The sequence below is a fragment of the Miniopterus schreibersii genome (assembly GCF_964146895.1).
Source record: "Miniopterus schreibersii genome assembly, chromosome: 7".
Lineage (NCBI taxonomy): Eukaryota > Metazoa > Chordata > Mammalia > Chiroptera > Miniopteridae > Miniopterus > Miniopterus schreibersii.
In genome coordinates this window covers 71,665,052-71,737,140 of record NC_138108.1, presented here as the reverse complement: position 1 = coordinate 71,737,140, position 72,089 = coordinate 71,665,052, and the positions used below count along the sequence as shown (strand labels likewise).

General features: G+C 38.3%; 1 protein-coding gene across 3 annotated transcripts; it reads left to right on the top strand.

The window, feature by feature from the left end:
- The first annotated feature begins 34,711 nt into the window (after window positions 1–34,711).
- On the top strand, window positions 34,712–70,028 carry SLC35F5 (solute carrier family 35 member F5). Of its 3 annotated transcripts, none has more exons than XM_081143281.1 (16): window positions 34,712–34,920; window positions 35,800–35,890; window positions 36,034–36,175; window positions 40,086–40,229; window positions 42,637–42,699; window positions 44,644–44,725; window positions 45,491–45,681; window positions 51,012–51,093; window positions 51,836–51,923; window positions 53,187–53,251; window positions 55,165–55,269; window positions 58,505–58,664; window positions 62,304–62,394; window positions 65,825–65,979; window positions 66,485–66,571; window positions 68,793–70,028. In XM_081143281.1, the coding sequence occupies exons 3-15, from the start codon at window positions 36,041–36,043 to the stop codon at window positions 66,558–66,560; spliced, it is 1,437 nt and encodes a 478-aa protein (XP_080999407.1). In that variant the 5' UTR covers window positions 34,712–34,920; window positions 35,800–35,890; window positions 36,034–36,040; the 3' UTR covers window positions 66,561–66,571; window positions 68,793–70,028. The 3 variants fall into 3 exon arrangements, 2 of the variants coding, with proteins under 2 accessions (XP_080999407.1, XP_080999406.1); XM_081143280.1 differs by having other exon boundaries at window positions 34,712–35,024; XR_013999226.1 differs by lacking the exon at window positions 58,505–58,664 and having other exon boundaries at window positions 34,712–35,024; window positions 68,793–69,618.
- Window positions 70,029–72,089: the final 2,061 nt, after the last annotated feature.

The following is a 72,089-nucleotide window of genomic DNA, read 5'->3' as shown; positions in this document are numbered from 1 at the left end:
GATGTTAACAATAGGGGACACTGGGTGAGGAGGTATATGGAAATATTATCTTTGTAAAATTTTTCTGTAAATCTAAAATTATTTCCAAATAAAGTTTATTTTTTTTAAAAAAAGGCATTAAAACTTTTTCCTCTGTGAAGTGGTCTCTAATGTTATAGGCTTGTGTTTTCTGGAAATGCCATTCCATCTACACTATATTGATTCCTCTGGGGGAAAAAGCTGTTTAGAATTATGAACATTTTGAATTAAGCGGGGTTGTAGGATCTTATCCCATGAATACAATTCATTGCCATGTAAATTACAGATTTGCATCCCATTTAAAAAACTGAAATAGGAAAAACTGAAGATTTAAACCTAAACCACAAGCCAAAAGAAATTCCTCCTCCCAATAAAAACCAAAACCAAACCAAACAAAAATCTCTCTTCCAGTCCCTGACATCAGCACAGTGGCAGTAAAATCTTATCACGCTATGTGATCTTTGGACAGCATATGATTCAAGGCCTGGCCTGAAGCGTGGAATCTGGAAACAAGGTCTCCAGGTAGGGCTTTGCCTAACTCCACGAGGCAGGAATGTAAGCATATGAATCTGAATCTTGCAGGCGCAATCATAAACTTTTATTAGAAATTTAGCTTTTTCGCATGTGGTTGGTAGAACTTTCCACCCACTCCACCCTTCCATGTTGTCTTCCATCACAGCAAGTGTCCTTGGAGTGAGGAGTTTTAGTTTGTCATCATTTCACATTTCTCTGTAGGTTTCTTTGCAGGTAAAATTTATCATTTTATAGGCTTCAAGGTTGTAAAAGAAATTCCAATAATTTAAATTCTAGGTGCTTTGGGATTACAATTTCTATTTTCCTCCCTATTTAGAATATACAGAGATGGACAAACATAAGTGCACTGTGCCATTGTGACATTCTTGTGAGTTAATAAAGCTACTGTAATAACCATAACCTGCATGTCTTTTCCCATACAAACAACTGTAAACCTACTTTTGCTCACCGCTCTTGAAATCCTGTGATACACTCCCCTATGTCTCATTTTTTATAATAGCCTCTCTCTGATATTGCGCGGCCTTTGGATAAACAGTGCAGTTATATTTCACACTAATTTGAATTAGCAAATTTGAAATAGTGAGCAATAAAAAATATTATTCAGGTCTCACTTTATGCACACACATTGAAACAATGTGAGTTTCCCACACTAAAAATTGTTTATTGTGCATTAAAGAGTAAGTTTGATATAGGGAATGCATTACAATGACCTACCTAGGTTTATGTGCACTGAGACTTTATTTCTTGCATTACATTTATTCTGAAGGAAAAAATCTGTCTGGGTGTCTTATGAATGTTTTGAGTTATGTGAAGTTTTCAGGAGCTATTCCTAGCCAGGCTCTCCAGTGGCTTGGATGACCCAACTCCCCTACTGTGAAATTGTTTTATTGTTGTTGCTGACGTGATTGCTAATGATGAAAGTGATTGATTGCTTAATCCTGTCCCAGGTACTGTGCTGAGTATCTGCGTACTCAACAATGTGTATTCCTTACTCCATTATCTATGAGGCAGACATTATTTTAATATCATTTCCATTTTGTAAATAAAAAAATATCATACTTGGCACATTGAAGTAACTCATGTCCAAGGGAATATCTTTGGATGTAAGGCTGGAATAAAAATTTCTTTCTCTGTCAGTTCCAAGATTTTTGCTAACCAATTCAGTAAAAAATATTTACCACACTTCCCTCTGTTATTTTAACCCTGTTGAGAGATAGGTAGGTCTTTGCTTCTGTAGCACAGTCTTCCAATTTTAAGTTCTGATCTGCTTCTTGGCTCCTAGAGTAAACCACTTTACCTCTGGATTGTTGAACGCTGCAGAAGCTGGCTAACCTTTTGTGTTTGTTTGCTTGTTTCTCTTTGTTTCTTTTAATATTTGAACTTTCCAAGTGATTTGAAATTGCTCAGTGTTTTTCTAAAAGGCGCTACTTCTTTAAACAACAGTGTCTCTAACCATTAGTTTCCCTCTTCCTAGAATTGGTTGATATTGTTGATTGTAAAATAAAAACAAATAGCTTTTTCATCTGCAAACTTTTTTCTTTTAGGATTCTTTTAAAAGGTTAATCTACTCATCTTGGAGAGAGGAAATTTGGCTCCCATTTATCTGAGGCATTTCATGGCCCATGATTTGATTTCTTTACCTAAATCTTTCAATTTCCGGCAGCAGACTGACTCTAGGGGAGGAAAGAAGTTAAATCTGTTCCATGTTTTCCAACCTTTGCGTATGGTTCAACAACTGGAATGGAGGAAGGTGAGTGGAGCTGGACTCCACTCAGCTTTATAGTTTCTATCCAGAAAGGTATAACCATCTTCATAAATTCCTGTTAACCAAAAAATTGAAGTCCAGCTCCATTGCTATAATAATCTTTGCAGAATTTCATTATTAATTCATCTCCTTGTCATTCAACTAAAAGTGAGCTTCACAAAAGCAGACACTTGGTCATAGAAGACTGCCTAACACATAGCAGAAATTAAGTTTATTTTCAATGAATGTTTATGGTTCAATCACAGATCTCCTTAAAGTAGCTTCAGATGAACTTGAGGAAAGAGGTAGAGAGCAGCAATGTAGAAGGAGCACTGGTAGAGGAGTCTGTGTTAGACTTTCAGCTTTGCTCTCAACTGGTGAATTTTGTAACCTTGGGCAAGTCCCTAAACCATTTAAGTCTTTCCCACTTTAATTAAACTCTTTGGATAGTGACTTATGCTTTGCTTTACTTTCAGAATAATCTGATTCAAGGTTCTTACAGATTTAGGTGATGAAATACTGAGCTACAGTACACTTAAACAGTCTTTATGTGATGCCATAGATTACACATTAGCATATTTCTTAACTAAAACATTAAGCTCATGATTTATACTATAGACTTAGTAACTATTGCATTTTATGCTGTATCAAATGCTACTTGTTAAATAGAATTTAATATCTTTTAAAAAAACATTTCCCTAAGGACTTCTATACTTATGTTTGTGCCAAGGTATTTACTTTAAAATGATTTCACAGTGCTCCTCCTCTACTAATTCAAAGGCTGCTCATTGTAGGGGAAGTTCATTGTTGGAAGGCTATGCCCAGAAGGACAGACTTGAGTAGGTTCACCCTGCAAATCCAAGAAGGTCTAAATCTGTGCTTCAGACTGCCTATCTGGAATTGGAATTACACCTGTCAAGCAGCCAGAGGGGAGACAATGTCCCTACTGGGAGTCAGCATTTTCTTATCTTCTGGACACCTGAAACTGCCAAGGGCAAAAGGCCAGTTGAATCCTGCTGTTAGGGATGTGCAAAAGTGTCTAACTGCTCTAAATTTCAAGGATGAAGTAACTGGGACTCTTGATATCTGGAACTCAGCTACCTTTATCTGACAAGTGCATTCCTAAGAAGGGCGAACACCTAAAGGCAAAGAGAAAGCAGTCTTTGATAGGCCTTTCATTTACATAGTCTTCATTTATCACCTATTTTGGAGACATTGTATTCCAGATCATTGTTTTCCAAACTTTTTGTAAATTTACAAATTGCAAAATATAAGAAATTTACTTTCTATCTCAACCTAGTATACATGCATATATACCTGTGCCAAACGTGCATGCATGTGCGCACACACATGCAACTAAAACTGATTCTGAAAAATAATGCCTCTCCTAACTACAGTTGGGCCATCTGATATTTTTTAAAAAGTACTGGTTATGAATCACTAGGTTAGTATCATGAGCCTCTAGATTTCAAAAACAAACAAACAAACAAAAACCCCCACTACTCTACATGCTTTCAGGAGATTCAAAAGACATTATGGCCCTTGACTAACAGAGAGGCATACAGCTCAACAAATAATCCACAGAAAGGCAAACATAATAAATAATGGCCTGGGAGCTGGAACCACTTGATATCCGCACATATAAGAATGATTTTTGTTAGTAGGCTTTTTATCGTTATTACCAACTCAACCACTTGGTGTGTTTTCAGTTTCTATTTCTTCTTAAACTTGTTTTCAGTTTCTATTTCTTCTTAAACTTGTTTAAGTAGCTTGTGTCTTTCTAGGAATTTAACCATTTTATCTAGGTTTTATACTTTATTGGCATACAATTGTGCACAGTATTTCATTTATTTCTGTCATGTCAGTTGTAATGCTGGCTCCTCATTCTGGATTTGAATACATGGAATCTTCTTTCTTGTTCCGTCTAACTGAAGGTTTGTCCATTGTACTGAATTTCTCAAATAACCAATGTTCAATTTGTTGATTTTCTCTGTTTTTAAAATTCTACTTCATTTTTGCTTCTGTAATCTTTACTACTGCTTAACTTCTGCTCGCTTTGTGTGTAGTTTGATTACTCCCTTCCCACCTCCAACCCCCACCCTGTTTCTTAAGGTAGAAAGATATGCTTTTGATTTAGAGCTATGAAGCCCCCTCTGAACATGGTTTTGCTACACCTCATACACTTGGTATGTTGTGTTTTCATGATTATTCATGCCAACATACTTTCTAAATTCTCTCGTGAGTTGTTCTTTGATCATTGGTTATTTAAGAGTTTTTATTCACATATTTGTGAATTTTCCAAATTTCCTTATAGTATTGATTTCTAATTTTATTGTGCTGTGTTGATAAAGAATATGCTTTGTGCAGTTTCAATCTTTTTAAATTGAGAGAGACTTATTTAATGGTCTGTATATGGCCTGTCCTGGAAAATGTCCTTGTGCAGGTAAGAAGCATGTGTACCCTGCCGTTGTTGCATGGAGTGTTCTATAGATGTCTGCTAAGTCTGGCTGTTTTCCAGTGTTTCCCAAGTCTCCTATCTCCTGTTGATCTTCCGTCTCACTGTTTTATCCATTATGGATAGTGAGGTATTGAAGTCTCCAACTATTATTTTTGAATTGTCTATTTGTCCTTTCAGTTCTGTCCCTTTTGCTTCATATATGTTGGGGCTGGGTTTCTTGGAGCATATATGGCCATAGTTGTTATATTTTCTTCTTGACTGACCCTTTTATCATTATAAAATACCCTTCTTTATCACAATTTTTATCTTAAAATCTATTGTGTTTGTTTTTAAGGAGGAATTTTCAGAAACCAATATGACACCATTTTCATTAATGTCATCTCATATTGTTTTTCTTTTTTAATTTTTATTTATTGTATGAGAGAGAGAGGGAGGAAAGGAGAGAGAGAGCAAAAGAAAGAGTAAGAGAGAGAAACATCAACTTGTTGTTCCACTTATTTATGCATTCATTGGTTGCTTCTTGTATGTGCCCTGACCGGGGATTGAACCTGCAACCTTGGGGTATCAGGACAATGCTTTAACCAACTTAGCTATTTGGCCAGAGCCATTTCTTTATTATTTGTGTAATACATCCTGAGAATTTCTATAGTTTTTGTGGTAGTACAAAAAAATTGTTTTACTGTTACTAGGCTGTATCTTGGGAGCATATCTTAATTTCTTATGGAAATTTTTTTTTATAAACTTTTTTTCTAAATAAGTTTTCTGCAAAGATTTTCTTCAGAATAAAATAAAGAACCCAGGAATGTGCTATTAAATGCTTTACTTTCTAATTTTTGGTATTATTAACTGATATTTATATGTTAATATAACCTGAACACCTTATTTAAAACTACAACTCTCTCTAAAATCCTGAATTCCCTGCTTTATACTTTTCCACAGTGTATCACCATTTAACTATGTATTTTACATATTTATTGTCTGTCTTCCCCCACTCCCAAGTAAGCATCATAAAGGTAAGGACTTTCATCTGTTTTTGTTTGTTTACTTTCTACTGCTTTAGTTTCAAGACCTAGAATGGACTGGTTCATAACAGGCACTCAGTGAATGGGAAGATGAGATCATAATATCCCTATTTGGGCTGCACGCTAAAGGCCTTTTTTTAGCTCAAGTGCAGACTCTCCCTTAGGTCTATAAATGCTTACGGGAGACTTGTCTGCTAGGTCCCGATACACAAGATGCATTTCCTGGCCTCCCCGTGGTGTACAGAATTGTAATACGGTATCACTAGGGCTGTAATACAGGTCTTCCCAGAAGCGGAAGCAAATGGGGGGACAGAAGAGGAGGCAAGGAAGACGGCAGAGTGTCCGAGGGCTCGGGGGAAAGAGGCTTAAGACCCTCAGTTCGAGCTGGGTGCAGGGCCAGGACAGCAAAAGCCCTAAAAGAACACGCGCTTGTGCTTAGGACACTGCAACTTGTTCCAAGTTGCTGGGAGGGTGGCTGTTTGGATGTTGTAAGGAAGGAGATTATAGGGTAAAAAAGGTCAAGGGTTGAAGGGTTTTGTCTGCTGTGTTAGAGAGTTTGACCTCTAAAGGCCGGCCCGACCCGGTGTGACTCAGGGGTTGAGCGTCGGCCTAGGATCCAGGCGATCGGGGTTCGATTCCCGGTCAGGGCACATGCCCGGGTTGCGGGCTCGATCAGTGACTCTCTCATCATTGATGTTTCTATCTCTCTCTCCCTCTCCTTTCCTCTCCCTGAAATCAATAAAGATATATTTAAAATAAGTAAATAAATAAAAGACCAAAGGCACCCATTTTTATTTTTTTAATTTTTGTTTTGTTTTGTGGGGAGTGATGTTTGTATTAATTTATGAGGTGGTCAGGTGAGGCCCAAAGACAGGACAGAAATGAGGCTCAGGAAAAACAAAAACTCCTAAGTTTATTATATTCACAAGTCCTAGCGACAGTGAGCACGGCGTGTCATGTAGGGCCACATGGGAAAGCCACCAGGTGGTCAGAAAGCAGATGAAAGGAGCAAGGGGAAGGGTTAGGCTAGACCTCTACTGAGGTTCCCAAGGCAAGTCAAAGGCAGGGTAAACAGTTCAGGACGGGCTAGTATGAATAATTTCCGTGTGCTCTAAGCTCTGGCACCTGGCCCTGAGATGGTTAGGGAGAGGACTGCTGCCTCCTGGCCGCACAGGCCAACCAGAGGAGACCCTCTGAATTGGTTCGTTTGCGTATCACAGACATGGTCCCTGCTGGGCCCTTTGCTATTGCTAAGAATAGGCTTGTCCAAGAAAGGGAAGTGTCTCCCCAGCCAGAAAAGTTTCTTACAATGTCCAAACATTGTATATATGTAGGATTAAAAATATTTATAACACAATTTGGTTTAGGTTACGTGAACAATGATGCTTCAGCTACACCTTTGTAGGTTGGTTGTTGATGATTATTTCTGTTCTAGCCTTCCACCTGAAATAAAAATGATTGTTTTCTCAATCCATAAGGAGCTTTGTGCTCCCAAGTTCTTGGAGATCCTTATAAGTATCAGTTGTATACAAAAATTGTAAGCCATACAAAATGTAAGACAGCTTTTAAGCCGGACTATTCTGATTTTGTGGGAACAGGGAACCACAAATCACTGCTACTGTTCAGAATTATTTTGCAAGTATGTGTGGCAAATCAAAACCTGTATTTATTATGCCTTCTGATAAGAGGAGCAAATAACATTTTGGGTGAGAAGAACTACCATTCTCATGCAGTGATCTTGAGTATCGATACCATTCCCTGTGTTTTGAAATGTGTTCAGAGGTTAAAAAGGCAGGTTACTAAGTGGGCGTTGGTGACACCTGCCTACACCATTAGTCATGGTGACTGTTCTCATTAACATCCCTGCTATGAGGACCTGTTGGTCAGGTTACTGTCCCCAAAACAGCATTTTATGGCCCAGAGATTGTTCCTGGGCCATATTGCTATTGTTTCTGATGTCGCCCCAGCCCTTCCAGCACTGTTCTTTCTATACTATACTACTTGGTGCAAATCTCATGAAGAAGGAAAAAAGAGCATTGGCTTCAATTATCTACTTACTAGCAATAAAGAAATAATAATGAAATAGGAGCTAACATCAAGTGTTTGCTATGTGCAAACCTCTTACACACCTTCCTTATCACGTGTAGTCCCCACAGCCCACGAGATAGGTGCTGTTCTAATTCTCACATTTTAGAAAACTGAAGCATTGTCCCCATGGCCTTTGGTGAAATTTGTACCTCTCATTTTTGTTCTGTAAAATGAGAACAAAAAGAAGAAACGAAGTAAAAAAAAACTCCCTACGCACAGATATGCCCTCTCTTGGGCTCCCTGTCTGGGCACTAGGATGTTTTTTTGCTCAGGAAACAGAGGCTCGGGAAGTAGGACCTTGAGTGGATTTCAAGAGCGGTCTCAGACGGTAATTCATGACCACAGGATGTGTGACTGTCCAAGTAGAAGAGGGCCCTGAACCAATTCTTTCCCTGAATAAGGGAAACAAAGCCCCAAGAGGAGCAGGGACGTTTTTAAGACCACACGTCCAGTTTGAATAAGCTCGGGCTAGAAGAGTTCGAATCTTAAATGAGTTGGGACAACTTTAGATTTTTGGTGGCTAATATTATTTAAAAATAAGGGAAAGCAGACAATAAAATGAGACAATTTCCCCAGGAAATTGGGGACATAAAACCACAAAATATACCTTTTCCATGGTCTCTTGGATGCAGACACAGGTTTTGCAGCATTGTAGAACAGGGGGTTAGGATGTGAATGCCACATGTGGTTGGGAGGCTAGAATTACTGCATGAGTACCATCGCGATAGATAAAAAATTTTAAATTGTAATGCAAAATACTCAGTATTCATTTAGTGCCCTCTGCAGTTCTCTTCAAATCAACTTACTATGGAATGGTTTCTACCTGGTGTACCCTCCCCTTCAGTTCCCAATAACCCACTTCTTTCGTACATCTCTCTGCCACAACCAGAGACCTGCACCCTCATTTTATACTCTGGGAGAAAGCCTGTTCTACAAGAGGATTACTGCCCTCTTCCAATATATGTAAATATAACAAAAATGTGTATATTCATTGATGAAAATTTAGAAAATACAGAAACGGAAGTCAAATTTTAGTTTCACTATCTAGATATAAATACTAGTAATATTTTAGTATATTTCCATTCAGTCTTTCGGGGGATTTTTTTTTTTATGCACATACACAGAGAGATGCATATTTAAAAATAATAATTGGGATCAAACTATATGAAAGGTTAATGGTCAGTGCTGGTGTGCAGGCAGGCTAAATAGCCATCTCAGATGGGTGAATAAAGAAAAATTAAATTTATTAAAAGGGGGATGGGGATACCCAGGGGAAGGTCTACACAGCGCTGAGCCTAACAGTATTGGGTCCATGGTGGCAGCAAAATGTACTTGGGACAGTGAAGCAAGAAAGAGCATAGAAGAGGCAATAGGAGAGCCCAGGCTGGGCTGCTCTGGCTCACTGGGAAGTCAGAGAGAAGGGGCCTTGGGGACAGGTTCAGGGGTAAGCCTGGGATGAGCTGTCGCTGCCCATTGCTCCCCTTTTGCAAGTCTCGTGGGGGGATGCAGATGGTGCTGCAGCGCTCCCCTGGGGGGAGTGCACACTGGGTCCTTCGTCCTGAGCATATTTATCTCTTTCTTGAAGGCCTGAACCTTAGGGGAGGTCTCAGGGGTGTCTCAATAGAATACTCATCAGCTTTCAGGTGGCTCTTTCAGGGTCGTGGTCTCCACTGATTGGTTGATGCCAGGGCAGGGGGTCATTAGTCAATGTATCTGGTCCCAAGGCAGCCAAGGGGCCACTTGGCTGGTTTTGCTGCTTTTCTGGGCCTGGAGCTGAAATACACCTGAGGCCTCGATGTTATCTTTAGGGAGGAAAGGCTCAAGGGGTCTAAACTGCATGACCAGTAACATGCTAGGGGAGGACAGGTTTCCCTGGGGACAAGGTTCTTGTTTTCCCAGTTTTGTCCCTTGCTAGGCATCTGGGGCTTCCTGCCCTGGTGAGTTCCTATACCCAAGTTTCTGTACTTGGGTTAATGTACCTGGCCCACCTAACACTATGTATGTTAAACTATTACTTATTTTCACTTAACAACGTATCACTACTACTTTCCTATGTCATAAAATAATCTTCTAAAATATTATTTTAATATCTGGAATATTCAAGTATTGTCTAAAGTACCAAAATTTATTTAAATCATTCACTAGTATTGGATATTTGTGTTGCTTACAATTTTTTGCTAGTGTAAAAAAATGACACACTGAATGTCATTGGCATGAATAATCACACATCAGAGGTGATTGTTTATTCAGGATAATTCCTAGAAATAGGTCAAAGGTAAGCATATAATTAAGCACAAATATGTAAGTACACAGTTAAGTGTTTTGATATATACTGTGAAATTGTACTCCAGAAGAGTTGTGGAATTTAACAGTCCCATTAGCAATATAAAAAAGCAAAAGCAAAATGTGTAGGTGTATTTGCATTTATTTGTTTGTGTTTGTGTGTCTATAATGTGTATATATATGTGTGTGTGTTTCTCCTAATAGGGTGGAATACTAGTTAGCTTAGATAACATATTATAGTAACTCTAGGTGCTATTATAAATAAAACATAAAATTGCAATGGCTTAACATAACAGAAATTTATTTTTTGCCCAATGAGGTGTTCCTAGTTGGGGGTGGCTTTCCTCCATGGAGTGATGTAGGAATTCAGGCCCTTTCGTGTTGTGGCTGGAATTTTCCCGTGCCTCACCAATCCCGTATCCACACGGTGGTTACGTAGGGAAAAGGGGCACCATGGAGGCACAGCTGCACATTCCATTGCTAGAGCTCAGTCACATGGTCAACCTAACTGCAGCGAACTGTGGGACATGTAGTCAGGAAGAGCTGTCACAGTGGCCAAAAAATAATAAACGTAGGTAGAACAATACATCAGGTTCGTGGAATAACCCAGTGATGGCTATATTGACAGAAGAGGCCAATTGCAGTCATTAACAATTCCCAAGCACAAATTGAAGTTGACCTTTTTAATTTTAATTAGGGCAATTTAAATTCTCTAAAGACTTTCCACCTACATATTTGCAATTGCATAATATGCTTTCTTATATCAATTTTATACCTAAGAAACCTGTCAGTTTTTCAGTATAGTACATTTATGTGATAATGAAAAAATATTGCCCGGCCGGGTGTGGCTCAGCGGTTGAACATCGACCTAGGATCCAGGAGATCGGGGTTTGATTCCCGGTCAGGGCACATGCCCGGGTTGCGGGCTCGATCCCCAGTCAGGGACTGCAGGGGGCAGCCGATCAGTGACAACTCTCTCAGCATTGATGTTTCAATTCCCTTTTTCCCTCTCCCTTCCTCTCTCTCTGAAATCAATAAAGATATATTTGAAACGATGTTAAATACCTAGTTAAAATAATCATGCACAAAGCATAACTTTTCATCGGACAATATTTAGCTCATTTATCTGATGTAGTGTTTAGAAGAATACTCACATAAATTTCCAGGTTTATTGAGGAACCAGGAAGGCCATCCTTAGATTTCATAGACGTGTTGCCTTTTGTGCTCTTTTGGAAGACAACCCATTGCTTCACAATAATATATTTAAAGTCAACTTGTAGAAGTATGAATGGCTTTATATTTTTTCTCTTTTCATATTAAGTGAAAGTTAAGCAGCCTGTCAAGATGATCATGAAATAATCTCAGAACTGTCATTTTAGGAGATTCAATGAGATTTTTATAGAACTTGCAAAAAAACCCTAACCTTTTTTCCCCAGGTATTAGCTTCAACAGATTCTGGTTATGTAAAAAGATTGATAAAGAATGGAGTACAATTTCAAGAGCTAACACCTCGATCCTTTCCATAACAGTTCTCTTGCTTCTGGGATTATGCTGTTTTGTTTCCCCAGCTGAACTGTAGTAGGCAGAGGACAGACAGATTAGCCGTCCTTCAAACCTTTGTGTGTGTCAAAGGGAAGGAGCTACATAAGTTCAAAGCATGATTTTGAATTATTTTGTGGCAAGTAGTAATTTATATGCACTAAAGTCCATGCTGTTCATGGAATGCTTTGTTATAATTTACCACTTTTTTGAACAGTGTCTTATAGAAAGTGAAAGTGTGAAATAGACAAATGAAATAGGCATTAATATTTGCTTTATTGAAAGCAAAGGAGGCTCTGATAAGATAAGAAAATATTCAATAGGGTTATTGCGCAAATGTTAAAGTAGAGATAAAGATCAGAGGTGAGCCCAGTTGAAAAACATGGAACTGATGATATAATAATGGAAACAAGAGTCAAATCACTGGTTCCAGATTTTCAACAAATATGCCGAGCAGCCATGGACCAACAAGCTCAGTAAATATAAGTAGATAGTGGTCAGAATAAGAAAGATAAATAAAAATGAGGTATGATAGAATACACTAAAACATTTTTAATGTATTTTAAGGAATAAATGAGATGTTGTTTTTTAAAAAGGCCCTCCAAAAAGTATGTGCGGAAAAATTTTTAAAAACACACAAAACACAAAATACCTTTCTTATCTTCTTGCACTGGTGGCCATCCTCTGATTCGTTTCCTTAAAAAATACTTTATTGCCCTGACTGGTGTGGCTCAGTTTGTTGGGTGTCCCCCCGTGCAGCCAGATGTCACCTCGATTCCTGGTCAGGGCACATGCCCGGGTTGCCGGCTCGATCCCCAGGAGGGGGCTTGCAGGAAGCAGCCAATAGACATTTCTCTCTCATCGATGTTTCTCTCTCTCCTCCTTTCCTCTCATTCTAAAATCAATAAAAACGCATTTTTAAGAATACTTTATTTATGGCACTTTAAACAAAAGAGGCTCTTAATACACATAAGTGGCCTACCCCACATATATTCCAGAAAATACCCACCTCTCTCAAATCCCTGTTTGTCGCTGCTGTTGTTAATTCCGTGTGACTCTCTGACAGGCATCAGACTGAATTCTTTTAGAACAGTTCTATCTTAACTGCTTAGCAGAATTCCTGAAAGCACAAACTTCTACCTGGACTTGTCTTGAGTGTTACAAGGGATGAAATAAACATATTTTAAATCCTTAAAGACTTTCAATGATTATTAATAAGTAGTTATACACTGAGGAGAAATGTGCAGCAAGAACACATTAATACGATGAAATCCTTTGGCTTAATATTGAACTCTTTCATTTCTGGAATTAGTTTTATGATTTGTTTAGAACATTTCATGCTTTGTGAAAAATGCCCTGAGCTCCCCTGCTTGGCATGTGTGGCTTTCCCATTTGAATTCAACCTTCCCTGGCCGTTCAGTCCCTCTTTGTTCTCTTGCAAGCTGTAATTCTGCATCCCTCTCTTTAGTTTAATTGCCTAGACCAGAGCTGGAATACAGCACCCCCAAAACTATCTGCTGTTACCATCTTCAAGGCACAAATTGAGTCTCATATCCTTAGTCTGACCCCATGATTCCACGATGATCTTTCACTGACTTTTAATTTCATTTCTTCCTTTATTCAACAAGTATTTATTGAATCCCTACTGCGAGACAGACACCATTCTCAGCCTTAGACATACAGCAGAAGACAAAAGAAATCTCTGTTCTCAGGAGCCTACATTTGAGCATAGGAACACGGATAGTAAACAAACAGATATGCAATATGTCAGATGGTTAGAAATGCCAGTGAAGGAAAATAAAGCAGTGAAAGGGGAACCAAACATGCAGTCATCGTGGGGAGAGGGGGCTATTTTTACATAGGTGGTCAGAGGAGGCCTCATTACAAGGAGGCATTAGAATAGCGTTCAGAGGAGTGTGGGAGACGTTTCGAGATAAAGTATCCCACAGAAGGCATGTCAAGGCCTGTATTAGTTATCTATTGCTGCAAAACAAGTTACCCCAAAACTAAGTGGCTTAAAATCACAGTAAATATTTATTATCTCACAGTTTCTGTGGGCCAAGGATTTGAAAGTGACTTAACTGGCTGGTTTTGGCTCCGGGTTTCTTAAGAGATTGTAGTTAAGATGTCAGATAGGGCTCTGAAGGCTTGCATGGGCTGGAGGATCCAATTCTAAAGATTCACTAGCATGATGCTGGTTGTTGGCAGGAGGCCCCAGTATCTCTCCACATGGATCTCTCCATGGGCTGCTTAAGTATCCTCGTGACATAGTGGCTGGTTGGCTTCTCCCAGAGCCAACAGTCTAAGATGGGGCAGGGTAGAAGCCACAGGTCTTATACAATGTAGCTCAGAAGTCACACATCATTATCTGTGCAAAATCCAATTGTTTCACATGTGGACAGAAAAAAAAGGGGTTCTATGGAAAGTAACCTCACAGTGTCATCTGATTATATATTCCTAACTGGGCAGGTCTTGGTGAGTAGTGATATCCCAGGTGTATAGCATTTTAGTAAAAGAATTATCTTTGCCTTAAGCAAGCCCTTTCATTGTTGCTGTGCATCTAGGTTAACACACCTTTGAAATAAGCACCCTTAGGAGAGCACATAATCTTCCCGATCCTGTAATGCAATCCCTACCCTGCTTTCTCCAGCTTCCATGTAACCTTCCCTAAGTTCTCTCCTTAATTTCAATTCATGGAAGAAGCTGCAAAGCTTATTCTCTGGAGCATTTAAGAGCTTGCTGCCCAGCATATGTCTTCAGTCTGGCTCCAATAAACTCTTAGAAACATTCTCCATCGGTTTAGATGTTTCTTAAGTCGACACACAGGTCAAACCTTGTTCGGTGCAGGAGGGGATGATATTAGGACATAAATACCATGAGATGAGACTCATTGGGGACCCTCCGGGAGGCTGGCTACTGCAGGCTCTGATAAGGAGAAAGGCTGGTAAGTGGAAGGAACAGGAAGCACAGTGTGATTACAGTGCAATTATTCAGGGGTGGAAAGGAAGAGGTGGGGTTTGAGGGGGAGCCGGATACCAAGTCATGTTGGACTTTATAGGCCAATTGTCACTGAGTGAGAGGAAAAGCCATTGGGGGGTGGCAGGATAATTTATTGAATCACCAAATTCTGTCTGTTCTTCCAACATTTTCCCTTCCCCCCTCATCCATTCTCTGCCTCCGGGCTTATGTTGGGCTGAAAGCAGAAGCAGCCGAAGGCTAAGGAATCCTGCTGGGTTGGTAGAAACCTAATCTCTAGGGCTGAAGAACTGAGGCAGTTTCTGCTTGGTTTCCTTGAGGAGGAGAGGAGGAAATGTTGATTGAAGAAGCCCCAGACTGGGAGAAAAAGTTCTCCGAGGCACTTCTGGAATCCTGGGCCCTGGCCTTGCTCCCTTGCAGCACTGGGATAGCATAGGAATGACTTGGTAGGGACCTGAGAGGGGAGAATTGAAGCAGAAAAGCCACAGGACATGAGTGCGATTTGTGAGGTGAATGAGTCCACAAGAACTAGTGCGGCACTATGTTAGCCCCAGGACCTTTGCATCTCTCTCCTTGGGAGTTAGGTCCCCAAAGTCACTGAAGTTGAATTTCTCACCAGTCTGGTAGGAGGAAAGCTTACAATGATTAGCAAGTTGATTTAAAGGAATGTAGTGTTCTGTGCTTGCTTTGGCAGCACATATACTAAAAAAAAAATTTGGAATGATGCAGAGAAGATTAGCATGGCCCCTGAGCAAGGATGACATGCAAATTCGTAAAGAATTCCATAAAAAAAGAGAAAGAAATGCAGTATTCTTAGTCACCTCATCACCTCACTTTGTGTACTGACATTAATTCATAACATAGAGCCAGTGTGTTTTACTTAATTCCATCACTGTTAATGTTTGCTGATTGGGTCTGAGATAAAGTTTCTTGGCTTACCTTCAAACATATCACATTGGCACAGACATTTTGAACCCAGCTAGATTCACAGGATAATCCACCTGCTTGTCTGCGTTGTCATAATTAGATGCCTAGCCTGCCATTCTCACTTGCAGCAGCTGAGTCCCTCAAGCTTGGGCTTCCAGCTGCAAGTACTGCAGATGTTATTGGACTGAGGGGGACTGTTTGCCTGCGTGCTTCAAAGCCCAATAAGGCATGAACGGGAGTTTACAGCCAAGAAAATAATAATTTATTAAGGAGATGGCGCCATGCCGGAGTCACAGGTAGTGTCATGCTCAAAGACATAGCTTCCTGATGGCTTCAGGGGATGGATTACATAGGGGAAAATCATTAATCATGGTGACTAAAGGAGGTAGAGTTGTGGTCTCTACTGATTGGTGGGTGCTGAGGTAGAGGGTAGTTGATCATTGCATCTGGTCCTGACGTCTATGGAGTTGTTCTGTCCAATTTTGCAAGGATTTGTTCTGTGGGATCGTTCCGCTTTTTTGGGTTTGGAGCTAAAACACAATTGGAACCAAGATATGTTCTTTAGTTTGATTGAAAATTCTGTCTCTATAGTCAATAGACCCAGAAGCTTGTTCCTAAGACTACTGGATGCTGACCAGAACCTCACTGTCCTGAGAGCTTAATGATTAAGCAAGGGAGAGGGGGGTGGGTGAGGCCAGTTTGAGTCAAAGGAAAAAAGTAAAAATAAAGAACAGATTAAAGAAAATAAGATTTCTGTGCAATTACACAGACATCTACCTAAAAATGACAACTTAAAACAAAATGTAGCACTCTGAGCCCTGGCCGGGTAGCTCAGTTGGTTAGAGCATCGTCCCAATACACCAAGGTTGTGGGTTTGATCCTTGGTCAAGGCACATATGAGAATCAACCGATGAATGCATAAATAAGTGGAACAACAAATCGATGTTTCAGCCCCTCCTCTTTCCTTTTTCTAAAATCAGTCCATCAATAAAAATTTAAAAACTATGTTTTTATTGATTTCAGAGAGAGGGGAAGGGAGAGGGAGAGATAGAAACATCAATAATGAGAGTCATTGATCGGCTGTCTCCTGCACGCCCCCTGCTGGGAATCGAGCCCCAAACCTGGGCAACGGCCATGAATCGAATCTCCGTCACCTGGATCAAAAGTCAATGCTCAACCGCTGAGCCACTCAGGCTGGGCAATAAAATTTTTAAAAAAATGCAGAACTCTGGCTTACATAAAGCTGTCCTTGCCAAGATGTCTTGTTTGATGGCCATACCCACTCTAGAAGGGCATTCTTGGGTCCATGGGCGGAGCATTGGTTACTGTACCCTGCTGTAGTGTATCTTCATTGTCTCTAGCCGGCCAGGGATAGCAGAGGCTCACGTGTACACTGGTGAAGGCAGCTGAGAAGGTGGTGGCTGCTTTTATGGGTCATTTCATGTTCTAGCAAATATTTTCCATGCTTGTGCTGGTGAAGGTTGTTGAAGTTGAGCTGCCTGGATTTATGATAGGCAGTTAGGCATAAGCAGAGCAAGGACAATGGGCCAGGTGCAGAAGGTCAACAGGGTGGAAAGCCCGGGATGCCTAGCAAAGGACAATTGTAGGGTGGAATCTTGCCCCCAGGGTGGCCTTTCTTCCCCTAGCGTACCGCTGGTCATGCGGTTTGGAACCCCAGACTTTTCCTCCCTAGAGATAACATGTAGGCCTCAGTTGTATTTCAGCTCCAGGCCCAGAAAAGCAACAAAACCGGCCACAGCTGAACTCAGTACCGGCTGCACTGAATAATGACACCCCCCCCCCCCCCCCCCCCCGCCGCCCTGGAGCCAACCAATCAATCAGTAGAGACCACAACCTTGAAAGAACACACCTGGAAAACTGCTGACTATTCTATTAAGATCTTCCCCTGGGACCCCCCCTAAAATCTCCTCTCTTAAAACCCTTAGGACCTAGGACCCAGTGTGCTCTCCCTCCCGGGGGCAAGCCCTAGCCTACCCCTGCCCCCAGGGGTGTTAGCATTAGCTTCCTCTCTCCCAACCTCCAAGGGCTCTTCCTTTGCCTCTATAACTTGTTTCCTAAGTCCATTTCTTCTAGGAAATACTTTTTCTACCTCTGTGATTAACAAAATAAATGTTCTCTTATAGTTTGGGTCCTGGCTCTGAATTCTTTCCTAGCCAGAACCCAAGTACCGAGGTTGCTCAACCCAAGGTGTGACCCCACAGGACTAACGCCCAGTCCGCTCCCGCCACCACAACAGTTTTGCTAGTGTTGATGAATAACTTACATTCGGGAAGAGGAGTTTGATGGCTGTTAACTTAAGTCTGGCAAGAACTTTCAGAGATGTTGATGGGTGACAGAAACAAGTGGCTGGATTGTCTTATCTGACATAAGAACCAACGTGCTCTTTGTTGCAGGTTGTGTTCCCAGAGAAAACATTGGGAATCTGAGATTTGCGTGTAGGAAGTTGGGTGGGGGGTGGGGGGTGTTGTTAGTATAACACCTACGGATGAGTGAGGAAAACAGGGATAAGCAGAGGGGAAAAACAAATTGCTATCCAGTTACAACAAAAACCCAACTGTTCACTTAAGGAGCACTGGACCTACAGATTGTCCCAACTGAGACAAGGGCATCCTCATTCCCATCTTCCTCCCAGCCCACCTTTTTTAAATTTTTTTTTAAATATCTTTATTGATTTCAGAGAGAGGAAGGGAGAGGGAGAGAGGGAGATAAAAACATCAACGATGAGAGAGTCATTGATGGCTGCAGCCCGCAACCTGGGCATGTGCCCTGACTGGGAATCAAACCCCGATCTCCTGGATCCTAGGTCAAAGCTCAACCGCTAAGCCACGCCCGGCTGGGCCCCAGCCAACCTTTCTATGAGGGCCACCTCCAAGGCAGGGACCTTGGATGAGGCAGCTCTCTGGTGACTCAGCTGGGAGCCTTCACTACTCCCAGTAGCTAGAGAAACGAGGGCTGTACTCCTGAGAAGACAGTGCTGGGGAAGGAGAGAGATGGACCTTGCAGCACACAACCACATCCACCACAGTGTTGTAATAAACAGATAGGAGATGTTTATTATAAGTTTACAAAACTAGGCAATGCTGGAGACCAAGGAGGCCTCTAGGCAGTTGATGCGCTGACCACATGCGAACCCTAACATCATTCAGGTTCAATAGTTGTGTTGCCCAGGACGCACGTGGCCGCTTCGGAAGCAGATGCATTGCTCCTATGCTTGTGACTCCAACACAATTGCAGTTTAGCTTTTCTCTCTGTATGTGTCTCCCCCACTAGGCCTCCCTTTCAACTGTTTGCTCTTTTCACTTCTTCCAAGTGCTCTTCCTTTTGCATTTGTATCTTCCTAAGAGAGAATCTATTTGGGTCCATGAGTTGGCCTCCAAAATAGATTGTCCCAATTGGCTTGATTTAGGGGCAGGGCTGCCTCAACCTATAAACTGGTTGCCTTTGGTCAATGAACCAATTTTTGCTTTATTTCAGCTGTGGCTAAATGACAACGCAAGTCAGATCTATTCAAGGACCCACCTAGAGTCACTCTGCTCAGAAGGAACCAGGAGCCTGACGGGTACTGAGCATTGAGACTCTGTGACACAAGGGCTTCCAACTTCTCTCCTTGAAGGTAAGTTCAGGATAGCAAAATAGAAACAGAAAATTATATGCACAAAATTACGTGTTGAATTAATAAATGCATTTCTAAGGTTAGGTGTTAAGAAGCCTTGGAGCTCCCATCTGGATCTCTTGAGACATATTCTCTGAGAGCCCTGAGCTGCCAAGTAGGTCTGACAATCCTAAAACAGCCACACTGAAGAGGCCGCACGTAAGTGCTTTGGTCAAAAATCTCAACTGAGTCCAGCCTTTCTTTTTTTTTTCCAAAGCACAAAACATATGAATAAAATTATATTGAACCTCTAGATCTGCCCATCTGCCAACTGAGTACCACTGCGTGGTTTCAGGTGGTGCCACATAGAGCAGAGAATCATACAACTGAGCCTTGCTCAAATTCCTGACCCACATGGCTTTAAGTTTGCTACTGTAGGCCACTCACCTTGGGGTTATTTACTATGCTGCAATAAAAAAAAGTGGAATAATCACAAATCCATTATTGCTCCTAAAATATCAAAGAGCCAGTGTTTAAATCACCAATGATCTTTATTTTTAAAAAACATTTTGGTACAACTTGGATCTAAGTAAGGTCCATAGGTGGCAACTGATTTTTATATCTCTAAAAGTCTTTCAATCTATGGTTTCCTCTTCCTTTTATTTTTTTCAAGCTATTTGTTTAAAAAACTGGATTATCTGTTTTCAGAATTTCCTACAATCTGGATTTTAGTATTATTTAATATATTCTGCTATCACCTGTGTTTCTGCAAATTGGTAGAGGCTTGATCAATTTCAGGTTTGATTCGCAACGAAGCTGTTTCATAGGCGATGTCTCAGGAGATATCATACAACTGATATCACATCAGTTTGTCTCGTTTCGTGATGTTAGCAGCCATTGGCAATCATTGCCTAGATCCATTCATTAATTTGGAGTTGCAAGATGGAGATTGTATCAGTTAGGGATTACTACATAAGAAGGGATCAAAGGGTCTCTGCAGCATATAGTAAGTATTTATTTAGCTTATGTACCATCACTTGCGCCTCCTCTTGTTGGCCAAAGCAAGTCGCATGGCCAAATCCAAAGGCAAGAGGTGCTGCCTCCAGTGGCAGGTGAGGAGTTAGGCTCAGGCCAAAACCTCTACGTGACCTTGGGGACTGAGCATAGGCAATTACAAGGCCTTCCTGGTGGGCCTATGGGGAGCTGTCCTTCCCATGCCAGGCGGAGTACCAGGTACGTCATAGTCTCTGGGGGCGCAGTTAGGGACTCATATCCTCCCTGCTCCAACAAGCCGCGCTCTACACATGTCCAATCCCTAGCCTAGGTGCCTCTGTTAAGAGTTCTCTTTACTGGGGACCTCATCTGGGGCACTTCCCATGCACCCCCCCCCCCCCCAGGCTCTCTTTATTGAGGCCTTGGCCAAGGCATTTTCTCTACTTTTCAGTACTTTTGCACTAGGAACCTTTCCTCTCTCCCTGCTCCCAGTTCCTGCGTTCACAAAGGGCCGGGGCAGGAGCCTTTTGTTCAGAGCTCCTCTGGGGGAAGATGATTCTCTGGGTCTGCAGTGCATCTGCCACACCCTCACCCCTCGCTGTTGGGGGGGGGATGCAACGCTGGGAGCTGGCTGCCTTCTCTTTTGCCTTTTGCTAGCATGTTGCAGGATGTGAATAAGGCTTAATCATTGCTTTCCATTTGAACACCTTGACCCTTGGCGGCTCAACAGGAGGGCACTGCAGCATTACACAGGGAAGTGTGTGGTTACTGGAAGGAGACAAGGATTGGGTCAGTAACAACCTATCAGAGTGATATTTCATTATTATTATTCCTTTATTAATTAGCTAGTATACTATAAAGAGAAACGTGCTAGTCTTTCAAAATAGTTTCTTAGCTTTGGGAAGTTTTTGTGGGTTGTTTTTTTCAAATATGCTTTTATTGAGTTTTTTGGGGAGAGAGAAAAAGAGAGAGAAAGAGACAGAGAGAAACATCGATTGGTTGCCTCCCATACACACCCCGACGGGGAACCAAACCTACCACCTGGGCGTGTGCCCTGAATGGAAATCGAACCAGCAACCTTTCAGTGCATGGACAGTGTCCAGCCAACTGAGTCACACTGGCCAGGGTGGCATTTAGAAGTTTTAAGTGAGTTTTAAAAGGTTGTTTTAAAAATTAACTTATGGATTTCAAATATATTTGGTATTTCAAAATTTATTGCAATTACTATTCTGATTTTGCTCAATTTGTCCCATCTTTTGCTAGTAGGAGCTCTGTGAAGTTGCTTCTGAATCTTTTGACATGACCAAGTAATCTCTGATAGCTTTCTTTCTCCTGGTATGAGAGGATGCTCCAGACTTTCGTAGGCATTCAACACTTAATTTTATGATATTTACATAGATCTAGGGATGGAGGGTCAACTCATTTAATGTACCTGAAGAGTTTATTTTTAGTTGTTGAAAGATCAACTTTGTTAACTTATATATGAAATATACTTTAATAATTCAAATTGTTTAATATGGCAGTGTGATTGTTTTCACTGTGTTTCTGAAGGAAAGCCAAGCCATATTTAGGGAGGGCTGACTTCGGAGAGTACAAGGGAGGAAAATCACTATTATATGTCATGTCAGCTTCATCCCCTCCTCAGTCCGGAAACCAAAGCAACATGATGTCTTCTATCAAGAACTAGAACCCATCTTTGGCTTTATTCAAACCTAGGGACAGCTGCTACATCTCTCCTGTTGCCAAATATATTTAATTCATCACTCAATTCGATTCAACAGTACAAAATTGAGCTCTAGGCATTGTGTAAAAGCAACCAGCTGGGCTCTGTGTGAAATACAGAAGAAATACATGAGAAAAATTAAATATATTCCCTGATTATACTGTCAAGCTGGAGAGACAAGATTAATGTAGGAAAAATTAGATTATGATCCAGGATAAGATATAATTATGTGTTCAAACAAGCAGGCCAGCTAACTGCAGGCCAGCTAACACTTATTGCTATAGGATTTCAGAGGAGAGAGAGATTAGTTTAGCATGATGTGAGATGGATTCATGGAGTTGTTGTTCCTGGATCCAAACCCTGAAGAAAGTGTGTTATTTCCATGGGCTGAGAAGGAAAGGGGTAGAGCAATTACGAAGGTGAGAGTGAAAATGACAGGAAGGACACTGGAGAAGCTAGCCACCTTACAGTGGAGGGAGGGCTCAGGCTGGGAGGCCGGGCAAGATACATGTGGGGGATGTGGGTCAGAACCAGCCCCTTGGCAAGTCAGAATGTTGGGCTGAAGAGATTAGATTTCAGAAACGCATCTGTGCCCTTCATCTCAGCTGCCAAGGTTTTTGCTGTTAACCAGTTGCTAGCATTTTTGTTTCTGGAAAAAATCCAGGCATACCATTTAATTAGGGAAAGAACTATATGAGAGTGAAGAGGTAAAAAAAAATATGCAGAGACTTAAGTGAATGGCAAGAAAATAGTCAACTCAAAGAGGGAGTCTACTCACTTACTAACAAATATTTGTTGAGTACATATGTGTGTGCGTCATGTGCCAGGCACTGAGGACAGAGAAAACATTAATTAAGAGCTTATTAATGGCCTGAATAATTGAAGAAGAACTGATACCTTGATGTAGGTGACTTAATAACTTAATCACGAAGAATAGAATTTCAGGCTATGTAATAGTTTAGCGGAGAAGGTGTTTTTTGTCACAGATGCCTTTCCTGTCATCTCATGATCCCATGTGCTTGGGCACCTACTCTGCCACCAACGTGTAATGCCAGCCCTGAAAAGCGAACGGATCTCCTTCAAACTGTCCATCTCTTTCTCTGCCCTCTCATAGTCCTGGCCTTTAAGAGGCCCCAGGAGGACAAGGGAGCAGTGAAAGCAAGACTTCTGAAAAGCTGAAAAACTTAAAGTTATAGAACAGTTGCCAAGAAGAGTACAATACGCTCTGGATTCTCTAATTGGCAGCATTCTGTCATTTCTGCTGCATTCTGTCATCAGCTCTTTATAGATATATACACATAACAATGCACAGACACATATGTGATTATTAATATTGCCATCTGTGTTGTAGAACCATTTAAGAGTGAGTTTCAGATGCCAGAACTCTTTACCCTTCCTGATGTTTCTCCTCTGAACAAGGACGTTGTCAGACATAACCACAGAATAATGACCAAATTCAATAAATTTAACTTTGGTACCATATTGCCATCTAAGGTACAGTCTATATTCAAATTGCCCCAGTTGTTCCAGTAACAGCCTGTATGGTGATTTCCCCTCTGAACCATTGCATTGTGTCTAGTTGCCATCTTATAAAATATGTGATGCTCCCCTCCTATCCTTACAGTTGGAGCCTTTATATTAAGATCTGGTTATTGCCTTTTCTTAAGTCACTAAATACCAATTATTTAGCACCTGTTAAATGGTTAGTTAGCCTTATATTAGGTTAGCAGAAGACAACAAAGAAGTAGAGATGAAATATCTTATTGAGTCATCTCTAGGAAAGACAATGTTTCCATTCATGAAGTGACTAGACTATAAGAAAGGGAGAGGAGGAGGGAGGGAGGGAGAGAAGGAGGGAGGGAGGAAGGAAGGAAGGAAGAGAGGGAGGGAGGGAGGGAGGGAGGGAGGGAGGGAGGGAGGGAGGGAGGGAGGGAGGGAGGAGAGAGAAAGAGAAGGACAGCGTGAAGGAGGCGAGGGAAGGGAGGGGGAGCACTAAGGAGCGCCCTGAGGGTCAGGGTTGCCTACAACCCTGGGCATTGGGCCCTGTTTCTCTGCTGCCTACCAAAGCAGGAGTGCAACCTAGTCGCCAAGAGTTTTTAAAACTTCCCATGTGATTGCCCTGGCTCTCTTCCTTCCTCTCTCTAAAATCAATAAAAACATATCCTTGGGTGAAGATTGAAAAAACAACAAGAACTGCCCACGTGACTCTACATCGGCCCCCAGGCTGATCATCATTGTAGTAGAACCTGAAACCGCCACAGTGAGCAAAACCGCCGGCTGCACCTATTTCTGTTCGCAGCGTGAGCTGTCTCCATGGACCTAAAACACTTCATCGTAAGTTAGGACCCTCCAAGGAGGATTTCGTTTACTGTGCAGCGAATCTGGGAGTAACGTATTTCCATTCATCAGACTTCGGTATTGCAGCCTCAGGACTATTGACATCTTGGGCTGGGGCTATTTTTGACACTGTTGACGTCCTTTGTTAGCGGGCTGTTCTGTGCATTAAAGGTATTTAGCAGCACCCCTCGCTTCTACTTGCTAGGTGACAGTAGCAACTCCCCCTTGTTGCAGCCCCAAAAATGTCTCCAGATGCTGCCAAATGTCCTTTGGGGGGGGGCAGTTACAGTCAGCTCACTGAGAACCACCACATTAGCCCGGGCTCCTCAGAGATAGGGGCCACTTCTGATTTATGTATTATTGTGTGGCAAGCAGCCGACCTGGCACAAAGCAGGTATTCGATAAGAGGCAAGCTAATGAATGAAAGCACTAGACTTCTGCTCATTTGCTCTGGATCCCCATTATGCATGTATTGAATTGTCTCACAGACATTCCCAGGAACGGAACAAGAAAGGGTTGGTTTGGCTCCACGTGGGCTTTTGGGTGAAATGCCATTTCAATCGAAGGTCAAGGCTCGACCCATTATAAAACGCAGACAGAGAAATCCAGCACAGTATACAGTTAGTTTCTTTAAGAAATATTTTTCATTTATTTAAGGCCGAGGACCATTGGCAGTTTAAGTCCAACAGGGAAGGTGGTGGGATGAAGGCAACTGACGCATCTCGTTGAAGATAGAAAAAGCCTTTCTGGACTATGTGGTGGGGAGGGGGCTGGTTTTAATGCCCCTGGGGGAGTGATCAACCCGGTCTGTGAGGAAAATTGAAGGGTCCATCGTGCTAAACTATGAGACTCCGTCTTCACTGCAACAAATGCATATTGGGAAAAACAATCTTTAACTGGGTTATTTTTGTCAGGCAAGAGAGGCAGGGAAAAATTGTGTGCATGTAAGATCACCACATTTAAAATACTATCTTCTGGTTTGGGATGTTGGCTGTGGATGGAAGGGCAGGGAATACATGGGAACTTAATACTTTCTGCTCAGTTTTGCTGCAAACCTGAAACTGCCCTTAAGAAAGTGTATTGAGAAAAATACTATTTTAACATTTGCTAAAACCTTAATGCTAAGTGTAGTGGACTCCAACCACATTTTCAAAATTTCCTATTTCATGTGTCCTCCTACTTAATGATCTCAAAACTCATACTGTTTCGGTGATAACAGCTGCTCCAAGGAAATACTAATGAGGCAAATTCCTGGCAGGGGAGAAGCTGAAGCCAAGGTCATTCTAAGATGAGGGCTTCCTGAGAGCTTTGGCTGCTTGGTCTTCTCACCACCCACAGATTTCTGATTTTGAAAGTCCCTAATTTGTATCTTAATTGAACTGCAGCTCAAATCCACTGAAAGGACAATATAAAGGACTTTTGAAGGTGAAGCAGCATTTCAGGTATTTTCAATTTTGCAAGGCGTTGCTTTTAAAATCTACCCTAACAGTATCCACACATGCAGTAGCACACTGCTTAAAATATATATATATATATATATCTTTTAGGAGGCAAATTAAGAATACTTGCAACAGGATTTATATTCCTCTACTTCCTGCAAGACAGACTTTGGTTGCTGAACCCTATCAGTGGCTGGTTCTTAACTCACCCCGTTTTCAGTATCAGGCAGCACTCTGGTCCATTTTCCCCACATTAATCATATTCTATGCCCCAAGTGCCCCCAACCCAGAATAGCTAACCACTAGTTTTATCTGTGATATTCTTTAGTGGATCTTAAAGATAACATAGAGAATTCTGTAATAATCCAGGACACAATATATCATGAATTATAGATAATACGCTGTATTTCTTGTTTGGTTCCTACATTTCTACATGCTCAACCAGTTTTATTCAGCCAACAAATATATACATGTTCTGAGTGCTCTTTTAGGCATGAAAGATATGCAGATTGCTGCTGCTTTAGGGATGATATTTAATACTCTTCATCTCTAAAACCACATCCAATTTATCAGCAAGATCTGTTTTCAAAATCTATCTCAAATCTGTCCATTTCTCTCCATTTTCATGACTCCTTTTCAAACCCAGGACAATGTCATCTCTCTTAGGGCTCCCACAATAACCTTCTGATTTCTCCTGTTCCTCTTTATCCACCCTTCTACTCATTCTTCATATGGCAACCTGAGCAATCTTTTTAATAGCACCCAGAATATTGTCACTTCCTTGTTTAAAATTGATCAATAGCTTCCCATTGCACTAAGAAGGAAATTTAAACTTTTTACCAAGACCCTCAGGACTCTGCGTGTTGGCCACTGCCTACCTCTCCACTCCTAATACTTCTTGTCCACCAAGGTTTTAGCCATACCTGGTCTTCTATTTTAAACCCACTGGTATTCCCTCCATTGGGCTGCTCTCTCCACAGCTGTTTACATTACTGGCTCAATCCCAGTCTTCAGAACAAAGTCACCTCCTTGGAGGTGCCTTCCCTAATAGATCCGTTGAAAACTGGCCTCTCCTAGTTATGTCACATCTCCATGTTTATTTCTTTCAGAGCAGTTATCACAATCTGTGTTTACTTATTTAAGTATTTGTTTGCTTATTTATTGTCTACCTCCCTCCCCAGAGAATGAGCTTCAAAACATAATGGCCTTATTGGTTTTGTTTCTGCTATATCTCTAGTACCTTGAAGTTAAGGGCATTCTAAGATGGTCCAGGGTCTTGAATGGAAGATGGAAGGTAGTAGGCACTCAGTAAATATTTGCAGAGTCAGTGAATCCCCCACACTGTCTAGCTCTGGTTATACAAGACAGCATCAGTAAATACTTTTTGGTCAATTGCTGTAGAAGGTCCTTTGCTAGGAATCAATACCTTTGTAGACTTATGTTTTGAATTACAGTTCTATAACATTTTGTTCTTCGGAGTTTCCAGAAATTAGTGTTGTAAGTTTTTACTGTGAAATATTTAGAATAATAAATAATATATATACAGACATTTGTACAAGTCTGTATTGCAACACTTTCTAAAGGACACCGTGTGAAAAAGGCACTTTTAAATATTTTAAAAATATCACATCATAAGTAAACTTCACTTGTTAACATGTCTTTTTTGTGAGCTCCAGGAGAAAAACAAAGTCCTTGAAGGCTTGCCTGAAGCAAAGGTCCCAGGTCATTTTGAGATTTCTTAGAAATGTAACTCCAGCCACAGAAGGGAGCCCCTTTCCTAGGGAGCATCTCTTACTTGGTTAGGAGTAAGTAGAGAGGTGAGATGGTTGGTTCCTGTACCCACCAAACCCTCTTGGGAATAAGCCAGGCAAATTAAAGTGACAAGTGGCTAATGGAGAACTGCCAGCCATTGCGGAACAGTTTTCAAGTACAAAAATCTCCTTTTTCTTTGGATTCTTAGTGTTAGTAGGTTGAATCTTTTCATGAAGTAATTAATTTTACCAAAGGGGAGAGAAACTTTTTCATGGCTCCAAAATATAACCTGCCTCTACCTAACAGATAGCTCTCAAAAGTCAAATTGGGCTCTGGCTGGTGTGTCTCAGTTGGACACTGTCCCCTGCACTGAGAGATCACCTGTTCGATTCCCAGTCAGGGCACATGTCCCGGTTGCGAGCTTGATCTCTAGCAGGCGGCGTGCAAGAAGCGGCCAATTGGCGTTTCTCTCTCCGTCTCCCTTCCTCTCTCTAAATATCAATAAAAACAAATTTTTTAAAAAAGTCAAATGGGGACTGGACAAATTCAGCATCTTTGACGTGAACTACTGAGCACAGACAATTCATATCTAGGTATCTTCTGCCTATAACCTGAATTTTCCCAGGCTTCGGAGTGGGTACAAGGTCATAAGGCAGATACACCTCTAGTTCCACTGACTTGTACTCCCATCTGCATATGCATGTAATGTTGGATTTCATGCCTCAAAAGATCTATTCTTCCTCCAGTGATCCCTGGAGTTTCTAGTTGCTCCTCACATATGCTCACATATAGCTTTCTCTTTCTCTCTTTCTCAAAATTAAACATTTTTTTTATGGAGGTGAAATTCACACAACATAAAATTAACCATTTTAAAGTACACAATTCAGTGACATTTAGCACATCCACCACCACCACCACCACCCTCTAGTTCCAAAACATTTTTCATCATGCCTCCAAAAGCCTCTACCCACTGAGCAGGTGCTCCCCATTCCCTCCATCCAAGCCCCTGGAATCTACCAATTTATGTTCTGTCTCTAGGGATTCACCTATCTTTTACATTTTATTTTAGAGAGAGAAAGTAGGGGAGAGAGAGCGATTTGTTGTCCCACTTATTCATGCATTCATTGGTTGATTCTTGTATGTGCCCTGAGTGGGAATGAACCTCCAACCTTGGTGCATCGGGATGATGCTCTCACCAACTGAGCTACCTGGACAGCGCAGATTGACCTATTCTAGATATTTCATGTAAATGGAATCACATAATATGTGACCTTTTGTGTCTGGTGACTTTCACTTAGTATGATGTTTTTGAGGTACATCCATGTTGTAGCCTGAGTTACAACTTAATTCCTTTGTGTGGCTGAATAATATTACATTGTATGTATATGCCACAATTTATCCATTCATTTGTTGGTGGGCGTTTGTGTTGTACAATAGTCTGAATGTTTGTAAACCCCCCCCCCCCAATCCTTATGTTGAAATCGGAATGCCCAACGTGATGGTATTGGAGGTAGGGCCTTTGGGAGGTGCTCAAGTCATGAGGGTGGAACCATCATGAATGGAATAGTGTTTTATAAAAGAGGCTCCAGAGAGATCCCTTGCTCCTTCCACCACCTGAGGACATAGCAAGAAGGTGCTGGCTGAGCCAGGAGGAGGTTCCTCACCAAAACAGGAGCATGCTGGTGTTCTGATCTTGGACTTCCCTGCCTTCGGAACTGAGAGAAATAAATTTCAGTTCTTTATAAGCCACCCAGTCTGTGGTATTTTGTTATAGCAGCCTGAATGGACTAAGACAGGTTGTTTTCCCTTTGGGCCACTGTGAATTGTGTTGCTGTGAACATGTGTGTACATGTACACAAGCCTTCTCTTGTTGGATGGAGCCACTACATTCTGGGGCACCACAGAGGACTTTCACCTCTCAGCATGTCATTGCATCGCTGGCACCTCTGCTGACTCCCTTGATGGCACCAAGGCAGTTTGGTTTTTATTTCATGCTTTGTGCTGCGTTGTTTTAGAATGTTGCTTGTTCTCAATTTCTTACAAAAGTTTCAAAGGATGCAGCTTTTTATTTACCTTCCATCTCTAGTCTTCAGTGAGGCTGAGATGACTAGAAAGAGACTAATACAATGTTTTACTTAGGATTGCTTCTCCTTTCTGAGGACCAAGATTTTCTTGCAGGGTCACAGTCTTGCTACTTATTGTTTGTTCTGTGTTCAGGGGGCCTCTGCTCAAAGCAGGAGACAATAGGAAGAGTCACATCCAACAACCTGTTACACCATATTAAGCCTGTCTGTTGTTTTTTCTCGAATTTTCTCACTTGGGAATTGAGGTAACCTGGGCCATACATGGACCACCTGGCTGAGGAAGGGTTCCAGAGACTGTGAGGCTCAGGCTGGGCTGTTCTCTTAGTGCCTAGTAGCAGATGGCAGCTCAGGTGTTGGTGCAAATGATAATAGAGGGAAGATCCAAAGTTGTACTGGGTGAGAGGCATCAGGTGTCAGGTATTGTGAGCAGAACACAAGCCAAAGACAGGGGGTAAGAGAGAAAGTTAGAAGCTGAGGGGGGTCTAGATCGCGTTGGGCAGTGGATGTGGTAGACAATGAGCTCCCCATTGCCACACTCTAGCCTGCTGCAATGGCCACTAGGCTGGCAGGGAGCTGGGCACCTTGTTGAAGGCATCGGATAGGCATTTGAAATTCCTCAGGATCAACTGGATGGGCCTTTTATTTTCTTACCTAGCTTCTTGTCAATTATGCCTTCAACAATAAGATATAAAAGCAAGTAATACTCAAGTGAGGCCATTTCAAAATGAGCATCAGTTTGGTGTCCAGCATGGTACAGAATGACAAGATAGTAGAGGAGTACATTTAGATTCAGTACCCTCTAGCTTAGCAAATACCTGTTTGGAACTTTTATTCAAATCTGTTGATATTTTGCTCCTCCAACCTGCCTGTAAATCCTTTAAAATCTAGGACTTGATTGTATACAATAAATCCTTAGTACCTTTGTTGTATCAGAATCTCCCAAGTTTATAATTTCCATTATTGCATAGGATTTACCCCATAAAATGCAGTGGTCAAATTCAAAGCATTCTTTTACACACATTATATTTTTTCAATTATGACCCTCAATTCATTAAATCATGTCTTAGAAGCAAAGCAAACCAAACCAAATATTCATTGAATTATGTATTCAGTATTCTGGTGCGTACTAAAGAGAATATGATACACAGCAGACTCTTGCGAGAAACTGACTACACAAAGGGACAATGGCTAGAGCATACATAAAAATAAAACTGACCCACAATCCCTGCAACAATCCTTCCAGAAAGACAACCGTGACCTGTGTGGCAACTGACCCAAAATGGTTAGGTCTTAACAATTACTGTGAGTGTCCTTAGTTTTGTTATATATACAACCAACCAAAGAAAGGCAAAGGTACACCCCTGACTAGCCATACAGAATGCCTTGCTTCTGGTTAGCCTTCCCCATGCCAACCTCCTCCAATTAGGGCATACCTAAAGCCTTCCCTTTTTTCTAAAGCTTTTCCATCCCTCTGTCTATGAGTCATCAAATGCAAGTGATGGTGGTTGATTGCCTTGCTATAATCTCTAAATAAATATCTTTTGCTTATTCTCATTTCGGTGTTCTTTATTTCCACACTTGGAATTTACAGAATTTTTATAGGTCGTCTTATTAGTGGAAGTGGAGTTCTTGGGATGCTGAGAGGAAAAGAATTTCCTGAGGTCCCCACGTGTTTTGTGGAAAGCTTTGTGATGACATAAAATTAGGTTCCTCTCCATCTGCCTTGCTATGGAAAATGTCTAATCTTGTCTTCAGCAGGGCCAGAATTAAGGCCACTGCCCAGAACTTGTTCCATATTAAAGCATGGTCCAGTACAGCATCTGGATAGCTTAGCTTGTGTTCCCAGCTGCAGTTCATTGTGTGTGGGGTCTGCACGGCCATGCGCCATGCGGCTGCTTAAGGCCACATGGCTGTTGAGAGAGAACAGGCAAGCACACAGGCGAGAGTGGGGCATGAAGCAAAACTCTTTGGAGATTTTAATCTTCCAAGATTTTGTGTGTTTGTGATGGGGTCCAACCCCTGGCCAATGCATTATTCCTCAGGCTAGACTGACAGGCAAGCACCTTCCCTACATCACCCCGACTTCACTACCCATGTACTCATCACCCCATAAGTCTGTTTCCTTCTCCCAGTGATCTGCTGGGAATGCGCTGGTAGTTACCAAGGGAGAGTGAAGCTGTAACTTCCTGGTCAAGCTGCCTAGATTACCATGCTTATAATTTCTGGCTTCCCCTTTGCTATTTTCATATTATTAACTAGCTAATTATGACCATAACAGTTTCAACTACTAACTAGAGGCCCCAAAGCCTCATGACATAGTCATTTGTGATTTTACTAGGGTTTGAATTTGAAATGTAGTCTTTGACATTGGTGTACAGGAGTGTTAGCTAGTGACTGCTCTGTATACACATACAACCTTGCTTTTATTTGTATTTTTTTAATTTTATTTATTGATTTTAGAAAGAGGAAGAGGGAGAGAAAGAGAAACATCAATTTGTTATTCAACTTATTTATGCATTCATCTGTTGATTCTTGTATGTGTCCTGACTGGAGATTGAACCCACAACCTTGGCATAGCTGGATGATGCCCTAACCAACTGAACTACCCAGCCAGGGATACAACCTTGCTTTTATATTCATGTTGTGGCATATATACTTTACTGGGAAAATTATATTCTCTATATTTCAGGGAAATTTTTTTAAGGTGTTTAACTTCATACCTGATGAATCTTAAGGGTCTACTATTGAGAAAATTCAAAAGGACTTATAGTACTTAACTTTGAAGATTAAAAAGAAAATTAGTAAAAATGAAAGCTCAACCTTCTAAACCTGTGAGACTAGGAAAATGATACTGACAGACAGAAATAAAGACATGGGAAAGCCTTGGCCAGTGTGGCTCGGTTGGTTGAGTGTTGTCTTGTGCATCAAAAGGTCGAGGGTTCAATTCTGAGTCAGTGCACATGCCCAGGTTGCAGACCTGTCCCGTCGGGATGCATAGAGAAGGTAACTAATCAGTTTCGTTCTCTCTCCTTTCCTCTCTCTCTAAAATCAATAAAAACATATTTTTTAAAAAAGATGTGGTAAAGGAATTAGGTTTTAAAAGATCAAGAGACAAGAGGATGTTCAAATTCATTCAACAAATACTGACTGCCAGCACTACTCTAGATGTTAAGGATATAGTGGCGCCCCACTCGTATGGCTCAGTGGTTCAACATCGACCTATAATCCAGATCTCGGTTCGATTCCAGGTCATGGCACATGCCCAGGTTGCGGGCTCAATCCCCGGGGGGGGGGGGGTTCGTGCAGGAGGCAGCCGATCAATGACTCTCTCATCATTGATGTTTCTCTCTCTCCCTCTCCCTTCCTCTCTCTGAAATCAATAAATATATATATATTTTAAAAAAGGATATAGTGGAGAACAATATAGGCCAAAATCTTTGCTCTTGTGGAATTTATATTTGTAGACAGTTGGGATTTGGTAGGGAGAGAAAGGTAAAGATAAGACTTATAAAACTTATTCACATAGAGAAGAGTTCAAGTTGTCAGATCAGAAAGCAGTTTTCAAAGACTTTGAAGTTACTGAGGACTTAGCCTTCGGCAAGATAAATGGGGACAAAAGAAAGTACTGCCTGAGGTCAGGATGGTGTCACAGCACAGAAATCACCCAAGTCCTGATGTCACAGAGTAGTCCAGTGGAATTTCCCTCAGAGAGTGGTGGGAAAAAATGTTAATGGAAAACGAATCTAAGATTAGAGACTACCTGCAGACAGTCTTCACAAGAATGTCACAGCACTGTCCTTCAGTAGAGGCTCTGAAAATAGGTGGTAATATTGGTAATTTATATCTACATACACTTAAAAGTACTATCATTTACACTATTTTAGAAACAACAGTATCAGCATACCTATAGATGGGGGACTGAAGCAAAGCAAAGAGAGTACATAATAATCTTCAGATTACATAACAAATTGTGGTCAGATTAGAAATTAGAACCTAGTGCTCCTGTTGGATACTGGGAGTTATTCATTATGCTATTATTTTTTTCAGGTTACATATCATAGATGTAGCAAAATAATTTAAAGCATATTATGAGCCTGACACCTTAAAGTCAATGAAAGAAAGAACAAAGCAGATGCTGAAATAATTTGATTAATGTCATATAACCAAATTTTCCCTAAGTAGTAATTCAAGTAGATGGTTAAGATTTTTCTACTCTGCATGATAGATTTCTGAATGATTTATTAGAGACGCTTCATGCTGATAATTTATTGGAAAATGATAATTTATTGGATCAACACAAAAAGTCCATTGGTGTGGTTTTGTCATTTGAATATGTATTTAGTGTCAGAAAAACAATATTTAAAAGGTAAGAGGTGCACTACAGTGTGACTAAAGGCGTAAGAAAATTTAATTTCTTCCCATCATCTGATAAAGATGTTACAAAAGGTTATGTTACAAAATCTTTTTGTCTCGTTTTTGTTTTCTCAATACAAATCGGGACTGGCCAAATCTTTTTTCTTGTGGAATACTCAAAAGATGGTTAAGAAAAAAGTATCTAATTATTTCTATCATTTGTGGAGTTACTATGTGCCACAACTTATCTACACATGTAACCCTGGCATTACATGTTTTTTAAAAAATAGATGAGTCAGGTCCTATCATTATGCCCACTTCTCAGATGAGAAGCTGAGGGCGCGGGGGGTGAAGGAACTTGCCTTATTACAGGGACACGGCTTCTAACTCCTAGAGCTGGGGTCCAGTTTGCACACAAGGTTCCGGAGAGCAAGTCCTCCGGGCCGCTCAGCTTTTAGGCGCCTCCTCAGGAAAGAACTGCCGGGAGTCTCGTGGCACAGCTTTGGGAGGAAGGGAGTTGCCAGCTTTCGCCCCAGTGCGGGCCGGGGCAGCTCGGCCACCTCCCGGGCCCTAAGCTCCGCGCAGCCACCGCGCCCCCATCCTTCCTCCTTCCCCGCGCCCGCTCCGCTTCCCCCTAACTCCGCTCCTCCCCGGCGTGCCCGCCGCGGCCCCACGCCCGGTGCCCGGCGCCCGGCAGCACCCGGCGCAGCCCCGCGAATCACCCCGGAGACACAGCCCCAGGTCGCCGTCGCGTCGCGTCGCGTCGCCGTGACGTAACCCGTGCGCCGCCGCCGTCGGGCCGGGGGCGGGGCCGCGGGGCTGGCAGGCGGGCCGGCCGGGGGTGGGGCCGGCGCCAGGGTCCAGCTCCGGGGCTCCGCGGCCATAGCTGCCTGCGCGGTCCTTCCCCTCGCCCGCTCCCCGCCCTCCCGGGCCGAGTGGAGCTGGGTGGCGTCGGCAGCCTCGCCCGGAGGGGCACCGCGGCTTCAAGGGCTGGGCCTCCTCCAGCGCAGCGCAATGTCAGGCGCCGCGACAGCTCCGTGAGTCCGAGGCCGCGGCCGTGGCGCTGGGCGGCGGCAGGGCCGGGCCGGGCCGGGTCCGCTCATGGTGCCGCCACGACACCTTCGGTGGGCAGGAAGGCCAGGTAGGCAGGCAGGGGAGGGCCCCGCCATCAGCCGGAGCCCAAAGCGGACGGAGTGTCCCCGAACAGCCCCGCCTGCAGCCCTCGGCGGCGGCCGCGGCGCCTAGACCGAGGTGGTAACGGTCCGTCGCGCGGACCGAGGGGGAGGCTGGCGCGGGCGCCGGCCCTGCGGGAGGAAGCTGCTCGCGCTCCGCCGCCTCTGGACTTGGGCTCGGTCCCCGGGAGGCGCCGCTGGCTTAACGCTTTGTTCCTCCTGAAGAGGAGGAGGATTCCCTTTAACAGCTGTTTCCGCTCCGCTCTCGCGAATTGCTGTTTCGGTCTAAAATAGCCAGATATAGTGACAGGCGTGGGTGAGGAGGGTGGAGGATCCTTTCCCTTTGCCGCGGGAGTGACTGGAAACGTGCCCCCAAGACTCAAAACAAGTGACTTCCATTCAGCCGAACCCCGCTCGAGATCAGGGACCGAAAGACCCTTAGAAACAGGCGCGCGTCTAGACGCTGTCCGGGGGCGGGCTCCGGAGAGAGGGGAAAGGACTAATGTGTTTATGGACCACGGGAAGCTGTTTTCCAGTAGCTAGCTGTTCTTCTAGGTGCAGTTTGTGGAATATTGCTTTTTTTTTTTTTCCTATATGGTGTCCTCCTCTATATAATTTGAAATCTGGAGAGGAGTGTCAATCATGTTTAACGCACTTTGGTGTTTTTCTTTCATTTGAGTTCTCTGTAAAGATGAGTGAAAAAGACGTGATGAATCTTGTTTTAAGCTGTTCACCTCCGTTTAGGTGCGTCGAGTTCTTCGCCTCCGTTTAGACTCAGATCTGCCAAGTTTTCAGGCATTGCTCTTGAAGATCTCAGAAAGGCCTTGAAAATAAGGTAAATCAAGCACCTTTTAAATTACTGTGCGGCTTTCAAACTGAAGATCAGTTAACAAATGTCAGAAGTTTCTGTTATACTAATTTTCTCATTTTTATGTTTTTTGTTGTTGTTTTTTTTAATCGTCTCTGTTTTCTAAACAGACTGCAAATGGTGTGTGTATTTATCATGAACCGAATGAACGCTCAGAGCAGTGGTTTCACTCAGCGCAGGCGCATGGCGCTCGGGATTGTTATTCTCCTGCTGGTTGATGTGCTGTGGGTCGCGTCCTCAGAACTTACTTCGGTATGTAGTGCTTGTCTTGGAATGGTGTTGCATTGTAGTAATACGTTCCTGGTAATCTATAATATCTCTAGTCATTACTGCCCCTCATGCTTGCTTAAAGCACTATTTTGAATATTGCTGAATTATTTATGTTTTCTTTGATATTGAATTAGTGTCAGTTCAGGTTGAAACGGAAAGGATACGCTTTGTTTCATGCAGTTTTCTTGTATCTTGTAGGGGTTATTTAGAAAGTGAGTATATGCATATTTTGTGTGTGTTTTTTTCTAACTCCAATTACTTTCTCTATAAATGCTGTTTTCTAGGGGAGCAACCATTTAGGATGCAAAACCATTTGTCACCATTTAGTAGAAAGAACGCTTTTGGACAAATGAGTGAAAGTGATCAGGGTTTTCATGTACAGGTCACTGTCCTGCATATGCATGGTTGCGTGCACATTAGTCTGTTTGCTGATTCAAACAGTGCTCATGTGATCGCCTTTAGTTAAATTGTATTTTGTCTTTATTGATTACCTATTGGTAGTAATGTTGTATTTTGAATTCACAAGCTAGTTTTTCTTTCTATTTGTGTAGTTACTATATTCTGTTTGGTTAATGATCCCTGTAAAAAGACAATTTTATTTTTAGAAATTACTGCATTTAAACTTACATGTTTCAGTCTTAAGGCTAATATACAAAAATAAACTAGCATTTATAAAATGACCTTAAATGTCAAAAGAAGCATTTTGATATTGCTGGTCCTCTCACCTCATAGCTAAGTAAATAGTTGACATTGACATTGTATCTAATGAATAAATAAATTTTTAGTCGTTTTGGAATTAGGCTCTGGAATAAAACAGGCCATTTATTTTTAACTCTTCTATACCCCTTTTTATGAGATTAATATTCCGTGTTTTAAATATAAAGAAATCTCTTTAATGTTGACAGAATAATAAGCGTATCTTTAAAATTTTATTTTAGTGTTAAATAAGTGGTTTGTTTATTTATCAGGCAATAAAATTTATGGCAAAAGAGCACCTGATTAAATTATAATTTAGTGACCCATATCTAAGCAAAGTAAAAAAAACCCACAAACTTGCCCCTATTTTTTAAAAAGTAAAGTCTGTTAGGATATTTTATAATTTCATTATCCAGGAGCATATGGAATATGTCTAATTCTTCAGCCAAATATGCTTATCAAACTTTCGAGATTGTGTATTTCAAAAAGAAAATCAATCTTTTTATTATGGAAACTATCTAATATATACAGATTAGAGAGAGTAGTATAATGAATTTTCATGGGCCCATCACTTACCTTTAACAATTGTCAAATTTTGCCAGTCTTATTAACCCCTCCCTAAACATTTTTTTCCTGGAGTATTTTAAAGCAAATTCTAGCTACTTGTCATTTCATGTAAAAATTCTTTTATATTCATCTCAAACTGAAAAGGACTTTTAATTTTTTGAAATATAATCACCATGCCATTAGCATATCTAACACAATTGATTGTAATTCCTTAAATATGGATATCCAGTCCATATTTAAATTTCTTTGGTTATGTCAAGGACATCTTTTTAGTTTAAGATCTAAACAAAGATCACACATTGCATTTTTATAACTTCTAAGTCACTTTTATTCCTTACCTGTATTCTTCCTACCCCCTCTCTTTATCATGCCACTGATTTGTTGGAGAAACTGTATTTTTCCTGTAGAATATATCACAATGTCTTAGTCTGTTTGGGGTGTTTTAGCAAAACTACCATGGACTAGGTGGTTCAAAGAGCAAGCATTTATTTCTCATGGTTATGGAGGTAGGAAAGTCCATGGTCAAGAAGGTGCAGGCAGATTCTGTGTGGAGCTGCTTCCTAGTTCTTAGATGGCAGTCTTCCCAGTGTGTCCTCACAAAGCAGAAGGGGTGGGAGAGGTCCCTGGATTCTTTTTATGTGGCACTAATTTTATTCACGAAGACTCTACCCACAGGCCCCACCTCCTAATATCACCACACTGGGGTTAGTTAGTATTTTAACATGAATTTTGGGGGAGAACCCAAAATTTAGTTTACAACACACGTTCTGGGTTTGGCTGATTGCTCCCTTGGGGTGTCATTCAGCTTGCTCCTTTTTTCTCTTTTATTTCCTATAAAATGGTACTTAGATGTAAAGTCTTAATTTGATTCAGTTTCAGTATTTAGGAAAAAATGCGTTAGTGGTACTGAGCACTTCCTTTCATATCACAGCATGAGGCACATAATGGCTGCAAGTCTTACTTTGGGTGATGCCAATTTAAGAACTATAAAGTTCCTTATCAACCTGTAAGTAATAGTTGAATATCCTTGTGATTATTGCCCACATATATTTCATTAGGAGTGGTAATGTGGTGATTTTTCTTTTTTCTTTGTTTTTAAAAAAATATTTTTATTGATTTCAGAGAGAGGAAGGAAGAGAGAATGAGAGATAGAAACATCAATGATGAGAGAGTCACTGATAGGCTGTGTGCTGCACACCCCTGACCCAGGATGGAGCCCGCAACCCGGGCATGTGCCCCGACCAGGAATGGAACCTTGGATCTCCTGGACCCTGGGTCAATGCTCAGCCCTAAGCCACGCCTGGCCGAGCGATTTTTCTAAGGGTCATTCCTTCTGCATTTATTAGCTGGAATTCTTTAAGGAGAGCTTTTCCACAACTGCTGTTTGGCTATCCGGAAATATGGCTTATATAGGAAAGGCTGGATAAATCTTGATGCTTTTCCTTTCTTCATTTTAGAGTAACGTTACCTCCAGTAGTAACCATTGAGGGTTTTTTCAGTATTATTATACATTCATGAATTTTTGTATATTTGATGTTTCACAGTTGTTACTTCTTTTGATACTTAAACTGTCCTGTCTTTGACCACTGGGAGTCCCTTCATATTGTCTTTAAATATGACCTCATTTATCTTTAACATCCTCTCTGCACAAGACAACCCAGGCTCATCAGGTACATTTCCTGTCCCAGACCTGGATGTAGTCATTTCTTCAATAACCTATGGTTCAGATCACTACCTGGGTTCTAGAGGTGTTTATTCCTCCAGGGTTGTCATTTTTTCTGGGCCTTTCAGTGCATATAACTAGAAAAACTTTTTTAGGAAAGAAAAAATCATGTGTTCTTACTGATATTTCCAATTTAAATGAAGGTTACATGTTTAGTATAACTTCCTAATAGCATTAAATTTCATGCCGTTCTCTTCATACACCATTCCATGTCATTGCCTTTTACTCTGTCTGGCCTAACTATTTAGACAGCTCAAGAATAGCTTTTCTTGAGAAACTTCCATAACCTTCAAAATGGTGTTTCCCTTTGGTACTCCTGTGGTATCCTCTGTACATCCCTGAAATGGTATTTAGCACATTATGCTGTGTTTTCTCTCCCTCTCTCCATATCTATCTATCTATCTACCTATCTATCTATCTATCTATCTAGTCTATCATCTATCATCTATTATCTATTATCATCTATCATCTGTCATCTGTTATCATCTATCTACCATCTACCTATCTATCATCTATCTATCATCTGTCTATCTATCTATCTATCTATCTATCTATCTATCTATCTATCTATCTATCTATCATCATCTATCCATCCATCCATCCATCCATCCATCCATCCATCCATCCTTTCAAGAAAGCCTTTTTCCTTAGTCTCTTGATAGTAGGTTTTCAGTGAATGTTGAACAGAACTTTTTTTGTAAGTTTGTGATTTTTTTGGGTATATTATCTTTTTTTTGCAAGGCAAATATAATATTCAGAAATGAATCTAAAACATTTTTATAATCCCTTCAGAGTTTCCCTTCCAAATGAACTTCTAGAGTTAAAAATCATGTAATGGCCTTGTTTTATCGGAGATAAGTTATAAGGTTTAAAGTTATCTCATAGTTTAACTTTTTTTTTCTGCAGTATGTTTTTACTCAGTACAACAAACCATTCTTCAGCACCTTTGCAAAAACATCGATGTTTGTTCTGTACCTTTTGGGCTTTATTATTTGGAAGCCATGGAGACAACAGTGTACAAGAGGATTTCGAGGAAAGCATGCTGCTTTTGTAAGTTTCAGATTTTAAGTATTTGTTAGAGAGGGGGTATATTTTTTCAAAGTTTAAAGATGTATTAGTTTCTTGAAGGACAGTTCAATTTTGTTGTTCAGTTAAGTGAGTAAACATAGCATGTTATAAGAAAAACCTACTTTTTTCCAAAATTTTAGATGTGTTGTTTGAATCACCTTGCTCTCAGAATATCTTGTGAGAAATCAAAGATACATAATCACCTTTTCCTTACCTCATGACATCCTCTGAGTTGATAAAAATTTTTGAACTAGCTTAAATCAATCAATGTGGACAAGATGATAAAGTAAGGAATAAGAATATCTGGATCTTTGATCTTTTGCAGATTGGATGAGTATCATTGAATCGGTTGTAAAGTTGGTTGGAAAAGCGAAATAGCTGAAGGTTTATATATAAAAATGAAAATAGCATATTTCGGGGCATGTTTCAGATTTTTTGCTAATTAAATTATGTTCTTTCACTGATGTAACAACATGCTGATTCATAGAAACAGAAAGTGATTTTTTGAGAATGAATGTAAAACTGTCTCTTATATCAATCCTTTTTCATTCTCCCTTTTGTTCTTTTTAAAAATTGTGATAAAATATGCATAACATCAAATTTATCATTGTAACCATTTTTTTCTTTTTTCCTTTTGGTTGTAGGAAATATATATATAACAGAATTTTCCATTTGAAACATTTTTAAGTGTGTATAGTTCAGTGGCATTAAGTACATTTATTTTTCTGTGCAACTATCACCACTATCCATCTCCAGAACTTTTTCGTCACCCCAGACCAACACACTGTCCCTATTAAACAACTCCAGTGTCCCTCCTCCCCTCAGCCCCTGGTAACCAGTTTTACTTTCTGTCTCTGTTACTCCTTTCCTTTTGTCTACTTTTTTTTGTGGGTTAAAATACTATTATTTCTTGTTTTATCTAATGAGTACATTCTTGACAAATGTACTAATTTGATTTTTTCAAGGGCTTTTCAATAACTGTTTTTGAGGTAAGGCCTGGAAGGATACATTTATATGTGCACAAAAATGTAACTTGTGAAAAATATGTGTGTGTATATCTATATTGCTTTTTAAGAGTAATACATATATATTATAGAAATGCATATACGTTATAGTGTTACATGTAGGAACGTTATATGTATATTAACACAGGTACATTGTCAAAAATTTATAAAATATAGACAGACCAAAAGAAAAAATTATAACTTCTACCATTCAAGGAATAACCATTGACAGTATTTTGGCATATATCCTGCCATTATTTTTCATGTGTGCGTTTTTGCTTCATTTATTACAAAAATGCACTTTACTGTTATGTCTTCTTTTGTAACCTGCTCTCACGAACAGCTTTCTGTGTAATTTGGTATTACTAGAACACTTCTAACATTAAGCATTTGTTAATTGTAGTAGCAATAGATGCTTATTGCTGAAGACAAATTATAGTGACAAGAAGAACAAGAATGGTCTACCCATGATCTCACCATTCTAGGGCTGCTGTAAATATTTGACATTATCTATAGCTATGTATTTATGCAAATATAGTTTAAAATTATTTATAGCAGAAAGAAGTTTATTCTTATAGTTGTACCTATTTAAGTTTAAATAAGTTTAGTCTTAGTTATCTCTGTTAGCAGTATATGAGATCGAACCCTTACCAAAACCCCAACATTTGCCAACTTGATAAGTGATCAGTGGCATCTTGTTTAATACGCATGGTTTGGTTACTTTTTCATATATTTGTTGCACAATAGAATTCTTTTGTCAGTTGTCTACATCTTGTCCATTTTTCTACATTGACTTTTTCTTGATGATTTACAAGCTTGCTTAATAGCATGGGCTCTGGTGTTTGAATCTTGCTCTATCACTGCTAATTGTGTGACCTTGGGCAAGTTATTTAACCTTTTGAGACTTCGAGCAGGGATGATGGTAGTGTAACTGTGGGTGTGAGTAGGATCATGCTTGTACAGCATTGGCACAGCGTTCTCAGAGTGTGGTCCAGTCCCTGAGATCCACTTAGGGAGCTCTTAATACTGTTATCATGATATGGCAAAGATGTCGTTTTCACTAACCCATTCGTTCTTTCCTTTCCTTACTAATCTAAAATATTATAATAGTATTGTGAAAGGTGCATACGTTTTAGAGTTAGACTACCTTGGGTTTTAATCCCAACTCTGTTACTTAGTTGAAATCTCTCAGCCTCAGTGTCTTTAGAATGAAGATGATAATACCTACCTTGCATGGTTGAATACTTGGCATTAGCATTAGCTGCTATTATTATTAATAATAGTTATAGTCTTATAGGTCTATTCTGGATTTTTTATTCTTTTGAGTTGTGACTGACACAACTTTATCACGAGTTTAATTGAATTTTTTGTCCTGTTATCTGTAGTTTGCAGATGCTGAAGGTTATTTTGCTGCTTGCACAACAGATACAACTATGAATAGTTCTTTGGTAAGTGCTTCTTTTCTTGTCAGGAATGGAGCGGGTGGAGTTGAGCCATGGTGGGAAGGACTGAATAGCTCTGATTACACACAGCTATATTGGTGGGGGCGGGGGGGGAGACTCTCCAAGATTATTTCAGTTTGGTACTCTCTTTCCTTAGGGATACCTGGGGCCAAAAAGTAAGCAATTCAGCCACCATGAGGGAGAAAGAGGAAGGGAAATAGTTAAGGAGTGAAAATAGTAAAGAAAGAGACAGCGCTTTGTCCTTTGTTTCTTACTAACTTTGTCACTTCATGTTTATTATTATTATTATCACTTAGAAACACATGTATTTGCTTGACACTGAGAATATATAAGCAGAGTTTTTATTCTACAAATTTTTAAGTGTTTAATATGTATTAAGCACTTGTTTTTGACTCTAAAAATATAGCTTATATTCTAGTGTGTGAGAGCGTAAGTTTGGGAATGAGAAGGAGACAGATAATAAACAAATAAAGTAATTCATATATTTTAGGCATTTATAAGCTCATTGGGGAGATAGTATATAAAAATCTATTCTTTTTAGGCCATCACTAAAACATCTCTTTTTAATGTAGTGTCCAAAATGTGGCATTCTGTCTGAGAAGAATTTTAAAGTTGCTCTAAAATTTAATACCAATTTGTGAAGCACTAGTTTGGTGGACCTTATTGACAGTACAGTTTTTTGTTTGTCTGGCTTCTAGAACTACATTTGTATGCAGAGAAGGTTACCAGGTGCTGTGAAGAGTTTATGATGCTAAGAGAAAATGTCATTTCTTTTCTCCGGGATCTTAATCATCAACAAGATTACTATCAGTTGTCTCTTGCAGTGTAGAAGGCAGAGCTGAGATAGCAGCCTACTCTCCTAACTACTCTTCTTTTAATTTTTGCTATTATCTGTAAGATGGATATGTCAGATTGGTCTAGGCCAAATGCTATAATGAAAAATTCAATGCAACAAAGAGACTATCTATTTCTAGGTCCTATTGTTTCTTCATTTACTCAGTATTTTTCATTGCGGAGTTCTATACCAGGAGTTAAAAGAGAAAAATATAAGACACAATTTTATGTAAATTTAAGAAACACTCTAGTTGGAGAATTGTTCCTTAAATATAGATCATCTGAACAATATTTGCAGAAACAGTTGAGGAATTTAGAACCACTGTAGACCTTTAGAACATGGTTAGATAATCTGGCTTTAATTCTATTTTCTACCACTGGGTTATTATATCTCAGCTTCTAGGAAAGTTCCTTTAAAATACCGTTTTATAAGGGTATTGCAAGGACTAATGAGAAATGTATGTTTAACTGCTCTGGAATTGGTGCCTGGTACATAGTAAGAACTTGTAAGTGGTACCTACTTTTTCTTATCTATTAATGCTAAAAAAGTTTTCAGCAACTTTTTGTGTTTGTTGTATCTTAAGTAATAAGAGAAACAATTTGGAAAATATGTATATATACTATATATAACAGGTGATTATTTATTGTCTGCCTTCCCCTTTGGACTACGTAATCACTGAGGACACTGTCTTTATTCACTCTTATATCCCTAGGACCTAGGACATCACCTGACATAGTGGGACTCAGTATGTATTTGTTAAAATAATGAATGAAAAGGAATGGGAGATAAACTGTTAGTTGAGAGAGAGGTCTGCTTTTAGGACATTTAAGTGTTAAGTATCAGAACATACCAGTGCTATATTGTTACACTTATAAACTTTAAACTGATTCTTTTCTGTCATTGTACCTGTGTGAATCATTTGAGTTTCCTTTTTAAATCTTAAAAATACATTTTGGGAAAATTGTGCTGTAAAAACATGGTGAACAGCCATGTTTTGGCTGGTATCTGCGTACAAACCATCCACTTAAATTTTAGCCAATATATCAGCTATTATATTTTTGTTTATATTTGTTTCTGTTTCTATTATGGTCCAGAGTGAACCTCTGTATGTTCCTGTGAAATTTCATGATCTCCCTAGTGAAAAACCTGAGAACACAAGCATTGATACTGAAAAAAGTAAGCAATACTTAGAATTTCCTAGCTTTAGAATGGGTGGGAATCATCACTTTCTTCACACCATCCCAAAACTTAGTGATTTTTTGGATCACCTGACAGTTCTTCTGTTCCACAAGGTATTGGCTTGCCTGTAGTCTTCCAGAAGTTTGACTGGAAGTTTTTATCAGTTCAACTGGAAATAATTTCCAAATACCAGAAATCTCTATGCTTTTGTTACGTATATATGTAATGTTCTCTTCAACCATGCCGTCAAAGAACTTGATGGCCAATTATAGGAATTTTGCTGGTTCTGTGAATCGACTAAAGAATACCAGCTTCAACATAAGGGGCACAATATTTATCCATAATGTTCTTTTGCAAGGTATGGACGTATAGAGGAATATTCCATATGCTCAACTGGAAAGTAATTCTTCTAAATTGAGTATCAGTGAGGAAAAATCCCAGGTTTTACTATAAATGTTAAAATGATAATCATACTATAATTCTGAACTAGACAGTTGTGTGTGTATACAGTTGCAGAGATCTTGTTTGAATATTGGTCTTACCTTAAACCTTTAAAACATTTTTATAGATGAAAATGTTTTTTTCTGTTAACATTTTGAATGAGCAAAGCTGCCCCAGGTGATGATATAACTGTTTTTTCTTTGTTCAAGTCTGATCATAGATGGATTTAATAATATGCATATATTAGTAAATTAAGACCTCTGACTTTCGTTCGATGTAAGGAGAAACATTTAATCATTTGTATGTACTTTTTCTTTTAAGCTCCCAAAAAGTCTCGTGTAAGGTTCAGTAATATCATGGAGATTCGACAGCTCCCATCAAGCCACGCGTTGGAAGCTAAGTTGTCTCGCATGTCACATCCTACTGTGAAAGAGCAGGAATCCTTACTCAAAACTGTGGGGAAACTTACTGCAACTCAAGTAGCAAAAATTAGCTTTTTTTTTTGCTTTGTGGTAGGTCTTCTCTTTATTATATGTTTGGAACTGGAATTTTAAGATAGCATACATACCAACTGTGGAAGTATAAGACTTTTAGGTTGCTTAATCATGGCTTCAAACGCTGCTAATTGGCATCATTGGGAATTAGAGTGCTGAACTTAATAAATGCTTGTCATACCTCAAAGAATTTAATGCATATTTTAACACTACAACTACTCATATATTCAGAATCGAGCATGGACTCATGGTCAGAATAATGAAGAGAGTTATTTTATGCTATGCTGTATACAAGGGCTAGTAAATAGCCAGATAAGAGTTTACTGTATAGATTTCTTTAAACAGTGTATTTACAGTTTTATATTAAATTCATGTAAATATGGCCAGATATTTTAGCAAATACTCGTAGTAAACATTTTTATGGAATTTTTTGTAATATTGTTGATAGCTTCTCTATTATTTTCATATAGAAACTGAAACTGTCTTAAGATTTCACAAAGAATAATCATATAGCAAATAAAATATTTTGGGTTAAACTGGAATTAGAGACTTATCTGAGTTTGTGAAAACTCTTGAAGTTTAGAATTTAAAAAATGTATTTCAGCATGCATATATATATCATTGAAGTCGCCTAATTCAAGTTTATTTAGCATGAGCCTTTAAGATTTAAATTTTTACTGAGCATTGCTAATGTTAATATTATTAGCCCGGTTTATAAGGCTTTTTACTTCACAATTTGCCTCTCCTTACTGCATAGCCTGTTGTCCTCCATCCTCTACCTGAATAACCTCTGTTTTAGTGACACCTTAATTAATTATATTCAGCAATATGAATCAAGAAATCTTTGGGAGTTGAAATATGATAATTGTATAAGTAATAACTTTAAATGCTCATGTATTTTGATTTTGCTGTTTGTTTTTGTTGTGATATCTTAGTTTAAATGAGTATAAGGCAAAACTAAGATTTATTAATTATATGTAACCTAATTTTCAAATAAAACCTGAGTTGAAACATAATAAAAAGATCTATGTAGTAAAAGTTTAAAAAAGCAGGGGGAGGGGGAGATAAGAGCCAGATTAAACATGTAATATGTGTGGGGTTGGGGGTGGGGCCAGGGCAGCGTGGAGGAAGCTGGCGATAGAATGGATGACCTATCAGGCACTTAGATTTAAAGGATGAGAGCTCTTTCAGGTGAGCACACAATTCATCCCTAGGCAATTGGCAAGAAGGCAAAAGGGAAACCTTCTGAGTCACACAGCTCACTGTCTATTAAAAGGAAGTATCTCTTCTTCATTGGATAAAGCAAACTTTTTCCTAATTCAGAACTCTGAGAGAATGCATTGAGGCACTACTCTGTATGGCAAATTTACAGATAGATATGTGCAGATAATAGCCTTTTAAAAATATTGTGGTAAAATGTGCATACCATAAAGTTTACCATCTTAACCATTGTAAGTGTACCTCCAGTGGGATTAAGTGCATTCACATTGTTGTGCAACCATCACCACCATCCATCAACAGCTCTTTTTTTAATCTTACAAAAAAACCTCTATACCCATTAAATTATAACTCCCCTTGCCCACTTCCCCCATCCCCTGACAGCCACCATTCTAGTTTCTGTGAATTTGACTACTCTAAGTGCCTCATATAAGTGGAATCATACAGTACTTTTTCTTTTGTGACTAGCTTACTTCACTTAGCATAACGTCTTTATAGCATGTGTCAGAATTTCCTTCCTTTTTAAGGATGACTAATACTCCATTGTACATATGTACCACATTTTGTTTATTCACTCATCTGTTGACGTACACTGGGTTACTTCCACCTTTAATAGTCATTTTTAAAAAATCAACCTTAAATAAGTTATAAGAGCAGAGAGTTATGATAGTCTTTAGTAAAAGCATTTCTGCAGAAAGAGTAATGTAGTCCAGGTCTATAGCTTTTTTGGAAACCTAACTTAATAGAGTGATAAGCTCAAATGAGGTCTAGAGCTGACCTCATCTGCTGTTCAATAGAAATATAACCTGAGACTCACATGCAGGTCATGTGTGTACTTAAAAATTTTCTAGTACCCAAGTTAAAAAAAAAGAGAAACAAGTGGAGCTAATCTTAATACTGTGCTGTATTTTTATTTAACCCACTATATATAAAATATTTCAACATTCTTAATATAAAATTATTGATGAGATAATTTAAATTCTTTTGCACTGAAATCTTTTAAGCATTTCAATTTCTGTTTCACTTTCAGTTTTTATTTCAATTTTAATTTCTACTTTTTTAAAATTAAATGTATTGGAGTGACATTGGTTAGTAAGATCATATAGGTTTCAAGTGTACATTTCTATGATACATGATCTGCATATTGCACTGTGTGCCCACCACCCACAGTCAGATCATCTTCCATCACCATATATTGCCCCCCTTTTCTCTTTACTACCCCTCACCCTCTTCCTTCTGGTAACCATATACTGTTACCTGTGTCCACAAGTTTCAGTTTTCTATTCCACGTATGAGTGAAATCATACGGTTCTTTGCTCTTTCTGACGGACTTATTTCACTTAGCATGGTATTCTCAAGGCCCATCCATGTTGTTGCCAATGGCAGTGTTCATCCTTTCTCAGGGCTGAGTAGTGCTCCATCGTGTGCATGTCGCACACCTTCTTTACCCAGTCCTCTAACCCAGGACCCTTTGGTTGTCTCCATGTCTTGGCCACCGTGAATAATGCTGCAATGAACCATAGGGGTGCATATATCTTTGCAAATAATTGTTTTCAAGTTTTTTGGGTAGATCCCCAGAAGAGGGGTTTCTGGGTCATATGTTAGCTCTATTCTTAATTTTTGAGGAACCGTCAGACTGTTTTCCATAGTAGCTGTACTAGTTTACATTCCCACTAGCAGTATATGAGGGTTCTTTTTCCCCACAGCCTCTCCAACACTTGTTATTACTTGTCTTCTTGATAATAGCTACTCTAAGAGGTGTGAGGTGGTATCTCGTTATAGTTTTGATTTGCATTTCCCCAATAGCTAATGAAGTTGAACATCTTTTCATATATCTCTTGGACATTTGTATGTGATCTTGGGAAAGCTGTCTGTTTAGGTCGTCTGCCCATTTTTTAATTGGATTGTTTGTTTGGGGTTGAGTTGTATGAGTTCTTTATATATATATATGTATTTTGAATATTAACCCCTTGTCGGAGTTGTTGTTTGCAAGTATCTCCCATTTGGTTGGTTGCCTTTTTTGTTGGCGATTTCTTTTGCTTTGCAGAAGCTTTTTAGTTTGATATAGTCCCATTCGTTTATTTTTGCCCTTCCTTTACCTTTGGGGTCAAATTTATGAAATGCTCTCTAAGACCAGGGTCCATAAGTTTATTACCTATGTTTTCTTCTATGTAATTTATTGTTTCAGACCTTATATTTAGGTCTTTGATCCATTTTGAATTAATTTTTGTACATGGAGATACTACATCAAGAATACCTTTTATGGCAACTTAAAAACAAATGACCACTCATGAAATAAGTATTATATGAATTATTTGTGATAGATTAGTTATTAGTAAGTGGTTGTCCTTAACTCTGAATACAATGAAAGGAAACATTGTAAAGATAATTTTATTGCAGGGTATTTTAGATGGGTCTTTTTTGTGATGAGAATGCTATGGATTTGAGAGCCAGAGAATGGAGTTTTGAGAGAGGTGGAGAATGGGCAGGTCTTTCTGGAAAGACTTCATAGCTACTGATAAGTTGTGATGGCCTTTGAATACCTGCCATCTAAGTGTTCTGTTTTTATTTCTTTATCTTGCATTAGCAGAGACTAGTGAGGTTGTTCAGAAAATGAGCACAATATTTAAGTATTAAAATGGTAAGGAAAGTGGGTCAAGAAAGCTAATTATCACCCAATGAGCATTATCTATTCTTGCAGAAAATCTCCAAAAGATAATTAAGGGCAGAATCTTTGCCTCTTTTCTAGCATTTCAACTACAAGTAAATTGTGGCTCCTGTTGTTGTGTAAGTTTGATATTGCCCATCTCACCAGTTGCTACTTCATTTTCTTCCTTAGACAGTCAGGTGAAATTACCTAGTTAGGTGTTGCATGTTTTAAAAATGATTGTGGCACACCGGTTGAAAATCACTGATCTAGGCAGTCAGAGGACTGCAGGCAGAATCAGAATAACTTTGCCGTAGTTTCATCCTGGCTTTAGCCTTGAGGTACAGTTTAGGCTGAATGGAGACTACTGGACTCTCAGCTGTCTGCTACCTTTTAGCAGTGCTCTAAAATCATGTGTCTTTTTTGCTTCATAGAAATGAAATGTAAATGCTAATAATTATACTACTCACAAGTTCTGAGAGAGATTGAGAGGTCCCTCTTCATGGAGACAAGTCATTCCTCAGTAGACTATGATTATCCAGTCTATTTAAGTAACAGAGATGCCAAAACAGACAGTAGTTAATTTACTTAGACTCAGCAGTCTTCTTCTTAGTAGATATGTTAGTGACACTCATGTACAAATGTCAGGAGGCATACACTGCAATGCTCAGAGCAGCGTTGTTTGAAATAGGCAAAAAAGAAAAATGGATGAGTTGTGGTAATATGCATCAGATTAGCATAGCAGTGAGAATAAATGAACTTTGGAAACACACATGCACGCGCACACACATATATACACACCAGGCTTCATCAAAAGAGGCCTTATTTCTTATTGTCCAAGTCAAAGTAGGCACAGTGTTGGGAATATAAGAATATCCTAGCCTAGATGAGCAAAAGGGAAAAAAAATTCTCATAGGTGGAAAACTTCCTTTATTATGTCTAAGATTGTGAGAACTCTTTGTATTGTGTCTCTAAACTGAGAATCAGTCACGACTAGCCAGTAAATTCACAATTTTCTTGGACATTTAATATAGCCTTTTATCCAACATTCTAGCTGGGTAGTTAATTCTGTGCATCCCCATAGGCATCATCTTACTCATTTCTCATCATGCTGTGTTCATTTGTACGTATTTTAATGTTTGAGAGTTTCTCCCAACTTAAATTTGATTTATATAAACAATAGAGTGCTAGCAGTGCTTGGATAAAGAAAATTTAAAGCTGAGTTGATACTAAATTTTATCCTCATTGTAAAAAAGACCTGTATGCTGATTTTTAACCAACTATTGTTAACTTTTTAAAGGAAAAAAATCTTAGGTCTGATTATAAAGGTTTTCTCTCTTTTGGATCACTGATTTTTCAATAGAAAGCAGATAAAACCTCTCATGATAACATATTTGGGGGAGAAAAAAGAGGGATTCTAAATTGTAATGGCAAATATAAACCTATCATGCATTAGGTTTCACTTTGTTTTCTTTTTCTTTAGTGGTTTTTGGCAAATTTGTCATATCAAGAAGCACTTTCAGACACACAAGTTGCTATTGTTAATATTTTGTCCTCAACTTCTGGTAAGAAGTGTATCTTCAAAATCTGCATTATGAATTGATACCTATTTCTAATATATACATGTGTACATATATACACATTTTTATCTAGTTATAAATTATTTCATTGCTTATCATTACGTTAGTGTATTGTAACTACTTCTCAATCTTTATAGTTTTATGTCATAGCCTTGTACTGTGTATATTTCTAACAAATAATTTGCAGCATTTTTTTTTTAACTAATATGCTGGCTCTTTGTATTATAGTTGTCCTATCTTTTGCCTATTCTTTCCAAAGATCTTTTTCTAGACTCTTTGGCTAAATGTAATTGCTTATCTTAGAACTGTAATTTACCCTATGAAAGGTGTTCTTATTTTTAAAATTTCATCACCTTCTAAATCTAGAACATAACAAAAGTGTTTCCAAGCTGTAAAAATAACTTTGCATACAGGCTTAATTATGAAGAGGTGAAAACGTTACTCTGAATGCTCAGTTTAACTCTCCTTAGTTTAAAAAAATAGCGCTATACTTGGTCTGCATTGTTGAAATAAACATGCTTTATTTAGTTTAGTGGCTGTTTTTGTGTATGCTGTTTGAACATTTCAGCCTAGGTAACTGCAGTCTTACTCTTAGTTATTTAAAAATGACAAAAATTAGTTTAAAAGTTAGGTGTATAATTAACTTATTTAAAAAATCAAATTGATAGTAAATAATTTTGACAGTATTTAAGTCAATGTACCTTTTTTCACCTTTTTCTCTCCATAGGACTTTTTACCTTAATCCTTGCTGCAGTGTTTCCAAGTAACAGTGGGGATAGATTTACTCTTTCTAAACTATTAGCCGTAGTTTTAAGGTAAGAATATAATGTAAATAGCTTGTTTACACTGTTTAAAAATATAATGTTACACAGACAATAGTGCAGTGAAAGCTTGGGGAGGGGGAAGGAGTAGGTGGAAGGGGTCAACAGAGGGGGGCGGGGGGTAGGGAAGGGACATCTGTAATACTTAGAACAATAAAGATAAATTTTAAAAAATATGATTAAAATGTTTCTGGTGGTGAGAGATTAACTTACATTGTAGACTGTATAGGCAAAGAAGGTGAGGGTAGAAGAAAGTTTTAAATGGAAATCATGCTGCTCAGTCATGTGTCACATCCTAGACTAGTTTTCTAAACCTTCCTGGGGAGGGAAACGTGAGGGAAGGACCCAAGGCAGCTTTGGTTTCCCATTTATGTGACCCCATACTCCCTAAGTATTGTACTGACGTTCACATTTAAGTTAATGTGGAAACTTAATGTCCATAACCTCCCAAGTTTCCATTTTCTTTCCTTAAAACAAGTTCCTCTTTTTGTTTGTGTTTTGATTTTTACTCCTTCCACTTCTAGAAATCTAACATGCAGTCTTCTCTTACTGTCTCAGCCTCAATCTCTCACTTATTTTCTGTATAATTTATTTGGCCATTTTATATTACTGTGTAGCATTAACATTGTTAATAACTGCATTTAAATCTTTTATTTTTATTTAACTTTGTGCATGTTTGTGTTTTCTTTCCTATGAGATTGTAAACCCTTGAAAGCCAAAACTGTTGTGTCACCAAAGGCCTAGCTTGGGCTTTGCTCACCAACAGTACTCAAAAAAGATTTGTGTTGATTTGATAAAGCTATTGTTATTGTGAGAGAAAATTGGAAATCAGAGAAAGTACCAGCATGATTTAATGGAGAGATTGGTATTAGCTATCAGATAGGTTTGAATCATAGCTGTGCTCTGTGTCGCTGGGCACTTCCCTTAAACTCTCTGGGAGGACTTCCTAGATCTCAGCTGTGTGATTTTGGTCAAGTACTTCCTCTCTTTGTGCTTAGTTTTCTCGTGTGTAAAATGGGAATGGCACTATAATACCTTTCTTGTAAGGTCATGTGCATTTTGTGTGGATTAAATGAGTTAATACTATAGCTCTTATTTTATACTAATAATGTTGTTAGGAACTAATTAAATCACAAGTTCTTTGACAGTTTTACTTCAAAAATTAGTCTTAATCACTTATAAATAATTTTTATCTTTATGATTAGTCCTTTTAAGGGATTTATTATTTTACTCATCAGTAATGACTGTTATTCTCAGCATTGGAGGTGTTGTGCTGGTAAACCTGTCAGGGCCTGAAAAATCTGCTGGAAGAAATACAATAGGTAAGTATCTGATGGTGCATTCTTTCTGTTAGAATATACAGGAAAAATTTGTGCATATCATCATCACATACCCATAGAGGGTGGGCACTAACAGGGCCTCCTGAAAAAAACTTTCCTTTGGAAGTAATGTTAAAAAACTTAAAAATAGTTCACAGAATTCTCATATAGCCTTCACCCAGATTCTCTGTTAACTCTGTACATAACTACAAAACAGTTATAAAAGTCAGGAGTTAACATTGATTAGAATTATATTATCTAGTCTGTAATCCCTTTCCAATTTCATCATTTTTCCACTAATGTTCTTTTTCTGATCCAGGATCACTTGTTGCATTTGCTTATGTCTCCTTAGTTTCCTTCAATCTGGAACTACCCCTCCGTCTTCTTTTTGTCTTTTATAACCTTAACACTTTTGAAGGATACTCTCCAGTTGTCTGGTAGAATGTCTCTCAATTTGGGTTTGTCTGATATTTCCTTATGGTTAAATTTATGTTGTACCTTTATGGAAAGAATACCATGGAAGTGATACTATGTTCTGATCAGGACATTGCCTCAAAAGACACATGATGTTGATGTTACTAGTGGCATTACTAATGATGTTAATCTTATGGTGGTGTCTGACAGGTTTTCCCCTTGCTTTTGATCTATTGTTTAGATTTACAGAAAGAATGTTAATCAGAACCCAGCTTAATGGTTTTCCTCTGGATACTTTAGATATTTGAAGTTTATTGAATAGAATACTCCTAAACTATTCCTAGTTACTATCCAGTTAGTTGTGTCTTGAATTGCCGTACCTCTTTCTCACCTAGGACAGTTTTGTATGTGTAAAACATTATATGTATTTGTGTGTGTGAGATTTGCTTGACAGGCTTTTCTGTTGCTATTTTTAAAGTTTGATGATAAACAGATTTAATAAGACATTGGACTTTTGGATAATTGATTAAAGTGTTGAATATGGTCACTTGGCAGAAGCACATTATTTAGCTGTTTTTAAAGGCTTACTGAAATGTTTTTGAGAATGAGTTACTACATTAAAGAGGATCAGTATTTATTATGCATGTACTGTGAGCCCTGTGTTATGTTAGATATTTTGGAACATTAAAGAGTATAAACTAGATGTTTGTGGTTTTCAGGGAATACTTGATAGTAATCAGTAAATGAGATTTACAAAATGAAGCCACTAGAGAATAAAATTATATCACATTTAACTTTAGTAAGTAGTAAATTGTCTAAAATAGAAGACAGGTAGGGTGGAAGTTCAGCAGAGGAGAAGGAGGATGCTTTGTGGCAGAGATGGGACTTTAACAGGGCCGTGAAGATGGTAGTGGACTATGTGTTAAAAATGACACATGTAATAGGGAAAGGAGCATTGTTAAAGTTGGACCGTGTTAGGTGGCAAGATTGTTTATGCAGGGGAAATAGGAAGTGTACACTTCAAGATTTAAAAAGAAAATATTGCCCGGCCGGGCGTGGCTCAGCAGTTGAGCATCGGCCTAGGATCCAGGCGATCAGGGTTCGATTCCTGGTCAGGGCACATGCCCGGGTTGCGGGCTGCAGCCGATCAGTGACTCTCTCGTCGTCGATGTTTCTCTCTCTCTCCCTCTCCTTTCCTCTCTCTGAAATCAATAAAGATGTGTTTGGAAAAAAAGAAAAAAAGAAAATGTTGCTTACGTAAATTTTAGTATCATGACATGTATTAGTGTTTGGTTAGATCATTGAGGTGAATGTGCATGTTTGCTTTCACTTTAAACCCCTTGCTGTACTCCTGGACGGCAAAGTGGGGGCTACACTTTACCTTTTCTTATTCCTACGCTTGTTTCTTGAAACAGGATCTGACACATTGTTAGATTTTAAATACATGTGTGTTGAATGAGTTAATGATCAAATGTGTTAAATCATTATGTGGATCTTTACAGGTTCCATTTGGTCTCTTGCTGGAGCCATGCTCTATGCCGTCTATATTGTTATGATTAAGAGAAAAGTAGATCGAGAAGATAAGTTGGATATTCCGATGTTCTTTGGTAAGAATATGTTTAACTTGTGAGGCTGTTTACTCTGAATGATTAACTTAGGGTTTTGTTTTTGGTTTTTGGAGGGAATAAAAAAGCCTTCCCATCCCCTATATAATTCTTTAAAACCATCAGATTTTAAAGATCATTAAGTCCAGTGTCAGTGTTTTTCTCTTACCTTGTCCTGCATAGTCGTGTACCTGTGAGGGATTGCACATTTTCTCAAAGTGAGGTAAAGAAAGAAATGCCTTCCACTGCCTTTTTTGCATTAATGTCTTCAGTCTGTGAATCAGATATTTTCCTCACTGATATGATAGAATCATGCTGTTATAAGCAAGTGGGAGTATACCTGTTGTGTTATGTATTTTGCCATTTTTTAATTGTTGGAAGCATAGGATTGGAGAAACTGCCCCCAAATGATATGTATAATATTGTTCAGGTCTATGTACTTATTTTCATTAAAAATTGTGGGCCATATAAGGTTTTTCCATTTGTACGTCAAGAGTCGAACTCTTTCATGACATAGATTTTTCAAATTACCCAATTATACTTTCTGCCATCCATTCTTAATTTTGGGAAATAAAATACCTGATATGATTTATAAATTCTCTTTTGCCAAAAATCAGCTCAATAAAAACTTGTGTTATCTATAGGCTATGTGTGGCTATCTTTCAAAAAATACCGGAATAACAATAGATAAAGAAGCCTGGAGATGAGGGTTCAAAGTACAGCTTACAGGGAATCAGGAGGCCTGGAATATAGCTGTTATAACTTCAGTTATCTTATACTCACTGAAAATGAGGAACGTGGATTAGATGAGTAGCTTCCAAGCTGACTTACAAAGGCTTCTGGGCAGGTTGGTAGGACGTGGAGTTGTATGTGTGGGCCTGCTTTTTGGACTCCTTTGCTGCTTCCCCTGGAACAGCTCTGCTTTGCTGGCTTTGTGCCTTATCATTTAAGTTGTAGAAAAGATGTTTCTGCTAAAAGCAGTTTGATTGTCTTTACTAAAGATTAACAAAAATAAAACACTTGAAAAGCCACCAAACTGAGTGATCATCTAAGTGCCTTTTAAGTATAGACTTCAATAAATATGAAGGAAGATCATTTTAATAATCTTATTTTAGAGCCATAGAAAATTCCATCTGTAATGGAGTGAAATGCTAATTTTTTGGTGTGTTTTTGTTTGTTTTTTTAAGATCGGCAACTTTCAAGAAAAATTGCTTAATGTAATAGAATGCACATAGACATGTAACTTGATTAGTTGTCTTCATATGTGATGCAATATGGAAAGCAGTATTGATTTGACCTGAGCTTTAGAATTGAAGGGATTAGAAAAGAAGTTGAGTGGAATGTGGAGGGTTCCTTAGGATGGGGAAGTGAGAGCATGGTAGCGAGCAAGGAGTAGATCTGTGATTGTGCTGAAACGTTCACTTTAGGAAGAACAGGAAGGTGTGTAGGCCAGATTCTGGAGGGTCTGGAGAATAGATGAAACAATCTGTAAGACCCAACATTGTTAATTTATGTGGGATTTCATAGGCTTGATAGTTCGGGGACCAGAAGATAGATTTGGTTCTTGATAATACCAAATTTTGGTATTTTAATTACAACTTTTTAATGTAATGCAAGCCTTTTAGATCACAAGTCCCTTCTGTATGTGTGTCATTTTGTTTGATTTGATTTTTATCACTAGATGTCTTAAATTGGGTTTCCTAGATGCAAGGAGGAGATAGGGATTTAGTGTGGATGATTTATTGAGGGGGTGCTCTGCAGGAAAAACTGGCAAGGGAGTGAGAGAGGCAGGATAGAGAAGTATGCTGGGAGGCAGCGGGTAATGTCTAGGTACTCCTTAGAGATGCCCTGGCCTTGGGCCATTAGGCTTTCAGCCACCAGGGCCTGCCTTCTGAGCACAGTCATTGACTGCAGAGGGCGTAGGGTACGCAGGGGTGGGAACTTCCTGGGAAAAGCAGACTTGTTTGCTCTCCAAGAAGTTTTTTAGAGAAGATGGGTGGCTGTAAGACTTTAGCAGCAGATAGAGAGTGGGTGCTCCAGTCTTGTTTAGATTTAACTGGGCTTCCTAAATACTAGTTTATTATTTAGCAGCCAATATAAAATATATCTACTGTGATTTAACTTTTTTTATAAAAGCTCTATAGTTACCTCACAGGTCTCATAGTGGATCTGTGATGTTAAACTATATAGAAAGTGCAATAAAAATTACTATAAAATTACGATAACTTTTCTTTATAGTCTTTACTATTAGTCATTGCATGTATATAGTCATATATAAACTTACATTTTAATAATAATAGCAGCTAGCCTTTATTAACTATTTACTCTTCTCTAGGTACTGTGCTATATTTATGTCTAATCTTTCCAATAACCTAATTAAATATTGTTTTACACTTAATAGACTGGAAAACTGAGGCTGAAAAGAGGTTCTGCTCTTGCCTCAGGTCTGCACTACTAGTGAACGGTGGAGCCGGGATCAGAACCTAGGGCAGTCAGACTGCAGAGCATATGCTTCTAGCCACTAAACTTTCAGTCTTCCTTATAAGTAGTCTGTGCTTAGCATTCGCTGAATAGGTATTTGTGTGTGTTTCGTCTCACCAACTACCTAATGAGCTCTGGGAAGGTGGGAACCAAGAATTTTAGCCTGTTTTGGACCCTTCCTCCATTGTTATTCCTAGTATAGCACAGGAGCGCTGAACAGAACTGTGAGTTGAGTCAGAGAACAAACCATGCAATTCCTTATAATTAATTTAGGTTGAATATACAAACACACACACATGCACCAGTTATTTCTTTAACTTCTAGCATAATACGGAGTGGGGCAAACATAGGTTTACAGGTGTTTATATGGAAAACAATACAATAATTAATAATATAAGAATGTACTCTGTTTCGCGTGCTCAAACTGTAAACCTACTTTTGCTTCACCCTGTATATTATTAGTAGCTAAAGTTAACCCTTCTTTTTGAATTGTTTGAAGTGGTTTATCCTATAGTAGTTGTTCCATACACTGTGGACATTTTAACCTTGAAGACTCAGTGACCACCAGTTGCTTGATTCAGTTTTTTCTGGTGCTGAATTATCCACACGACTTACTTAAAAAAAAGAAACAGAAGTTCCAGTTGAGGAAACCTGTTGGAGCCCTTTGTAAAAATCTGTTTTCTAAGTATAGAGTTATAAGTTTGGAAATTTAAAATAAATCACAGAAACTAACTTTTGTCTCTTTATACATGTTTAGGTTTTGTAGGTCTGTTTAATCTGCTGCTCTTATGGCCAGGTTTCTTTTTACTTCATTATACTGGATTTGAGGACTTTGAATTTCCCAATAAAGTAGTATTAATGTGCATTATCATTAATGGCCTTATTGGAACAGTTCTCTCAGAGTTCCTGTGGTTGTGGTATGTACTGTTTATTACCCTCTGATTTATTAGTTATCAGTTTGTGAGTTTTGGATAGTTTAAGTATTTATGGTTTTTTTCCTTCTGATGGACCTTCCTGTGCACCTTCTTACCCCACACACTTAATTTAATACAGTAACTCCATTAGAGTGGGAGGTTTGTTTTTTATTTTTAACTTCTAATTATCTATTGTATAGAGTAATGTTTTGCACATAAAAGCAGCTCAATAAATATTTCAAATGAATGAATGAATGAATATGAATGATCTAAATCTATAGAGTATTTTTGGAAGTACAGTGTTATGCAAATGAAAGGCATCATCTAATGGATATCCAAACTTACAAGATGTGTTTTCTAAGTATTAATGACGTGAGTTCTGGTGAGAATATGGGGACTTTGCTTGTTTGAGAGCCTTTGCTTATTTTAGAGACTTTGTCTCTTTAGTTGCTCATAGACTGTTTTGTTTATTCTCGGGACTTTTCATGCAGGTGACTGACATATGTAAACCCTAAACTCTGATTAGACATGTTAACATACTTTGAAATGTTGTCATACCAAATATGTTGATATGTGATAATAATTCTAAAATAGTTGGAAGACAATATCATGTATGAAGTTTAAGAAAGCTTTCAAATACAGAGCTTGATACTTAGTCCTGCTTCCACCTAATAGGAACTTAAAAAGAAACCCAAATTGTACTTAACCTGCTAAACGAATTTTATTATATGACAAGTAAGACTACTGACTAGCCTTTCATTGCAAAAGACTGCAACATAAATAGTCTTTAGTATGAAGGGTTTTTTATGCTCTGCCTATACTCCCTTCTCCCCCCCAGTTAAGGAAATGTCTCTTATTTTCTTGATATCCTCCACACTCACTCTCTTCCATGTGGTACTTAAAGATTTACTTCGTATTGTAGTAACTTATGTACTTACCTTAAGTTCCTTTGCTACTCTGAAACTCTGATCTCAGAATCCACTTACTCATTCATTTTTCCCACCTTTCTTTACATGCATTTTAGGTGCTAACTTCTTTTAGTAAAAAGTTGCATATTTTCTTTTATAGTTTAATATATATCATATCTCTCTTGATCTCTTGTCCTATCACTTCTTTTGTTCTGTCATTTCTCTTGTCTGTCTTCACTCTTGGTTCTGAGCCAATAAAACTATTTACTGGTTGTGTTTTGATTGAACTTAGTTGAAGTATCAGTAATTCTTCACCTTCAGCCATTTTTCACTTTGCTTGTTTGAGAGCCTGGTTCAGCCCAGTGAACCATTTGCTTTAAATAATGTGTATTCATTGTATTTTAATACAAGTTCACATTCTCTAATTTTCTAAGTTTAGTTTAAATTGGAAATTTTCAAAGCAGAGCACTTTTACATATTTGAAAGAAATACTTACATTTTTCTTTGGATATTTGCCTAACGAAGGGTTTAGTTTGATCCTTATTACATTATTATTGCAGAGACCCATGGTAAACATGGACTGTACCACCTACGGATATTCAAGTGCTCATTCTTTATCTAGAGTTTTATTTTAATACTAAACATATGCAATAGAGTTTCACTATTTTCAGGAGAATTTACTGTACGCTTTGAGGACGATCAATATGAGTTGTGACGTGTAATCTCTCCATTATGTGAGATTTTGTAGTTTGCTCTGTTGGAAAATTTTACATTTAAAGAAATAATAAATAGCATGTTTTATAATATTTTATTCTCTTTTTATTTAACTTTTTTAAAATTAAAAAGAGTAATACATACAAAAGTGTACAAAAGGGTTCACAATCAAAAGGAAATTTCCCTTCTCCCCCAAATGTTTATTCCTTTTTCTCAGAGGCAGCCACTATTAACTTCTAAACCTTTTATAATACTTTCTCTACTGCAGAAGTGTGTATCAGTCTCTTAATTTTCCCCTCAATTTGTTTTATTTTCAACACAAATGGGAGCATACTATGAATATTGTTCTGTACTTTACTGTTTTTCACAAATAGTTTGTCTTGTCAGTCTTCAAATAACAGCACTTAGATTCAATTCATTTTTTTAAAGCCAGTATTTTAAAATACTATACTCTAACCCATTATGTTACAGAGTGGATAGAATGTGTTTTACCAGTTTCTTATTGAGAGACATTTTAAGTTTCCAGCCTTTTGCTTTGTGAATAATATAGCATTGAATATTCTCATATATGTCTTTGCATTTATATATTAGCATTCTATAGGATAAATGCCTCTAAGTGGAAAAGACTGAGTCAAACATGTAGACTTTAGACTTTGGTAGAGAATTGCAAAATCATCCTCCACAGAGGGCACACAGTTTATATTCCCTACTGTGTATCACGAGTGCTTATTATTGAATAGTTACATTGGACACTAAAGTCATATACTTTGATCAAAGCTGTGTTATCCTTGCCTAGGATGGATTTTTCAGGACCTCAAGGTTTATTTTCCAGATTCACTTCTACACTCAAGTGTTTAAGAGGACTCATAGTAATAACTCAGTAGCATTAAGTTAATAAGTAATGAAACAAACATAGCCCTTATGTTCTAGGTGTTGGTAAGTCAGAACAACCGTAACAAGCCTATCAGACTTTTTATGATTCCACTTTGCATTATAAATCTCTAAGAACATAAGCTACATTAAAATATACTCATTTAATCCTGGAACCCTCATTTCACAGAGCAGCTCATGAGTAGTGGGAACCACTAGTACCTGAGTTCTCTTTACTGCAGCAATAAGAACTAATTGTCCAGCCTCTGTTAAATACTTCAAGTGACACTTTCAAGAGATAGCCTCTTTAATTGCAGGACTGCATTATTAATTCTAACATATACTAAGCTAGAATTTGCTTGCCTATAATTTCCATGGGTTCTGTAGTCCTAATTATATATATTATGGTTTTTATCTTGGCCTATAATTCATTTTCTTCTTATATACCCAAATTATTAGTCTTTATAAATGGCTCATCTATTTGCTTTCTCTTTTTTCTTCAACTGAACAAAATTATATTGCGATTGATATTTTAAAATTTGATACCAATATTGATAGTTTAAGGTGAAAATAATACAGGTGTTGGACAGTTGCTAGAAAAATAGAAAACAACAAGAGAATATCCTTTAAAAATACTCAGTTTTTTTCTTTTCACTGCTAAGCCAAACCAGAAGAGCAGCACACATTTAAAGACTTAATGCTCATGAGGATGTGATATTTTTGGTTTAATGATAGACTCACATGTTGGCTTATCACTTTCTTCAAGCCTGTGTTGTGAGGTATTGTCCTACAATTTTAATAACGCTGCCTGCTTTGTTAGCTAAATATCATTATCACAGTTTTATAAAAAATTTTAAGGAAATCTATATATTCAAAGTTTAATAATATCTGTAAGCAGATCTTGAAAGTAGCATAAAATACCTCAAAATTTTTATACTTATATATTTGAATTTTTAATATTTGAAGATAAACCTTAAGAATTATCTTAGTAACTTTATTATTTATTATGTCTCAGTCCATCTTGAGCTTTTATTTTTGCTTTTGCTCTCTCACATCTATATTTTATGATAGGTTGTCTTTGATCATTGTTTTTCTTTGGTCCTTTTACTTTTTTAATATGGAAATGTATGTTTTGTTTTTTCTTCTTTAGGGGCTGCTTTCTTACCTCATCATTGATAGGCACACTTGCACTAAGCCTTACAATACCTCTGTCCATAATAGCTGACATGTGTATGCAAAAGGTAAGGCAAGCTATTTATTATATATTTTATGTATATTATTAAAAACTGAGCTAATGAAAGTTAAGGGATGTGACTAAATTACAAGGGATGCAACCATGAATAATACTTGCTGCCTTCTCTCCCAAGGTGCTTTACTACATAGAGATGTAAGAAGTACTGAAAGAGATCTCTTGCATTTTTAGCTTTTCGTTTTTTTATCTTAAGAGCAGTAACTTCATATGTAGTTTTTTAGTTTTGGAGCAGATATGTTCCATATGTTCTTTGGTAAGTCAGTGGTATGCAGTAAGGGTATTTTATCATATAAGTAGTAGTGTTTTGGTTTCTAAGATAAACTCCTTAACACTGTGCTAATACTACTATAGATATGAGAGGCATATGAGCAGTGTTGGTTCTCAGCGAATGGTCATTTCTATCTGAATTAGCAGGGCAGGGGGCTTCCTCCCTCCTCTATGAAGTCCTGGCCTGGATATGGGAATCTTGTGATAAATATTGGCAATATTGCAAACATTGCAGAAAAGAGAATCTATGTCCCTTCCAGCAGCCTGCAGGGAGATGTTTCTTTAGTACTCCTAGGGGTTAACGGACAAAAGAGATGCGCCATTGGCTAATCTAAAGATATAGTGGAGCCATGGACCACTCACTTCAGTATTTGTAAGTTTTTAAGTAACAAATTGGTGTGTGTATATGTGTTTGGGGGGGGGGGGTGGTTTAATATAACTGGAAGAGGAAATACTTGAAAGCCCAAAGGCTTATAATGTATAAAAGTTATCATCAGATTTTAAAAGCTAATTTTCTTTAGATCTTTGTGCACTTTTTAGTATAAAGGCAAAATACTTTCAATGATGTCAATCTTCTTTATTTAAAAAAAAAATTCTGTAGTGATAATTAACTTTGTTTTGTGGTTCAGTAAATCCTTGTTTGTCATGGTTAAAAATGAGATCTCTGTAATTGAGAATTAATTATCTTATGTACCATGCATTTTCAAAGAATGTGAATATTATAAAATATATATGACACTAAAGTTATACATATTAGATTTTTTAAGGATTTAAATAATATCCAGGTCCTTCTACATTTTGGGTCGTAATCTTGATTATCAACCAAAATTGTTTCAGTGAAACTGGGGAAGTGCTGCTTCTTAGAGGATTGTGGTAGACCACTGCGAAACTGAACTTTAATAATATTCTGAAAATATTAGCTTGTGTAAATTTGAAAAATAAAAATTAAAGGTTAACTTTAGGGAATTTTAAAAAAAGTATTGTCATGGGATCTAATTTGATTAAATTATAATTTGTTTAATCAAATATTTTAAGATGAAGGCAAAACATAAGAAAAGAAAAAATGTGTATATATATAAAACACATATTATAGATATATATGTGTGTATATAAATGTATATATCATTGATTAGAAAAGCATAACCAAATGGCCTTTTCTGGATCATCTTCATATATATTATTAGGCAACCATTTAAATGACTAGGCTGAGTCTCTGGTAGGCATTGAGGGTAGGAAGATACCTATGGGAAAAGTAGCAGGGTAGGCCCCAGAGCTGTATGAGAAGCATGATAGGAAAAATCCACTTTCTTGGGTTTTTTAATCCTATTAGTCAATCATGTCTAAATATAGTTTCTGAAGTGTTAGCATTTATGAACAATATGTATTGTGCTTAAAACAAATTGATTATTTTAACCTATTTATAATTGATATTTTGTATAATAGGAACCATATCTGATTGTATTCAGATTTTTATTCAGATTTATTTAGGAATTAGACATATTTTTGTTTATATGGGCAATTTTCTTTGTTAATAAATGTCTTCATTTTTAAAAATAGCCTTCCTAGCTTCTTGGAAATCAAATAGAAAATTTTTTATTATGTGGCAACACACAACTGCATTGTTAAAAGTGAACTTTGCCTTTAAAAGTTCTTTAGGGTTTTACTTACCTTTATGAAGTTTGCTTTAATTCAGTTGTAAAATAGGATTTTTAGCTGAATATTCATGAAATCATTCTGTCAACTATATCTGCATTTTTAGCTCTCATTAGTCATACGTTTATCATACTTTTCTGGTCTTGGGTCATTTAGGTGCATCATGGTTTTTCTAGATTATTGAATATGCTGGGAAATGTTCCAAGAATTTGTTATACCAATAATTTGATATCATGAAGGTTTTTTCTTTTCTTTTACTGACTGACCTTTCCTGGGTGTTCTTAGGCTGACTCAGCTTGTGTGTGTACCATACACGCAGGATGTCCGTGTTAAAGCTGTCAGTGATTATTCATGTGTTATGCATTGTGAGTCCCTCATAAAAACATCATTCCCACAAAACCCCTTTGCTCTGACTCACGGTGCTGTGAAATGAAATAGCATATGTTTCCCACCAGAGGGAGTCTTGCCTGTGATTCTAAACCTTGTTTTTTAACTCTTAAAGAGGGCAAGCACAGTTTTTCTCCCTGTTTTAAAGGTAGGAGTTATATTTTCATCATTATTTATAAAGCCAACCACCGTTGTATTGTAGATAAGTGTCGGTAGTTTATCAGTGCAGGCTTCTTCAAGAGATGTTTTTTATCTTAGTTGAATGTAGGTGGTAAAGGTAAACTACTGAGAGAGAAGAATGGTTTTTTGTTTTTGTTTTTTGGTAATTTCTGGCATCTCATTATTTTTAATTTTCCTGACAACGCTGATAAAATGATGGGATGGCGGATCAGACCTGATGATGTCTGAGGCACTGCGCTGCTGAGGCTTGGCTTGCTGCTCATCTTTTCTGGCTCACATTTCTTAGTAAAAGTATCCTGTTTGTAGTCTTTATTTTACTTAGTCCTGATTTCCTTGTGAAATTTTTTTACTTGTTACTAAATAATCAAGCTCATTTCAAGTGTCAGGATTAGAGTTTGTTGTAGATTGTTAATAAAAGGTTTATATAAGTTGCAGTTAAGAATTTTTTTAATACTGACTTAAGAACTGTAACAACACAGCATATCACAACTAAAGCATAACATAGTCTTTTAAAATTTGAGTTTTTGACGATGCCTTCAGAAACTGAAGGGAGGGATCAACTTGAGATAAGCAGTAATCAGTGGAGAGAAAATGGGCAACGTGATGTGTAAGACAGAAACTTAAAGTTTCATAATTCTGCTCTCAGCAGTGCGCTGCCTGATGAATGAAAAGCATGCCTTCCTGACTCCTCTAGGCTGTTTTCTGAGTGAGAAATATTCTTGTTGGTAATTTAAGCAAGTGGTTAGTATGTCGAAGTCCTGAATCCTTATATTTAATAATAATGCATTTAGCAATGCATTGTCAGTACTTAGTATTATTTTCTTGGTGTTTTAACTTATTACTGCAACTTTTCATAAAAGGAAAACTTACATTAAAGGGGAAAATTGTCTTCATGATAATTGTGGTGAATTTTTTCTATCTCTTTTTTTTAGGTGCAGTTTTCTTGGTTATTTTTTGCAGGCGCTATCCCTGTATTTTTTTCATTTTTTATTGTAACTCTCCTGTGCCATTATAATAATTGGGACCCTGTGATGGTGGGAATCAGGAGAATTTTTGCCTTTATATGCAGAAAACATCGAATTCAGAGGTAGGTTTAGCTACAATATAATTATTAAAAAAATAATGTTTGCTAAATAAACTGGGGATCATATCATGCTGGCCTAGCTTTTAGAGATTTTATGAAGATTTATTGAAAGATTATAATTTATATATGTGCTATGCCAGGTGAAATTAAGATAATTTGTTCAGCTCCTTTGGGTGATAAGATAGGATCTACTTTTTTAAAAAATGTTTTGATTCACAGGTAAAACCAAAGTTCTTACTGTTTTGCTATAACAAATTTAAATGTAGAAAACTTTTATTGGTTTGAATAAAATTCATAATAAAATATGATAACATTGCCTCAAATTTTCTTCTTCAGTTTTTTTAAAGAGAGAAAGTCTTCACATTCTCCTAGAAAAAGAACTTGGGACAGACTGTTGGGGAATTTTGTCCTAGTCTTATTCTGAGCACACAGCTTCAGCCATTTGTATGGATATTTTTAAGGGCCCTTTGAGCTCTAAAGCTTCCCTTCACTCTTGCCTTTTTCCAAGGGTTCCCGAGGACAGCGAGCAGTGCGAGAGCCTCATCGCCATGCACGGCGTCTCTCAGGAGGATGCAGCGAGCTAGCCGCCGCCCAGGTGCGTGCTGGCTGGCGCCGTGTGGGCCGGGGCTGGTTCCTGTGCGGCTTCGGTGCAGAGCCGAGTCTGCGCAGCTAGATGTTTGAGAGGCGGTGCAGCCTGGAGGCTGACGGAGTCACGCTGCCTGGGTTTCGGTTCCAGCTCCTCCCTGACTAGTTGTGTGACCTTATACAAGCGTCCTAACCTCTCTGTGCCTCCGTTTTCTCGTTTGTAGAAATGGGTTCTCCCTCCTAAGTTTGTTAGAAATATTAAACACTTCGTAAGTTTGAAGTACGTACAATATTAGTGCCTGACTCAAACTAAGTGATTCCAAGTTTTAACTGTTACTTTTATTCATGCTCAGGGTCATCATTTTACTTAATGATATACTTTAGAAACGTATTTTTTCTTTGAGTATAAAATTTAGAAAAATGTAATACTTTTGTGTATATTCCGTCTTTTTTCTATATATGTGTGTTACTATAACTGGCACAGTGTACATCCTGATTCTCTATGCGTTTTCATTTACCAATGTTTCAAGAAAATTTCCCCAGTTTTTTTTAAATTTTAAGAAATATCTTTTATATTTTACATGACAGAAAGAGTACATTATATTTTATGTTTCACTGAATGAGTGCTTGAAATATACCTGACATTTCTCTTTGTCAGGTACAAAAGTAATTATTTAGAATGAGAGATCACAATAAGTTGCTGAAATTCTCTAGAGTCAGGCTCCTTTCTTCTAAGATAACTTTAGGCAACTCTGATTGAAATGTTTCCTGATTGCAACTGGGTTTCCCTCCTCACCTAGAACATTGGACAACTCCTGGCAATTCCTCGCATTCACACAGACCGTGGAGCTTAAGTAAATTCTTCATGGTGAATTCCCATGTAAACTAAAGCTAATTGTCTTGGCTGTGTGTTCCTCTGTGGTTGGTCCTCTCCCGCCTGTTATGATGGCTGCACGTGCCTGTAGTTCGGAAGCTGGGGTTCTGTAGGACTTCCTGCACAGAGCAGCTGCTCCTGCTCTGCCCGTCTATCCCGCGGTCATTCTTTTCCCATTCTTAGGAGACACTTTGAACTCCTAGTGGAGTCTCTTGATATTTTCCTCCCTGTTGCTCTAAGTACCATGCCTATACTTCTGTTTCTTTCTCAGTTTTAGGCATATTCAGCTGATTTTCCCACTATGGTAAATGCGGATAGGTTACTTTCAAGTGTCCCCCTCCTCTGCTCTCACCCCACTTGCCTGTTTGCCAACCCAATATCATTCCTTCCTCCTCATCAGCTCACTATCATTATTGCATAATTTTGGGTAGATCTATAATCAGTATTTACATTGTTATGACTATACAAATGTTGCTTTTTCCTGAGCCATATGGGATGTGCTTGGCGTTTCCCCAGTCCAGAGACCCTCTGTTACTACTTATTTTAGGGAATAAACCTCAGATTTTCTTCTGAGGTAGAGCAGAGGCACCAACTGTGAAAATAAGAGGAGGACATCTGAGGGTCTAACTGCTTTATCTATAAAATTTGCACCAATCTGCTTGTGTTTGCTTGTCTTCACTTTAGAGATATCTGGTCATATTTCTCCATTGCTAGCTAAGAGTTAGCCACTGTTTTCTTGTCTCTGCTCTTCTCTTTGCCCATGTGGTATATTCCTTTTAAAAAAAAAATCCCTTTATTGTCTTTTTACTGAGGTTTTAGGGACAAGGTGGAACTAATATGTATTTATTTGCCATCTTTAAATTAAAAAAATATATACCTAGCTTTAAAGCTTTTAAAGCTTTTTATTGATATGACTTAGGCATTTTCCCTCCCTAGTGTGCTGTGCTATTCCCATACTCACACTCATGTCCACCCCCACACAAAGTTTCAGTATTTTTGGAAGTGAGAGCTGGATAAAGGGGAGATAATGAAGACTAAAGAAAATGGACTACAATAAAGTAGGACAGGTTGTGCGGGAAGTCTGTCTCAGGTGAAGTGGTGAAATACACGTGACTAAACTTATCACATGATCTTGAAGTAGTGTTGGGTGTCCGCCTCTGATATTGCTGAATGCTGTAGAACTCATGTTCATGAGTTCTCAGGACTCACCTCAAGTTCAGTATCCACTATATATATTGTGTTTGGTATATATTTCAATGTAAAGGTAATTTACTCCTTAAAATACAAACTATAGAAAATGAAAGCTGTGGTAGTTGTTATCTAATGGTGATTTTTTTGTGTTTGTTTTTATTTTCAGCTTGACAGTGGAACATTATATAGCGAAGAGACAATCTCTGGCACGGTTTTGGAGAAAAATGTTTCAGTGCCTAGTCTGAAAAATAATAGTTTCAGTTCTTTGGAACTCTAAAATATATTTTCCTCATATCAGTGTTCTTCATTTTCCTGATGAAGTACTTTGTTATATAGCTGTGTACACATCACTACAGTTATAGGAAATTTCAGTCCATAGTCCATCTAAAGGACCACCTGCCTTACGCATCTCAAGGAATTCAGCTGATGAAATAATCTGAACTAATCAAGGGATATAATCTTAATGTCTGGAGACTTTATCTTCACATATTATTTGTTAAATGCTGGACTATACTATGAAAATGTTTTCAAGAAATCGTTTAGTATGTAGATCAGTGTTTCTTACAGGTAAAATGCTAAATTAAGCTGCCTGTAATAGGTACAGATTATATTTTAAGTTTTGTAGACTATTGCAAATTCACACAAAAAATGTTTAATTTACGTGTCAAGTAATGCAAATTTGGTTAGACTTCAGAAAGAATATTTGAGAAAAGATCTGGTTCACTGACACTACATATACTGTGTTATCCTTTCATAGCATTAGGTGCCTTGTATTTTAAATCTGTGACAAACATGACAAATTTTTAAAAGGGAAGTATTGTAAAATGAAGAATCATGTGTTTCTAAACACTGTGTTGCTGTAAATTTAGTTGATAAAGCTCTGCTTAATTTAGAGTTTTGAGAAATATTCTCTCTTCAATTAAGACATTTTCATAATGGAATGATTTAAATTGAAGTGATAAAGAGTATTATAAAAATAAAATGTTTATATATATATTTGTGTATTATAGATATATCACTTGGTTTCTGATTTTTTTTTCACATATAAACGTTCCAAATTACTATAGAATTGGATGCCTCTTCTTTATATAATTCTATGTTTAAATAATTTTTTAATGGGTAAAATACCAAAGGAAGGCAAGAAGAAATTCTACTTTAAAATTACATTTGAAATTTTCCTCTACCAAGCTTACGTTAAATATAAAATACTCCTAATTTTAACTCTTAAACTTAGGTCTTAAATATTTTTATTGTGCAACTGCTCCTAAACTCTGTTCACTGTAGACATCGGGGATGAACATATGTCTCAGGATTCATCCAGGCTTTTGATTAATCAGAACCAATTTCCTTTTAAAATTTCTTGAGAATAGGTCATTACTCTTCAAAACTTAACAAATCAATTAAAAAAAAAAATCTTTATTGATTTCAGAGAGAGGAAAGGAGAGGGAGAGAGAGAGATAGAAACATCAATGGTGAGAGAGTCATTGATCGAGCCTGCAACCCGGGCATGTGCCCTGACCGGGAATCAAACCCTGATCGCCTGGATCCCAGGTCGACGCTCAACCGCTGAGCCACGCCTGGCTGGGCCAAATCAATTTTTTTAAAAATTCCCTTTGCTATGTTTAGCTTTAGTTTGTCTTATTCAAATTCTTCAACATGCTTTGGTGTTACAATGAGTCTAAAATGAAGTTTAGCCATCTTTCTGAGAACTTTTATATTAATTTAAAAGATCATGTCTGATATTATATTTAAAAACCAGACAGCTGTTTTCCTATTTGGTGCCACCAGCAATTCTTGTTAAGCTAAAGTAATACTGATTTTGTTAGCTTGACACGGGTAAGGCATGTAAAGAGTGTGGACTTTTAGGGAATGTTCTCCTAAAAAGAACTTAATGAAGTAACATTTCAATTACTCAACGACTAATTTTGGTTGAAGTTATCTAGCCACTTCTACCTTCTGTTTTTGCTGTTTGACAGTTCACCCACACCTTTCACAATTTACAGGGTAAATAGTTGCAACAGTGGAAGTGACATTCAAATTTTAAATTATTTAGGTAGGAAAAGGGGTTGAACTTAGAATTTGGGGCTCTTCATGTGCCCTGTGTCCACGTCATGCAGATCATGTGTTGTCACTCAGGATTCAGGAAGTAGTAAGCCTTAGCTAGCATGCTGGTTAGATCCTGAGGAGGACTTCTAGGCCTCTGTTGAGCCGTTTTATTATTGAAGAGCACCTTCTGTAGAAGGAAGCACCCTCAGATTGGTTAACTGAAGTAAGCATTACTGCTGCTTTGTTACTGTCTTTTCTCTCGGGTTTTATTTATCTGAATGGTTTTTGTATTCGGTCACTATAGCCAGAGTGAGCAATTGAGGACTTCTTTCTGCACCTTTGTAGTTAAGGGTTCATGTTCTCAAGAAATAAATATTGTGTGTAAATATTCTGGGCACTCTGTGAGTACCCAGAAATCTAGGTGTCAAAGCCCTAGGATCAAAGCAACCACACTGCAGGCCTTTGGGGACGCTTGGGAGAGGTTACACTCTCTTACAACAGTGTTGGCTTGTGTTCATGTTTTCCTGAAAGTAAAGACTCAAATAGAGATTTCCAGTACCTCGTTGCAGTCTTCTACTTTTCTTCCCATACATAATTTAAATCCCATTATTTTATGATGTTTCAAATTATGGCTTGACTGAGGAAGTCTGCTGCTTTCTCAGAAAGACTTTGTTACATGAACATCAGAATCTCTACTAAAACAAAACAAAGATAAAGCAGCCTTGGGATTGCTTAGATGAGTGCTTTCTGGAGCTTAGAAAGGCCATTTAGATTTATCTAATGCACCTGTACTTATTCCTTTAAATAAATTTTGATGTTTTAAAAAAGTTGAAATATTGGCTTCCCTCAGCCTGACTTAATTAATTCTAAATTAAACCAATTTCCTCCTGGAAGCTGACGAATAAAGTTCATTGTCGCTATAGATGTGAGCTCACAGGTTAAATGTAAATATTCTCAAATGTATGAAGCCTTGTTTCAGGAAGAATGCTAATTTCCCTTTACAGTCAATCAGGCAGAGCCAATTTGGGGTTGCAGAATATGACCTCAGTGGAAGCCAAGGTTTTTCACAATGCACTGTGGTGAGATCTGTAGCACTAACTCCAAGAAACAAAATATCTTCAAAGATGATAAAGTAGAAATTAATTAGATAATTTTTCATATTTGTACTAGCAAATAAATGAAATTTTAAGCATTTTCTGTTGTTATAATCCAGCTTCATTTCTCTCTCGTTTTGAGAGAATTCTTTACTACTAAATATTTTAGGAAAAATTCACAGAAATAAGAGATGAGTATCATTATCTGTGACATCTACAGATTTAACATATAGCTAACATATTGTGTGCTGATTTTTGTAATGGTGACATGGCATATATGAGCTTCTCGGTTTACAGACTTTGAAGTTAGAGTTCTATTTTAA

Coding starts and splice junctions, on each gene's coding strand:
- SLC35F5 (XM_081143280.1), top strand. CDS start 34,985: ATGGTGCCGCCACGACACCTTCGGTGGGCAGGAAGGCCAG. Junction 42,700..44,643: donor CAACTATGAATAGTTCTTTG/GTAAGTGCTTCT, acceptor ATTATGGTCCAG/AGTGAACCTCTGTATGTTCC. Junction 44,726..45,490: donor AAGCATTGATACTGAAAAAA/GTAAGCAATACT, acceptor TTTTCTTTTAAG/CTCCCAAAAAGTCTCGTGTA.